Source organism: Anolis sagrei, chromosome 4 (assembly GCF_037176765.1).
Source record: "Anolis sagrei isolate rAnoSag1 chromosome 4, rAnoSag1.mat, whole genome shotgun sequence".
Classification (NCBI taxonomy): Eukaryota; Metazoa; Chordata; class Lepidosauria; order Squamata; family Dactyloidae; genus Anolis; species Anolis sagrei.
In genome coordinates, this window is record NC_090024.1 from 172,534,255 (window position 1) to 172,605,008 (window position 70,754).

The following is a 70,754-nucleotide window of genomic DNA, read 5'->3' on the forward strand; positions in this document are numbered from 1 at the left end:
GCTGCATTATATGATTCTACATTGACCATATAATGTGATTTTAAACTCCTTTATATGGCAGTGTAGATGGGGCCTGTGAACAGATCCTCTAGCGAACATAGTGAGGATTATGTTTCTCTGCCTAATAATAAAGGATTCATCTTGCCTCCTTCATTATTTCTTCTCGTTTGTTTTGTTGGTTTGGCTGGGATATATTTAGTTATCTGAAAAGGCAAGCCTTGCTATCATTCTTGAATTAGCTGAATCACTTTCATTAACTGTAGTTTATTTAAAAAGAAGATGATTTTGCAGAACTGCCATTTCCTGCAGTAGGGGTTACTGGTAGGTCATCATGAGATCTAAAGGAATCCGCCAATTAAACAAGGACTATAACATCAAACAGGATTGACTTAGCGGAAGAAAGATTGCCATCTTCCCTGCCAAAATGACTTAAGGTGTGGAAAGTAATAAACTGCAAGAGAGAGGTTTCACAAACAATGCATCCTCTAACAATTAGAGGGGCTTCTGGAATGGCACATGTCAACGCATTGAATTTATAGGATTTATTCCCACTACTATCGGTTCTATCAAACTCAGTGGTGGTACGTCTGAGCAATTGTGATTCAAACATTGCTGAAAGTATCTGTGTGTGGGTTGTCACCTTTTGCTTTATTGTTGCTGGCAGATGGTCACTGCCCAGGACCAAAAACCAAGATTCTGCATGTCAGTAACACAGCTACAGAATGAGAAGTATAGTAAGCTCTCCATTTTTGCTGACAAGTAACACAGGACCCCCCCCCCCCCAAAAGAGGGGGGAAAGTGGGGAAAACATTTTTAACCTCAAGAGAAAATCTTGCTCAGAATCTCTAGATGCTCCAGCACCATTCTATGGTCAACTTCCACCAGATGTTCACCACAAAATAATGTTGGAGGACCTACAGATGTCTAGAGAAGCATTTTTTTCTAGGAATCTCTAGGTCTTACAACAGAACTCTATACACCGCTAACTTTCAGTGAAAATTGTTCCAGATTACCTAGGGAGCATATATTAACCAAATCCATAAATAATCAAATCCACAAAAGTTAAATCCACATTCGTGTAAGGTCAATGGTAGCTATCATTTCTGTCATTGTGTTCAATCCTCTTTTTTTTTTGTTTTGTTTCCTGCCAATCCTTCCTACCCACCTTTAATGACGTAAGGCAAAAAAAATGAAAACAACAACAAAATAGATGTGTGGGCAACCGCAAAGCCTTCTTAGAACTGGGTTAAACATATCTATCTAAAGGTCGCATGGTTATCACTACCTCTACAAAGGGTAACTGAGCTGCAATTATGCCTTCTATGTCAAAGGCTGAGACCTAACAGAATGAACAGGCTTTAATCATGTCACGGCAAAGCTACTAGGCTCACAGTGAGTCTGAGACAGATGTTTCTTCGTTGATTGGTGATTGGATGAGCTGCTGAGGGACTTTCCATCTGTCAAGTAAAGTGTGCAACCTCAATGTGAACAAGGGACTCCACGGGTTAATCTTCTCATGGAGAAGGCAGAAAAAAGGACGACTGATGTAGTGGGATCATTTCCGCTAGTCTAGGAAGCGTCAGGGTTTGCTAGAAGCTAATGGGGAGCATCTAAGCTTGTCCCATAGGCCTTGTCATGTTAGACTGACGAGTCTAATAGGAAGGAATGGCTTTGCTCAGACAGTGAATAGGATTCCCACACAAATTCCCATCACATATGAAGAATAATGCAGTCTAAAATCTTTTCCTGACAAGCATTTGAAACAACCAGCACAACTTAACTCATGGCTTGACAATGCATTTTAATTTCCAGTCCTACTTTTTCACTGTATTTACATTGTTACTAGATTTTTAAAACTGGCTCATTTCTGAGTAAAGCTTGCTAAAGTTGAGGTGGCTAGCCAGTAGCCCCTCAATGTCCTTCACAGTCTCTATACTATTCTGGAAACAGCAACTTGGCATTTTAGAATATCTAAAGGCAATCTGAACTTCACAATTAAAACTGGTGCCATGCACAAAATAGTTTGCAATTTACTTGCCAGGGGTCAGAGAATTGACAGATACCTGGACAGATTTCTTTTATTTTCAAATCTTTTGTAATATAAGTGAAATGTCGCCTGTTATTGGGAATTACAGCATATTACTCCTTTGCGTTTTCAGGGCTTATGTTATTCAGCTTTTTACAGCTGGAGCCGGATAATCGTTCTCAGCCAGGATGTTTGCTTATGACTCTGTGGAAATAATTCAAATGTCATAAAGATGTATGGTGGCTTCCTTGCAAGGAAGATAGGTGCAGGCAGATTTTGGTAGACTGTGTGGAAAGGCTAAAAATCCTGATATGGTTTGCAAGTTACCCACTCAAAAACACATTAAAATGGCTTGAATTATTTATTTTGTTTTAAAAAAATAAAGTTCTCTTTATTTTACACATGAAGTTGTTACACTTAACAAATGGACCTGTTTACATATGAGCCTGTTACACTAGTTTTATGGCACTGTGCCTTCATCCTTGTTCTTTCCTCTCAGCAGTTAATATACAGGATAATTAAAACAATACACACTAAATGCAAATCTCTCTTGCCTTCTAGCCAGTTATTTCTTGGTGTCCTTCCTACCTACCATAGCATTTTAGAGAAGCGAAATGTTTTAGTAAAACTCTTACAAAAAATAGGTCTCTCTTTACCCATCTTACAATTTCTAGAACATTAACAAATGCAGCTTTGAAATAACAACCTCCTCAAGATTATTTATGCACGCGTCAAAAAGAATTTTAAAAAATGGTGAAAATCCCAGTTATTGTTTGATGCCAAGTATTCATTTCCTAGCTTCTCGCTTTCTTTTCACTGTTCCTATGTTGACTCCTTCCTCTGCCTTCTATTACTAATACTGGGTTGTTGTGTATTTTCCAGGCTGTATGGCCATGTTCCAGAAGCATTCTCTCCTGATGTTTCACCTACATCTATGGTAGGCATCCTCAGAGCCTCTAAGAATGCCTGCCACAGATGCAGGTGAAACGTTAGGAGCGAATGCTTCTGGAACATGGCCATACAGCCCAGAAAACACAAAACAACCCAGTGTTTCCAGCTAGGAAAGCCTTCGACAATACATTATGAATACTGCACATTAGGAAGTTCACATACTGAGTTGTACCTAAAATCAATACTGCCTTTATACACATCATATTATACAGAATTAAAACACAAGGCTCTGGGGGAAGACGACTGAATTCATTAGCCTTCCCCTTCATATAATTACAAATAATATTTAAAAAAAATAATGTTAAAAGATTTTATATCATTACTAGATTTTATTACAAACAGCGTTTGCCTTTGTTGGAAAAAAATATCTCTCTAAAGGGCTATTTCCACATAGTAAACTGTATTCCAAAATAAGTGTGTTTTACTTTGTTTTACCTTACATCACATAAGGACTGGCCCAAAAGATTTCCCAAAAATGCTACATTTTCCCAATACCAAGAGTATTACATGATTAATATTATCCTACTCATTCAAGAAAGAGAAGAGGCACCATCCCTTGTTACATGATATGCTTTGGCCAGCCACACAGTTCCCTTCGGCATCAAACATTTCAGTTACTTTTTGTGGCTTTGCACAAATGTGCTAAGCGACAGTGCACCACTTTGCACTTGTGTACGAGTTTCAGGCTTGTGCTTTAAAGCGAATACGAGCGCTCGCACGGTCCTGCGGTAGGGTGCATTAATGAGACGGGAAGAGAGATGAAAAGCTTCTCGTTCAATATTTTCCGCCAGCGGGTGCCCAATCTGAAAACAGAAAGTAAGAAATGAGATCCTTACGTTTAATAAGGAGACTGACTGTTTGAAATCGGAGGCTGGTTCCTTAATCAGCTCAAATTCAAGGAAATCCACTTCACATCTTAAGTAAAACAGGAAGAGCAATTTAATTTCACTCCAGCAATTAAAGAACAAGGCACTGTGGTCAGCCACTTTTTGCCAACCCAACAGGAAACTAATCGGCAGCCAACCAGGGGTATCGGGTTCAAGTGCAATTATGAAGAAAGTGGTGTTGCCTCCAATAACACGCACTGATACGGGACACTTTTGATAGTGTTTCAAAACCAAGTCGAAAAACCAGCTCCTCGGTGCTCTCAATACTTGGCAGGGCTAACTGGCGGGGTTGTAAAGGGAAATGTAGACTCTGTGAGCAAGTGTAAGGAGGTGTAATTAAGAAAACAGAAAGGGATTTGCTAGATGTTAATTATGAAGTTATTGCTTCAACATGTGCCAAGCTATGCAATTTGGCACAGCTGAGACATCTAAATAAATTATATAGAAATAAATGAAAAGCAAGTACTGCTTACCAAAAAAGAGGTTTATTTCTCTTTTGCCCATTAGAGCTAAGGAATTCTATTGCTCGGGAGGATCCAGAAATGCAATGGTTACTATCCCCTTGCTTATTCCCCCTCTACTCTAGCTACAGCCATTTCCTGCTCTGACCTGTATCTTATATTGAAATTAAGCTTTTAGTGTGCAATTGAAAGCAATGTACTCCCCAAGAACACTCATCACACTGCTTGTGTAAGATTGTGAATCTAAAATGCAATGTCCAAAGCTTACTGCACCAATGTGTTTGAATATCTTCTGTATTGGCCATAAGAAAAGCCATAATGAATCCGAACAAGGCCTCAGCATGCTGTTCCCACAGTAGTCAACCAAATATCAATGGGAAACTCAGAAGTAGGGCATACGTGAAACAGCTCCCCCTCCTCTGTTCTAGTTCCCCAGCCATTGATTTACAGAGACCTTTTGCTTCAAGTACTAAAGGGAATGTATATCCCTCATGACTACTAGTCAAAGATAAGAAGCAGGTAGAGAAGAGGTAGCAGCCTCAGGATGTTGAAAAAGATGGATATATTCTTACAAACATCCCACCATGTTTCAGTCTAAAAATATTAAATAGCCTGCTTTGGAGGAGTTCCACTTTCAAACTGACTGCAGGGATCGCAAAAAGAGTGTTTCCAATGCCTAGGCCTGGCAACCAAGGCCCCATATTTCTGGTACTAAAGGGAATATATATTCATCATGGCTACCAGCCAGAGATAGACACATTCCCAATGAGCTTGCTCAATCCCCTTTAAAGCTGCACAAGTTGGCAGCCAGAGCTACTAATCTACAATAATGAAGTCCAGGGATAACTATAATGCAGTGTGTAGAAAATACTTTCTTTTATCAATCCCAAATCTCCCATCACTCCGTTTCAATGGATGGCCCTGAATTATTTAGAGTTAGTGAGATTCGAGGGGGGAAGTTTTTAGATGTATTTTAATACATTTATGTTTGATGATATCAAGGGTATAACTTTTCTTTTCATACTTTTTTTAATGCCTTTGCATTGTTTTAACTTATATTGTGTCATATTAGTTGTTTGCTGTCTTAAGTCCCTAGATTGGGAAAAAATGGGAAAAAGTAAAAAAGTAAATTATTTTTTTATGAGAGGTAGAAAATATCTCCTATCTACTTAATCCATGCCATATGTAACTTTATATAATTCTTTCATATGTATATGCTTAACAATCTCAACTGTTAGAATCCTTTCTCAAGGGAGCTGATTATGTCCAGCTGTTGCCACCTAGTTTATTGACCCATGGCAGTTTCTTAGAATGGAATGCATGACAAGGAGAAAGCAAGGAACAGGAAAGTTGTGCCCAATGACAGTGGCTAATAGACATCCAATCTGTTTTTGGCATGTCAGCTCTGCCAATTTTCAGCAGTGTGGTTTTAGAATTGTCACCAGGGAAGACCACATAACAAGGGGAACAAAAACACTGGTGAAGATGCCTTGCAGCGTTGTCTATCTCTGATGTACATGTTTGTATATAGATGATAACAACCTGCCTCAAACTTGCGTGTTCAGTCTGTCGCTGAAAAGAGAACACATTCTGTAAGTGTGTACTACTGAACAAATGTAGACAACAGTGAGAGAGGACAGCATCCAACTTAAAAGTGATTAGAACATTTGTATAAAAGCAATGGGCCAGTAGTCTTCCTAGGAGTGTGAGTTTCACGGCCGACCATTAGCTCTGTAGCAGAAATGGCTCATAATTTTCTGACCAGAGTCAACAACGCCTCTGAACACTCCTCCTAAATTGTGCTTTGCAATTCTAGAGTGCCTTGACATGTGATTTAAGGATAATTAATGAATACATTAAAGGATAATTATTGTAGAGTTTAATATAGCTGGCAAACTGATCATTAAAGCTTAGAGAGAATTCGTGTTATGTTCATTACTTAAGGATACCACAGGGATCTAATGTTTACCACCACTTTGTACACTATTGACCCTCACTGTAGGTTCTCACAATAAACTTTGATTTACTAATACTTAATTATGGATAGAAGGATTTGCCTGAAATATTGAACATCTAAGAGGCTAAAGATATAGCACATAAAAGAACCAAGAATACATTTCCATGCCTTCCTTTCATTCCATCAATTCCCAGAATAACATGTTGTTTACATATTGGCCATACAAACTGGATGATCCTGGATCAAGGCTTTGCAAATCTGGGCTGCCATTCTGGGAAATGCAGACTTGGATTAATCACTGCTATCTATGTTTTCTTACATTCAAGAACACAATAAGATACACCCATATCCACAGATTCTGCATCCACTGATTCTTCATCCATGGCTTCCACCATCCACGGCATTAACATTTTCATCCCAAAAAGTGAAAAAATTTCCTTTAGTTGTGTCATAAGGACACCATTTTATTACACCATTATATATAACAGGATTTAAGCACCCATGGATTTTGGTATTCAAAGGTTCCTGGAACCAACCCAATCAGGTCCCAAGAGCCCACTGGATTCTCAAATATCTCAATAACAAGACTGCCTCTGAAAATATCTTGGAAACTTCCATTGTTTCAAAACACAGCTGTCAACTAGCCATCTGGGATTGGCCAGGAGAAAATGTCTTATCAGGTCTTTAAACTACCCCTGTTGCTGTTGGTCTTTTCCCAAAAGAAATTCAAAGTGACAGTGATCACTTGCAAAGCTTTAAATACATTGGGTTCCTGTAATATAAAGGACCATCTTCTACTATATATATCTATTCTATGTTATAATTATCAGAGGCCCCTATACCCACCTTCTGAAAACAGGCAGGTGGAAATTACCAGATGTATATGGCATGATCTCTGCTGTGAGGATCATTAGCAACCTAATCTGTATTTTCAGTATTGGCCTCCCAGCAGGTCACTGAATAAGACACTAAAGAATACTTTTTATTTGTAGTTAGGAATGTACAAAAATGCTCCTATAAAACCACTTCAATCCAACTGTTTTATTTATTTACAATGGCCATATACATCCATTCAGATTACAGGGCTGCATTTTGGTGGAGATTACTTTAGGATAATAATATCACATTTGGGATAAATACCCCTCTACAATAAATTCCTGGGATCAAAGTTTACAGCGACTAACCAATAAAAGAATCTTGGGATCCATAGCACGCAGCTTGATGAAAATGTTAATCTAACGTGTGACTCCCACTAAAATAAACAAGCCAGAATGGGAACTAAAGATAAAACTACTAATACTACAGTGCCCTTATCATACTGTCCATCTAGCAATCATATCAGGAATACATGCCTAAAGTAATACTGGAAAGGGAGCAAAATGATTGCTAGACTACACTAGATGGAAAGATCATAACATTTGGGACTAAAAGATGAATGAGTAAAGACATGATGCAAATGTATAAAATAATGAATGGTGTATGATTTTCCCTCCCTCTTTTACGATACTAGAACCAGAGAAAATTCACTGAAAAACATGGTAAGATCAAGAAATGATAAAAGGAACGGCTTCTTTACATATTACATAGGTGGACTGTGGAACTCACTGTCACAAGATGTTGTTTATGCCTGTCAAGTTTTAACAGGGGCTTGGATAAATTCCTGAAGATGGGGCCCTCAATGGCAACTAGTCAATATGCCTCTGTATATCAGTTACTGAGGAGGATGGCATGGGCACAACAATTGTGCTCATGTGCTTTTTGGGAAACTGTTCAGCCACTGGATGAACAAAACGTTAGAATAGACTGGTCTTTGGCCTGATCCAGCTTAACTCCCCTTATTACTGAAATAATTATTTTTAGTTGTGATAGTTGAGATATTATGCACCTATAGAAATGACTTTTGCTCTACCTGGTCTAGGCTGCATCTTTACATGTCTCCCAACATTAATAAATATGGTACAACTGTCAATATTTTTCTTCTTTTTATGCAGTTCTTCATTCCCTGTCTTTTTCACACACTGAGTCACACCCAGAGATTCATTTCACCTATCTAACATGCATACTAGAAATCTCTTCATCCAATCTTCAGTATCTGGTGTTTGCCACTGCTTTAGTTTCTTTCTCTAGCAGATTTATTTAACAAAAATAGGCAAGAACAAGGGCTGAGCTACTGTCACAACAGTTATTTATGTACATTATGTAAAATGTAAAACAAACCAATTGTTTTTTAAAAAACCCTCTGTGGTCACAATTTAAATGTTACTTCTCAACTTTATTGCCTTTTGGAATAATGACAACAGACTAATTTATTTTTGTAAATAAAAATATTTTTCATACAAAAACATTTTTAAAATATTAACAACACATAAAATTTACCTCACACTCCAAAGCTTCAGAGAGCATCTTCTGTGCATTCTGACGGAGTTTCTCTGTTTTGGGGTCACTCCTCACTTCTATCGAGGGTCTGTCTGAATGGTCCTTAATAAATGTCCTCCACTCAGAATACACCTCCTTGGCAAGAGCAGCAACATCTTTGTCTGGATGCTTACGCATCTTATTCACTGTATGACCTTGCAGAAATGAAAGATAAATGGATTCTGAATGCATAATGTATAGGATTATAGTAACACAGTACCTTGTTAACCTGAGTGGAAGATCTGAAGACTTATAACATTATTTTACACACACACAACTAGGAGCCAAATGCTGTGATAAAGAATAGCAGCAGCCCAGAGAAAAAAGCCTAAATTTTGAGGTATTGATATTTAGCTCCTTTGACAGCTATTTCCAGAATGATTATCTCTGCTATTGGCCATTGATTCAGAGGGGCAGCTGGAACATCTGAAGTCTGTGGAAAGTTTGTTCTATAAACTGCATTAGGAACTCCTCTTAGTAGAAGTAGTTTAAATGCTGCAAATAAATACAGGTATATAGATATAGATATATCTATCTGTTACTGTATTACATAAAAAGATTGAATGTATTTCTACCAAATTTTAATCTATATATTTATTATTTATTTTGGAAATATAAATATTATCATACAATGTACAAAAACAATAATCCCCCCAGACTTATATCATTATATATCAATTTAAGCTAGTTTCTCCCATTCTCCCCATTGCAAAACAACAACAATAGAATAGAAATTATTTTAATATAGACAACATTTACTTGAAGTGGCCATGCAGCATCCCAATTATTTTTTCATTCAAATGGAATAGTATGTTTGGCAGCTGATCTGAGGGAGGTGCTCTCTCAAAGACAACTGAAATAAATGTGCAATATAAGGAACACCCAAAGAGATAGGCAGACATCCTCCACAGAAGTTGAAACGGAATGGTTTTTAATAATGGTTAATTATTCTCTTAGGAGCACTAGGCACTAACACTAATAAGTACCATATATACTCTAGTTTAAGCCGACCCAAATATAAGCTGAGGCACCTAATTTTACCACAGAAAACTGGGAAAGCGTATTGATTCGAGTATAAGCCTAGGGTGGGAAATGCAGCAGTTACTCATAAATTTCAAAATAAAAATAGATGTCAAAAATTACATTAATTGAGGCATCAGTAGGTTAAATGTTTTTTTAATATTTACTGTATTTCAAAGAAATACGGTAAACTAGCTCTGTAAGTGGAAAAATAAGGTCAACAAAAACAATTTGGTATTAACAATAACTTAACAACAACAACAACAACAACTTCATTTGTATCCCACCCTATGCCCCCATGAGGACTCAGGCTGGCTTCAAACATAGTAACAGGCAAACATTCAGTGGCTATATAAACAATGCAGAACTAGATATAGATCTATAATTATATATACTAATTTTCACATATACATTTCCCCTGAAATGTTTGCAAATCCTCTCTCTATATATGTGCATTTCCCTCCTACAATATTTACAATTCCTAAATATATATCCTTATATCTATCTAGACATCTCTCTCTATATATGTGTGTGTGCATTTCCCCTGCAATATTTGCAAACCCTATATATCTATATTCGTATCTATATAGAAATGTCTATATATATTTGTGTATGCATTTCCACTGTAATATCTGAAAGCCCTATCTATATCTATATCTATCTATCTATCTATCTATCTAGACATCTATCTATAGATAATTATATCTAAATAAAATTTGCAAAGACTTGCAAGCATGTGAGATGAAAATTAATATATAAAATTAAAGTATATAGATAGATACAAATAATATATAGGTACATAGGGATTGCAAAGGCTTGCAATATATTTGTAGGATATGTATCTGTTGGAGAGATTAACAAATATTTCAGAGGAAAATGCTTTTTATCGGATTAATGGATGTTCCTGACTTGCAAGGGCTTCTTTCCCTCAATGGCCTCCAGGCTCCAAAAAAGTGTTGAAAAACTTGACTTATCTTTGAGTATATATATGGTACATAAATATTGTGAATGTAAGCTTTTTAGAGGCAGAGATGGGAAAAATGTAGAAGTCTTTTCAAAAGTGCCTGAAAGAACTTTTTTTCTGGGGCTAGTCATATTTAAGTTAACATTATTTTAAAACATTGTCAAAAATATTTTTAAAGGGACCACTTCAAAAATGTTTCAGTTTATTCCCACCAAACATGGTGCATACTTCCAGAGAAAAATTAAAATTCTTTACCTATTTTTGTTGAACGTAAAACTTCCTTGGAGGGTATTTTCTTCTTTAATTCCATTAAGGCCTCTATTAGGTTCTCCTTAGGCTGCTCTGAAAGCTCTAGCATAGCTTTCCATCTTTTTATATCTTCAACAACCACAACTCTCTAGAAGGGAGAATCATCATTAGGAGACAGAATAGACAGAAGTACTTATTGCAAATAAATTTATTGCGCTTTGTGTCATCTAATGCAACTGTTATTGAGCTATAAATTATTGATGATGACAGGCAGTCACGTACAGAGAACTTGATAATCCAAACAGATGAATGCTTGTTTCACAGCAAGTCTCTGATGTAAAGCAAGTGAGCAAGATCTAGAAAGCAAAATCAACTCATTAGCCTGCCAGCTTCAATTCACTTACTATTCTGAAATGAGTGTTTTAAGCAGGCATTCCTTATTTTTTTTTTTTTTAGAGTTCTACTAAACTCCATGGGCTGGTAGTGAAAGAAGGGAATAAGAAAGCCTACTTGCCCCCGTTCTCTTTAGTGGATGGGATGCCTGGCTCTCAGGCCACTCGAATTGAATCCTTAACAAATCTTTAAATCCTTCTGATTGGGCAAAGGTTTGGGAGAATGGAATAGTGTATATAGATAAAACTAGCAAGGAGGCAAAGGGGGTTGTTTTGTATATATTCAAGTAATTTCTGACTTACGATAGCCCTAATGAAAAACCGATCACAGAGTTTTCTTACCAGAATTTATTCAGAGAGGGTTTGCTTTCTACCTTTCGGAGATGTTTTTAAACAACTGACTTTAAAGTAGATGTAACTGTTTTCACTGTTTGTACATATTTACAGTTATTTTATGTTCAGCATGGAATGCTTGCCGTATAAATGCTGTGCTCCACCCTGAGTCCCCTTTGGGGGGAAAGTGTGACTTACCCAAAGTCACCCAGTGTGTTTCCATAGCTAAGCAAGGATTGAAAAAAGTTAGAAGAAATTAAGGTGCCTACTATACTTGCCACAAGCTTTTAAAGTACAAAGTTTTTAAGACCAAGCTAAGAGGTGCTGTGTTTTATGCAATTTAATTGAGTTAACAATTTTATTGGTTTTAACTATGCATTTGTAATATTCCTATATTGAATTCTATTTTAATGTTTATATGTTTAGGTGATAATTGACACATTCTTATGATTCTTAGTCTTAGCCATTTTGTGTCTCCTTTGGGAGAGAAAAAGTGGGATATAAATATATTGGAGGAGGAAGAAAAGAGGAAGAGTTATTCTTAAACCTAAATTTCCAGTCTTCCTTTCAGTTTTGGTTTGGCTAAAATCTCCTTCAAATGTCCCATCTTTATATGTTTCTCCAAATATGAGCCAGTGTCCCAATAGCGAATTTTGATAATATTAAGCTGATCCGACACCATCACAATTCACTTTTGTGTTGTTGTGAAGATCGAAATTCTGTTTTAACTATGCAGCAACTAAAATCTTCCACAAAATCTACCTTGTGAGCAGTGCTGCCCCAGTCTTCCCACCCTCCCCTCAACATGGCAATTTCTGTGTCATCAGAGAATGGAGGGAATTAAATGAGGATACTTCTATCTATTCTCCTATAGCAGGACACGCTGCAAGAATGTCATCAACAGAGCATTGTGAAAATCCATAAAAGTCCCTATGGACGTCTCAAATGTGGCCATTTTGTATTGTCAAGAGAGTGGAGGGAATCAATTAGGACAGTTCAGTCTATTCTCCTATAGCAAGACACAATGCAAGGATTGTCATAAACAGAGTATCCTGAAAGCCCACAGAAGTCCCTGAGGTTGTCAACCACAGCACATCCAGCCAAAGCAAAATACAGGCAGCCCCCAAGTTACACACAGAATAGATTCTGTAAATTTGTTCTTAAGTTCAATTTGTATGTAAGTTGGAATAGGTACATTTTAAGCATTTGATAGCATAGGGAAGGGTTAGCAACACTGTGGTGTTTGTCTTGCTGTCTGTGCCCCTGTTCAGAAAATTTTCCCTCACTTTCTGTCCCTGTGTTATTTGGATTTTGAAAAACTTGGCTTGTTCGAGAAACAAGGATTGGTGAGAAAGCTTCAATGGAGACACCTTTTTGTCCATGAAAACTCTTCCAGGGGTGAATTTCCCTTCTGATGGGTAGATTTATTTCACTTCCTCGTCTCACCCCTGGTCTTAATTATAAATCATTTGTAAGCCAGATGTCTGTAACTTGGACACTGCCTGATTGTCCTCACTGATTCCCCTGCTCTATTACAATACGGAAATGTCTGTGTTGTAGAAGCTGTACTATAAATAAATTGAGCCTAGGGAGCTGTTCAGCAGAGGAACTTTCTGCTCCGGAGTGTGGTGGAGGCGGCTCCTTCTTTGGCAGCTTTCAAGCAGAGGCTGTCCTGCAGTTGCAGTCCCCAAAACTCAGTTTGGGCTGCAGTTCAAACTGAGTTTTGGGGACTGCAACTGAAGGACAGCTCTAGTATACAGTATGTGGCAGCTACAGTATATGATATATGTTACTAAATGCTTTAGCAACACTTAATAGTTCACTGTGTGACATTTAGTTAAGGATTCTGTCATCGTGACTTCAAAATACCGCCCTTCATTTGTCATTTATGTTTCAGAGTTCTGGTTGTCCTACATTTCTCTGAAAATAGCTTCTGTATTGTTATTTCTATCCTCAGAACCTGTTTGAAGTACAAATTAGTTATGTGGAATGCAAGAAAAACTGTAAAAGATTACATGATGCCTTTAAAACCTTTTTTAGAATTTGTTTATCTTCTGTAAGAAATCTTACCTTCAGAGACTCTATAGTGACTTGCTTGTAAGTTTTTTCTCCCCATTCTTTCTTCTTTGGTTGGCCTTGAGTTTTGGATGTTCGTATAACAAACTTATCCATGACTCAATTCTGAAACAGGTAAGAAACATACTTCTCTGTAGAAGGGGAAATTATTTGTTTGTTTATTTACACTATTTCTATCCCACCCATATCAGCCCAAAAGCGACTTATAAGATCTGAAGTTGATATTTACTATGCAGTTAAAAAGCACAGTGGCTATTAACCTGAAGATATAATGGAAATAAGAAAGGAGAGTTGGAAAGGAAAAGGCTTCTGTGCTCTGTAATGGCCATTTTGGGATAAGGTCACAGACCATCAGAGTGTCTGGATTATAAATATATTATTGTAGAAAGCATACCTATGATACATTAAATATAGGTTGTTGTACATAGCATACATATGATCTGTTCACCAGATCATAAGCATTCTAACCAACAGAAACAATAGGTTGGTGTAGATTTATGGTTAAATTCCTCAAACAAAGGTGTGAGGTTTGGAGTCATGCCTTCCACTCTTGGCATTCAACTCCCAAGGACAGTTATTACCAGGAGTTCTCCACTCTTTTTTTTGTCAATCAGTGAGTGTGTGTCAAAGTATATATGTTTGTTTGTCTTCCCACAAAGGCTGTTGCTACAAGAAATGGGTTTTTGTGATATCCCTGGGAAAGAAAGGTGATATGTATATGAGAAGGAAGGAGAGAGCCACAAAGAGAGCCTTGTTGCCATGGAGACATTGTGAAGTAGGTCTTCTTAAAGTTGGAGAAGGGAGAAAGGGGAGAGGGGGGAAAGAAAGGGAAGGATGGCAGGGAAAAAGAAGGGAAAGGAGGAAGAAAGAAAAAGAAGGGAAGGAAAAGAAAGAGGAAAGGATATGAGGGGAGGGAAAGAGAAGAAGGGATAAAAGCCAGTGTATAACACAATGGAAAGAAAAATGGTGAATAGGATCAGAACTGTAACTGGAAACTATCTATGCTATGTTAGTTAAAGGAAAGATGACACTGCCGTATTGTTCATAAAGCAAAAAAATCAAAAAGCAGAATTAAGTCGAGAGCCAGCATTGGTGCATGGTTTCAGCCCTGAACTATGGCTCAGTCACAGAAACCCAGAAGAAAACAAAGGTAATTCCCTCTGAACAGATCTTGCCAAGAAATCCCTGTGATAGGTTTCGCCTGAGGGACTGAAGGCACACATCAATAACTAAAATTAACAGGTTCTTTTTCTGAACCCTCAGCAGTCACCTTTCTTTCAACGTCATTGTTATAAACTGATGTTTGCTTTTCTTTGTATATTTTTCCATTTTGTTGTTGCATCACTGGGTTGCTGTGAGATTTCTGGGCTGTTTGGTCATGTTCCAGGAGCATTCTCTCTAAATGTTTCACCTGCATCTATGGCAGGCATCCTCAGAGGTTATGAGATCTGTTGGAAACTAGGCGAGTGAGGTTTACACACAACCTCTGAGGAGGTTGTGTGTAAACCTGCCATAGATGTAGGCAAAATGTCAGGAGACAATGCTTCTGGAACATGGCCATACAGCTCGGAAAAGTCACAGTCTTTCTAGTTTGGAAAGGTGCCTTCAGTCCCAGTTCTGGGAAATGATATTGTTGCGAACCTTCAAGTCACTTCTGATTTATGGCAACTCTGAGACAAATCTATCACAGCATTCAAAGCAGAATATATACACATCCTCTGTGGGTTGAACATTCCTTTTCTGGAATGCTTGGAATTTGAAACTATGAATAAGAAATGCTCAATTTCTACTTATACATTGTGGGTCAAAAGTCACAAAGAAATTGTAGTATGTAATGACTCCTTTATTTTCTTGTTATTAAATTTACAGTCTCATGGCATCATTATACACAAGAAATAGGTCTACATTACATTATGTGTAAAATAGTGTTTATTTTTATTTGCAAAAACATCAGGTGCCTTTGTGACATGTGTCCCATCCTATGCATGAGCAGAACCCAAAACCAGTTTTTAATGCAGATTAAAATGGGAACACGAACATAAATAAAAACAAATTAAATAAACCATCACACGAAAAACAAAGGCCAAATGGGAAAAAGAACAATACATACACACAGTAAAAGACCATTTCAAGCAACCAGTTAATATCCCATAGGTATACCTGTGTTGCTTTTGGTGTTGTATTGTTTTGAATGTTGTTCACCTCTTTGGGTCTCTTTTTAGAGGGGGAAAAAGCAAGATAACCACAACACAGCATACCTGTTGAACTGTTTCCTGTTCCAAGGAGCTGTTAAAGGCATAAAAGTCCAATCCTGGGACATATATTATTTAAAGGCAAAAAAAGATGAGGGGCGACACTCCAACAGGCTGCCCAGACTAAAGGGGCGAAGCTGGGCCTTTCAATGGGAGATCAAACATCCCCCTGGCTGTAGTTCCCAGGCGCCTCTCTTCCCAGCCGCTTGGACTGCATTTCCCGACAACCCTTGCGCCACACAGTTTTCCGGGCCTGAGACGTCATCTTCTTTTCCAATCCCCGCCCACAATCTTGATCCTAGAGATAGCAAAATATAGAACACTCCCAAATAAAAATGGAAATTTCCTGGTTTGGGGTTTTTTTTTGCTCTTTCTTCCCAATTTTTAACTAAACTGTTTTAATTGTTTCTTATCCCTTTAAGATTGTGTTGGAATATTTGAATGCTGTAATAGTCAAGTGTTAAACAGATGGTGTACTTCCACACTAAGGAATACAATTTGACACCACTTTAACTGCTATGGCTCAATGCCATATATGGAATGCCAAGACTTTTGGCCTTCTCTGCCAAAGAGGCCTAATGCCTCACCAAACTACAAATTCCAATGTTAAGGCAGGACTTCCTTTAAACTAAGGAACTGTGGCACAGCTGGCTGGGAGTCAGCTGCATTAAGATCACTATTGGACAAAAGGTCATGAATTCGAAGCCAGCCTGGGTCAGAGTGAGCTTCTGACCAATTTGTGTAGCTTGCTGTCGACCTTTGCAACCCGAAAGACAGTTGCATCTGTCAAGTAGGAAATGTAGGTACCATGTATGTGGGGAGGCTAACGTAACTCATTTACGTCGCCATAAAAATCTCCAGCAAGCATGAAAAGAATGAGGAACTACTTCATCAGTGCCACAAATGGATGGTGAAGCGACAGCACCCCTGGTGGCCAGAATATCCTCATAAAAAAGCTGGAATGTTAAGTAGCCTCTGTGTGTCTGTCTATATATGTTGTGTGTCTATGGCATTGAATGTTTGAGTCCCCTGCGGGGTGAGAAGGGCAGAATATAAATACTGCAAATAAATAAATAAATAAATAATATTCCTGGCCTTGTTTCCCAATTAAGATCTGGCATGAGGAGATTATAAATTACAGAAGTTTTATTACTGCAGTAGAAAATGGGTGCCTTCTGGAACACCCTGGTGTACCACACCGAACAAAGAAAATGGTGGCAACAGCTATCAGACAATCACACAAAAACACACTAACATACTTTTCTTCTAGGCCCATCCCTCTGCTCCTCCCAGTTCCACCTCCTGGTTATCCCTCCCAGCTGCAGCACTGAGCATGCCCCTGATTCTTCAGACTGAGCCCTATTGTTTATTCAGAGCTTGCAACTGTCATATACTGTTATTATACTGTGAAATTATACTGTTTAGTTTAGCACCACCTGATACCCGTCGGGAAGTAGGAGCCAGTAATGAAAAACACAAGCCATTGACATCTCTGGCCCATCCTCTGTTCGGATTTCACCCAGCATGCCAATGCCTTAAATCAAGAAACAGCTTCCTAAGATCTACAGAGATACTCATAGCAACGCCTCAGCAAGTGAGAGTCCAAAAATGGCAGGTTAAAACCCGGAACCTCAATAAAACCCCCTTCTGGCCAGACAGAAGACTGGGCGACTTGGAAGACGCTGAACAGACTGCGCTCTGATACCATGAGATGCAGAGACAATCTTTAGAAATGGGGCTACCAAGTGGAGTCCACAACATGCAAGTGTAGAGAATAGCAAAGCACAGACGACCTACTACAATGCAGTCTGAGTCCTGCCACATGCACAATGGAGGAACTTCTTACAACGAAACCAGAGGAACTCCAAGTGGCCAGCTTCTGGTCAAAGGAAATCTATCTAACATCAAGTTTTTAACTTTGTTTGTGGTCTTTTCAATACATTGTAACTGTATTCTCAATTTGCTTCCGACACAGTAATAAAATGTCTTGTCTTTATCTGTTACTTCCCAAGCTGAATTTAGCCTTGACTTGAATGAGTCCTGAATGTCTCTTTGTTTGCAAAGCCTTTCTCTTGATGTAGTGCTGAACCACATTTCAAAATTACCATTAATGCAGAAATTATCCTTCTAACAATTATCAAAAATGATATTTCAGCCAGGTGCATCTTCATCAGAATAACAAAGCATTCATGACAGTTAAAGTGATTTCAACCTGCATTGATCCTACAGTGTTATGGACCTCATCACACTCTATCCACTTTAAATCCGGTTGCTGCCTCCTGTAGAATTCTGAGCTTTATAGTTTATAGTTTGAACTGCCCTACCAAAGAGATCCAGGGCCCTCCTAAACTACAAATCCCAGAATTCTGCAGAAAACAGCAAGTGGGTAGATGCTCTAGTGCAGGCATGGGCAAACTTTGGCCTTCCAGGTGTTTTGGACTTCAGTAGGCTGTTAGGTGCCAGGAAAACTCGCTGTGTATAACAAACACTCTCTTCCAACAACCTAAAAGACGGCTTTACACATGGACTTCACCAGATGGTCAGCACCGAAATCAGATTGACTACATCCTTTGCAGCCAAAGGTGGCGGACATCCATCCAGTCGGTGAAAACAAGACCTGGGGCTGACTGTAGCTCAGATCATGAACTTCTTATTGCTCAATTTAGAATAAAACTAAAGAGATCAGGGAAAATACACAGACCAGTTAGATATGATCTCACTAACATTCCTAACGAATATACAGTGGAAGTGAAGAACAGATTTGAAGGACTAGATTTAGTAAACAGAGTCCCAGAGGAACTATGGACAGAAGTCCGCGACATTGTTCAGGAGACGGCAACAAAGTACGTCCCAAAGAAAAAGAAAACCAAGAAGGCAAAATGGTTGTCTACTGGGACACTGGAAGTAGCCCAAGAAAGGAGGAAAGCAAAAGGAAACAGTGATAAGGGGAGATATGCCCAGTTAAATGCTCAATTCCAGAGGTTAGCCAGAAGAGATAAGGAACTATTTTTAAATAAGCAATGCATGGAAGTGGAAGAAGACAACAGAATAGGAAGGACAAGAGACCTCTTCCAGAAAATTAGAAACATTGGAGGTAAATTTCAGGCAAAAATTGGTATAATAAGAAACAAAGATGGCAGAGACCTAACAGAAGCTGAAGAGATCAAGAGAAGGTGGCGAGACTATACAGAAGATCTGTATAGGAAGGATAATAATATTGAGGATAGCTTTGACGGTGTGGTGAATGAATTAGAACCAGACATCCTGAGGAGTGAGGTTGAATGGGCCTTAAGAAGCATTGCTAACAACAAGGCAGCAGGAGACGACGGAATCCCAGCTGAACTGTTTAAAATCTTAAAAGATGATGCCGTCAAGGTGATGCATGCCATTTGCCAGCAAATATGGAAAACACAAGAATGGCCATCAGACTGGAAAAAATCAACTTATATCCCCATACCAAAAAAGGGAAATGCGAAAGACTGCTCAAACTTCCGTACAGTGGCCCTTATTTCTCATGCCAGTAAGGTAATGCTCAAGATCCTGCAAGGAAGACTCCAGCAATACATGGAGCGAGAGTTGCCAGATGTTCAAGCTGGGTTTAGAAAAGGCAGAGGAACGAGAGACCAGATTGCCAATATCCGCTGGATAATGGAGAAAGGCAGGGAGTTTCAGAAAAACATCTACTTCTGCTTCATTGACTATTCTAAAGCCTTTGACTGTGTGGATCATAATAAATTGTGGCAAGTTCTTAGTGGGATGGGCATCCCAAGCCACCTTGTCTCTCTCCTGAGGAATCTGTACAAGGACCAAGTGGCAACAGTAAGAACTGACCACGGAACAACAGACTGGTTCAAGATTGGGAAAGGCGTACGGCAAGGCTGCATCCTCTCACCCAACCTTTTTAACTTGTATGCAGAACACATCATGCGATGTGCGGGGCTTGATGAATGCAAAGCTGGGGTGAAAATTGCTGGAAGAAACATTAACAACCTCAGATATGCAGATGACACCATTCTGATGGCCGAAAGCGAGGAGGAGCTGAAGAGCCTTCTAATCAAGGTGAAAGAAGAAAGCGCAAAAGCCGGGTTGCAGCTAAACGTCAAAAAAACCAAGATTATGGCAACAAGAATGATTGACAACTGGAAAATAGAGGGAGAAATCGTGGAGGCCGTGACAGACTTTGTATTTCTAGGTGCAAAGATTACTGCAGATGCAGACTGTGGCCAGGAAATCAGAAGACGCTTACTTCTTGGGAGGAGAGCAATGTCCAGTCTCGATAAAACAGTGAAGAGTAGAGACATCAGACTGGCAACAAAGATCCGCCTAGTCAAAGCCATGGTATTCCCTGTAGTCACCTACGGATGTGAGAGCTGGACCTTAGGGAAGGCTGAGCGAAGGAAGATTGATGCTTTTGAGCTGTGGTGCTGGAGGAAAGTGCTGAGAGTGCCTTGGACTGCGAGAAGATCCAACCAGTCCATCCTCCAGGAAATAAAGCCCGACTGCTCACTGGAGGGAAAGATACTAGAGACAAAGTTGAAGTACTTTGGCCACATCATGAGGAGACAGGAAAGCCTAGAGAAGACAATTATGCTGGGGAAAGTGGAAGGCAAAAGGAAGAGAGGCCGACCAAGGGCAAGATGGATGGATGGCATCCTTGAAGTGACTGGACTGACCTTGAGGGAGCTGGGGGTGGTAACGGCCGACAGGGAGCTCTGGCGTGGGCTGGTCCATGAGGTCACGAAGAGTCGGAGACGACTGAACGAATGAACAACAACAACAGGCTGTTAGGAATTGTGGGAGTTGCAGTCCAAAACGCCTGGAGGGCCAAAGTTTGCCCATGCCTGCTCTAGTGTGATGGGATCTTAGATGCACCTCTAGAAATGTAATGGGGAGGGGGGGGGGGTTCTAATTCAGAATTTCCAAGTGGAAAGCATTACAAAATTCCCCTTTGCTATCAACCCATTATCTCCATATTACAGTCTGAATCCCTGTGTGGGAGGAAGCCCCATTAGGTGGCGTTTTAAAAATAAAAATCCAATTGTTTTCTGCTGAATAACATCAAAACCTAAGGCGGTGTTATGAAGAAACCCGCAAGTGACTTGCCTCATATGAGTCTATACTTTGGTCTATATGCGTTTGGAAGGCGGAACCGGAAGCCGGAAGCGCGGCAGAGCGGTTGGCAAAAAATAAACAACCGTCTGGCTGTGGCTTGGAGACAAAATGGCGGGGGCGCGGCTGAGCCGTTTAGGGCCGGGGCCCTTCCTCCTCTTCCTGCTCTCTTCCTTCCTGGTCTGCGAGGGGGCTTGGGGGGCCGAGGCGGAGCCCTCCCCGCTCTCGCTGTCGGAGGCCTTTGAGCCGGCGCTGGGGAACACGGCGCCCTGCCAGCGGACCTGCCAGGACACCTACCCGCTCCATACTTATCCCAAGGTACAGAAAGCCCGAGCCTCCCTCCTCGCCCAGAGCAGCCTACTCTACAGTAGCCACGGGCAAACTTGGGCCCTCCCTCCAGGTGTTTTGGACTTCACCTCCCACAGTTCCTAACAGCCTCAGGCCCCTCCCTTTTCCACTTCAGCCGCTGAAGCTGAAGGGGAGCTCATCTGGAAATTTGGAGTTCGGTGTCATCTGTACTCAGATGAAACACAACTCTATTGCAGTAATTTCCACCGCAAGCAAAAGAAGCCCCCCGAGTCCTGAACCAGTGCCTAACAGCTGTGATGAGCTGGATATGAGGGCTAACAAATTGAAGCTTAATCCAGACAAGACCGAGGTCCTCCTGGTCAGTCGCAAGGCCGATCGGGATATAGGGTGTGAACCTGTGCTTGATGGGGTTACACTTCCCCTGAGGACGCAGGTCCGCAGTTTGGGGGTTCTCCTGGACTCTGCGCTGATGCTTGAAGCCCAGGTGACTGAGAGGGTTTTTGCATGATTAGCACTTGTGTGCCAGCTGCGGCCGTACCCCCAAAAGCCAGGCTTGGCAACGGTAGTCCATGCCTTAGTTACATCTTGTATGGATTTTTGCATTGCGCTCTATGTGAGGCTGCTTTTGAAGACAGCCCAGAAGCTTCAATTAGTGCAAAGATCTGTAGGCAGACTGCTTATTGGGGTGGCTTGTAGGGAACATATGGCCACCCTCTTAAAGCAGCTCCATTGGCTACCAATTTGTTTCCGGGCCCAATTCAAAGTGCAGGTTATTACCCACAAAGCCCTATACGGCTCAGGACCTACCTGTTTACATGATCGTGCCTCTCTTGCAGTTTCTCAAGTCGCTCCTGACCCAAAAAAATCTCTCTCTGTGAACCCGCATGGACCTTAAGATCATTTGGGGGGGGGGTCCTCTCAATCCCACTCCCCTCACAAGCGAGGGAGAGGGCCTTCACGGTAGTGGTCCCCCAACTCTGGAATGTTCTTCCCAAGGGGATACGACAAGCACCTACTCCTTTAACCTTCAGGAAGGAGTTAAAACTTGGCTATTTACACACTACTGAAAGCAAGAACCAAAAATGTCAGCTTTCTAGGGAGGTGTGATCAGTCATAGTCTAATGGGGAAAAAAACCTACTGTACCACAGTAGCACTCTAACAAAGTCTATTAAGTACAAATTAGCTCATTCTGTATCACTGGATAGTCATTTGGTCATTATGCTGACAATGGTTTTTAAATCAATGTGACAGGGACAAAACTCACTATAAGAATCTTGTGTTCTGGAATGCAAAAGGCAACTTAAAACTTTAAATATTCACTCAGAATCATGTGATAGTAAATTGAGGGTTTTAAAAAATATTTCAAGATTGATGCTCTGTTTACATCATCTTAGAAGTTGAAACTATGCAGCACATTGTGTATGTTTTTAGGGAGTAAATTGTTTAGAGAAGTGTTTGTCTTAGTAGAATAGTAATAAGTAGTGATTCTGACTTGTTGGTATTTAAGGAAGAAGAGCTGTATGCATGTCAACGGGGTTGCAGGCTGTTCTCCATTTGCCAGTTTGCAGATGATGGAATTGACTTGAATCAAACCAAGTTGGAATGTGATTCTGGTAAGATGTCTTTTTCAGTCCATAAAAGTGACCCTGTACTGTAGTGGACATGACCACAAAATTGCTGCTATCATGTCTATTAACAAAAGAAACGTAACTATACCAATAAACTTAAAACAAATGTGGAGATTGGGTTTGAATCCTAAACACTGTCTCGCACTTAGTTCCCACTTACAAATAAGGGGGGGGGGGGGGAGAAACGGGCTACATAACATCTAGTAACAAAACCAAGAAAACAGTAAAACAAGGACTAATTTTATGCTATGCAGTTTGCTTGCATCTTTTCTAGTTTTTGAAGTCATATTTTGAAGTCATATTTGAAGTATTTATTGAAATATTACTTCCTTCACCATATCACAAGATTGCTAGATGACTTACCTTTAAAGCCTTCAGTGTTGCATTCTTTTATATTGAAGATAATGACTTACCCAAATGACCTAGAAGACATGTCAGCATTGGTGGCTCAATTTCATCTAACCTCCTGATAAAATTTACAGTAAAACAGTTTCTGTATCAGTGTTTCAGTATTTCTAGGGGCAGGCTCTAAAAACAATGGAAATCAAGTTGTATCATCTTTTGATCAACTAAGACTGCACATTAAAGTTTACAATGAAGATGCATCGGATTTAATCCCAAGATAAGGAGGTTATCCTGTATAAAGAAGATTTGATTCCCAGAACTTTACTATCCAAGCCAAAGCTAATTTAAATACATCGGGAGAGGTAGAGATCCTTGGACAGTGGGCGAGACTGCTGGTCCCTTGGATACTGCAGTGTTGCTTGAGGTACTAATTGAGGAGAAACAACTTTATAGTTGGTAAACATCAAGTGGGTCCAGCCTAATAGGGAAACTTTCAAAAGAGGATCATACATGAACAGTGAATATAAAGATGATTTTTAAAGGATAAAATAAATAAACCTGCACAATATCTCTAAAACACACGGTGACATTCTGTTCTAGTAAAACTGGTTTCTGTAATATAGTTTTATAGTTTAAACAGACATAAAGCCTACTGAATCTAGTAGTGTTCACTCCCAAGGAACAGAATATAAGAATGTGACTTCCTAGATTTCATGGGGTTTTCTTAGGCAAGGAATACTCAGAGGTAGTTTTGTCAGTTCCTTCCTTGGAAAGAGAGTGTCCTGCATCTGGTATTCATAGGTTGTTTCCCATCTTAGTTTCTAAGGTAAAATAGGATCAGATTCCTTTACAGAAGTAATATTTTATTTGCCTCTTTCTACAGTGTTCAAAACTGCAGCTATGAGAAGTTGCATCCCACTGGCAAAACTAGTCCCAACAGCCTAGTGGATTGCTAGTTATTTTTTTTGTTCTTTTCTTTTTTAGTATTTCTGTTACTCAGTTCTGTTTTTTTTTAAATAACGACTAGTACTGTTCAAAATATAATATTGGTTTTGCATGTTCTATTAGTGTCACAACCTGTCACAAACACTAACATGATATACGTTACTATTAATTAGAAAGACATAGCCTTTAGAACTGAGGTAATGCCTGTTCTTTTACAGCTTGTTCTGAGGCATATACCTCGCAGTCTGATGAACAATATGCTTGCCATCTTGGGTGCCAGAATCAGTTGCCATATGCTGAACTGAGGAGAGAACAAGTAAGTACCAGTTTGATGTTAAAATTAATCTCTTTCACTATATTTGTATTTTCTCAATTCATATTTTGTAATAGTCTGTCGCCTAGTTTGGTTGATTTTGTTGCTGTCGTGTACTATATATTAATCTTAAAAACAGTTTTTAAAACCTCAAACTGTTTGCAGCTCATGTCCTTGATGCCACGGATGCATCTTCTCTTTCCTATGACATTTGTGAGATCATTCTGGAGTGATATGATGGAAACAGCCCACAGCTTCATTACCTCATCATGGACCTTCTATCTTCAAGCTGATGATGGCAAAATACTGATATTTCAGGTACTTGCTAATTTATTGCAAATTTCAAACAACAAGGAAGAGGAAGGAATGATTCTTTTATAAACCTAAGTACAGTGTGATATCCATGTGATATTTGGAAACATTGCCTTCTGAAGTCTGAATTTAGGGTATAATATGTGTGTCCATTTAAATGTGCCATTCTGGGAAGTCTGATCTGGCCACGGTGTTCCACGCTCTTGTTACATCCCGAATAGACTACTGCAATGCGCTCTACGTGGGGTTGCCCTTGAAGACTGTTCGGAAACTTCAACTAGTCCAGCGAGCGGCAGCCAGATTGCTCACCGGAGCGACATACAGGGAGCATACCACCCCCCTGCTGTGCCAGCTCCACTGGCTGCCAATTCAGTTCCGAGCACAATTCAAGGTGCTGGTTTTGACCTACAAAACCCTGTACGGTTCCGGTCCAGTGTATCTGTCTGAACGTATCTCCCTCTACGTCCCACCTCGGAGTCTGAGATCATCTGGGGAGGCCCTGCTATCGACCCCACCACTGTCACAAGTGAAGCTGGTGGGGACGAGGAGCAGGGCTTTCTCAGTAGTGGCCCCTCACCTGTGGAACTCACTCCCCGGGGAAATCAGGGCATCATCATTCCTCCTCGCCTTTAGGAGAAGGGTGAAGACTTGGTTATGGGACCAGGCCTTTGGGCACTCCGGCAATTAAATCAGACAACCAGGCGAGTAAGACCAGCAGGATTGATGAAGTGGAACGTAAAACTAGATCAATGAGTAGCGAACGCTGACCATGTAAGAGGAGAAACTGGGTTTGTATTTGGTTTTATTGATTTTATGGTTATAATGTATATTTGATGTAATTTTGTGTTTGATTGTTTTTATGATGCAGGCATCAAATTGTGCCTTGCTTTTGTAAGCCGCCCTGAGTCCCCTTCAGGGTGAGAAGGGCGGGGTAAAAGAACCCCAAATAAATAAATAAATAAATTCTGTATTTGATGACTGGTGTTTATCTTTTATATCAATTTGAAATTTTCTTCTTCTGCTCTTCTTTTAGTCAAAGCCACAAGTTCAGTATGTTCAAAGCGCTGATCAGGAAAACCTGGATTTAAAAGGATCATCACTTAACAAAGCAGCTCGTAAGTTATCTGAAGAAGCTGCCTTATAGTAATAAATACCATTAACTAAAGCTTAAAGCTATGATGGACAGAGTACAACCCCCTCCCAGGCAGCTTTATATCCCTAGTCCCTTGAATCTTTCTCCACTCCAAATGCACAAACTCACCAAAAGTATGTTATGATTTTTCAGTAGATCTGCCGCCAGGAAGTCCACAGATTCACAAAGGATTCTTTGATGAGGATGAAAGTGATGGCTTCTTCAAATGTATTTCAGTGTATGTATATCTTAGCCTATTAAGCAATCCCTGAAATTGATTACATTTATTTAATTATGTAGTGGTTTGCCCTGTGGAAATAAATTCCTAACACAGTGGTTGTGCTCTGTCCTCCATTTAATAAGATTTTAACAAAACATTTATTAAATTAGCTATCTGACAATGCTGTAACTAATATGTTCTCTGAAAACCACATGACTCCATCATAGGATCCCATCCTGTTCCATATGCATTAACATGGCTTTCATACCAAAAGTACAAAACATGGTTTCCAAAACCAACCAATTCTGTAATATTGTGGTTTTATTATTATAAAGCCAAATCTAAGCAAAACTGTTGATCCATATAGAACTTTGTCAATTAATTTGAGAATACAAAATGCTAATTCTGGTAATCTGATGAGATGTAATGTGTTTATTGCTTAAAAGAGAAGGGGTTTAAAGCAAAGTTATAGCCATGCTTTAAACGTTAGCTTTAAAATCACAAAACTAGTAGCCATCTTTTCCTAATTTGGATAAAATGGGAATGTATGTTTAGCTGAGGTTTTCCAATTTTCATTCAGGCATATTGAGAAACAGTAGATGGTAGGGAGATCATACAGACACAATACTTGTTGGTTAGTTTATTCTGATGAGATACATTGTCAGTGGGTTCGTTCGACTATTTCACTTAAGCAAATTATGGGAGTATCTTTTATCTAGTTACTTTTCTGAAATGTAAAGCAATTGATGTTGGATTGGTTTTAAAATACTGCCCAATATGGATAGCTGTAGGAAGGTTTTATAGACAGAGAAATGTAATTTCTGTATGCTTCAAGCTCACCTTCATATAAATATCTATAAACATCCTATTTCCTTATGTTACAGAAATTCTGGTTGGATATTAACAACCACCCTTCTCCTCTCTGTCCTGGTGTTGCTCTGGATTTGTTGTGCAACTGTTACTACTGCTGTGGAACAGTATGTTCCATCTGAGGTAAGGTTAATTCCAAAATAGCAGGCGTCTTGCCTCGTTATATTCACTGGTATGCTATGGTTTTGAGAGAGGATCAAGATGTTTCTTAGCAGAAAAGATATAATCTAATAATCTTGCTGTTAGCCTCTATAAATAGCAATGCAAAACTGAATAATTGATTTCCTTTAGTAAGAGGATGTTCATAACTAACTTCCTGAGGAATGGCTTATTCAGGAAGTGGGTTTCCTGTAAGCCAGTTCAGAATATTCTGAACAAATTGAATGGAGTAATAATTAAGGGGTTACTATACATTACATAACACACATACATGTATTGCTTTGTTTGATTAGATAAAAATTGGCGCAATATTTTGGGAGGTTATATAAAGCCATTAGAAAATTATGATGACCATCTTATTAGCTAGGAATGTCGTGTCCAAAGTCTGTTCCTGTATTATAAGAGACTTTATTATTTTTTACTGATGCAGAAATAAACCATGTTAAGACAATTATATAGAAATGTGTTTACAACATACAGTTATTTCATTTCTAAAGGCCGACTTTCATAATCTTTTCGCTTTCCCATGAGTTTCTTGTCAATGAACTAAATGTTAGAACTCAGCCATACCCCAGAACAAGATTGTAGTCTTTATCAAGGACTTAGGCTCCTTCCACATTGCCCCTATCCCAGGATTTGATCCCAGATTATCTGGCAGTAGAGACTCATATAATCCAGTTTAAATCAGATAATCTGGGATCAGATCCTGGGAAATAGGGCAGTGTAGAAAGGGCCTTAGATAGGCAAATGACAAAAAGCCTTTTCTCTATTGGCCTCTGTCTGCCTGTTTTCTTTTCCCTCCTCCTGATTACCTTGCTGGTTAGACTACAGGCCCTTTCACACAGCCATGTAACCCAGAATATCAAGGCAGATAATCCACAATATCTGCTTTGAACTGGATTGTCTGAGTCCACATTGCCATAAAATTCAGTTCAGTGTGGATTTTATACATCCTTTCTTTCGCATGTTTCTTCTAAAATAATTTCCCCTGAGTATGACTGAACATATTCTCTTAAGCGTAGGATTATAGTTTTAATATGTATGCAACAGAACATAGGAGTAAAAGTAATGTCTGAAATTGCTTCCATCTGATAACATTAATTTTGTTGTTCTAGAAGCTGAGCATCTATGGAGACTTGGAATATATGAACGAACAAAAACTGAACCGATACCCTACTTCTGCACTCATGGTGGTTAAATGTAAGACTGATGAACAAGAAGCAGGACCTCTACCTACAAAAGTCAACTTGACTCAATCATCAATATAGTGTTTGAAAATGGATTTGTTGATCTGATTCTTTGACATCTTGTTAACTCTGGAGATGTTTTCTTCCAGTGAAAGGGCCTGAGGAAGCAGGTGGTTTCATTGTTTAGATTAAAATAAAGTTGCAGAATCAATAACGGAAGGTTTTACTATCATGGAATTCAGTCTTTTCCACTAGAGTTGGTCAGGTGAGGTTTATAGTGCATTTACACTTGTCTGCATCCTTTTTTTGCTTACCATAGAATCATAAATATTGTCTATACATTGAGGTTGTGGGTATTTTCATATTAAGAACGCCTATTGGGATGTATATTTGAAATGTGTTTCAAAAACTGTAAGGAATGTTTTGGTAATAGAAGACGTCTTTTAAGTTGTTTCAGTTGCGGATAAACTAACATGCAGAACTCGTTTGAGTACCTTTAGTACTTTGGATGGCTCTTTTCCAGAAATAAGAATCTATTCCTGTTCTAACTTCATGCCAATTTCTGCCACTGAAGTACTGGCAGTCAGCAATAAAACTTACTTAACATGTGTATATATTAAGGCACGTCTTCTGTGTTGTGTTCTAAAACAGCTGATTAAATTTAGATTATATTGTTTGCCTTAAGCTTTCCCAACTTTACATCTGCTATTTTTGTCATCTTAGTGTGGTGCTTCCATTTCGAGAAAGTTGGTTCCTAAAGAAACAATGTGGCTAACAGATTAAATATGATCTAAAATTCAACTTTAATTGGTGTATTATTTGACATGACTGTTCGTTATGACAAAGAACCATAGCTAGTCTTCATACCTCATCACATGAGATAAAAAATCCACTTAAAATCTGGTTTCTGCCTCCTGCAGAATTCTGGGGTTTGTAGTTTAGGGAGGAGCCTTTAACAGCTTCACTAAACTACAAACTCCAGAATTCTGCAGGAGGCAGAAACCGGGTTTAAAGTGGATTTTTTCTCTAGTGTGATGAAGTGGTTAGGCTTGCATACTCCTTCCCCCTTTCATCATTTGCTCACCAGTGGTGGAAGTAAAAAGCTCATGTTTTCCATTTTAAATTAATCACCATACCCTTTATTAATAAACTGTGGCCAGTGAAAAGAAACTTGTTTATATCAACCCTCTTTGAAACAAATCCAGTACCCTGAGACCTGTTACAGAAATATGGTAATTTTCAATATCTCCCTTTGATTTTTAAAAGGAAATTGGAAAGTAGATAAGCCCAAAGTTTGCTGCAGTTCGTTGGAGTAATAATAATCCAGGATTTTCCACTATGAAAGGACCAAGCCGCTATTTATGCTGATTGTTCCTGGCTTATGACTTTAAAGGGCTTAATTACAATAAACAACAAAGATGAGATTTGCAATTAAATGTATTTATTCTCTGACAACAATTCTAAATTACTAATTGGCAAAAGGAGCTTTCAAGTTCCTTTATTTGTTTTTGATGTAATTCTATACATTAAAATATATTGCATTGGATATTTGTTGAGTCTTATTCATAAGGACTTCTGAAATGTTTGATAGCTACCTATTAACAGGGTTGCTGTGAGTTTTCCAGGCTGTATGGCCATGTTCCAGAAGCATTCTCTCCTGACGTTTTGCCCACATCTATGGCAGGCATCTTCAGCTGGACCACTCTAACAACTACCATGTCAGACTACACAGGGAAGCCACTGAAATCCACAAGCATGTGGACAATTTCACAAGAAAGGATTAAACCATGAAAATGAACCAAATTTGGCTACTGGTATTTAAAAAGCTGTAAAATCAGAACAGTAAAGAAAGAACACTTAAAAACAGAGGAATTCCAGACAAGAAACAATCAAAGCCAGCTAATCACCTCCCAACAAAGGATTCCCCAGGCAAGAAGCAGCCAAGCCTTGAAGCTGCAAAGCTTTTCAGTGCTAATCAAGGTGATCAATTGCAGCATTCACACTTGCCTAACAGACAAGAGTTCTTTCTCCCTCCCTGGACATTCCAGAGATATATAAACCCCACTTGCTTTGCTTCCAACAAACCTCACAACCTCTAAGTATGGCTGCCATCGATGTGGGCAAAACGTTAGGAGAGAATGCTTCTGGAACATGGCCATACAGTCCAGAAAACTCACAGCAACTCAGTTATTCCAACCATGAAAGCCTTTGACAATATAAACTTACTAACAGCTTAAAAATATATGGGGAAGGCTAAATACCTTTAGTCTGTTGAACCTTACCATGTTTTAAGTTACAGAACATATAAAAACAACTATTCTGTAGTGAAAGAGCAACCCAATAAAATCTGAATAACGTACTGCTGTCTCTAAATATCACTATATATTGTACATATGAATAAACGATCACAATAAAGTATATGATTCTGGAAACAGTAATAAAACTGGTGTTTTTAATCTAAAACAGCAGTCATCCAGTATGTCCTTTTATGATGGGGCAAACAGCAGTCATCCAATATGTCCATCTTTTATGATGGGGCAAAGAAAAGGGTGGTCTGGGAAGGGTAAAGGAACTGATGTCCACAGCCTGTTATGTTTTTCTTCTAGGAAGAGATTGGCACTTCATTTCAATAGTAGGGTTGTCTCCCAGTCCTGCAACTTTAAAGGTTAAGACCGCTAACACTACAATATACAACAAAAAAAACAAATGCTGCTTCAAAGTAATTTTACTATGCATTGCTTACTTCAACTATTGTTGCTTCATGTTCTTTCCGGTTTCTGAATATAATGTTCATGACAGATTCGTTTGTGAAAAACGCTGAATTAAGCATTGCAAAGTTTAAATAAGCTAGAATTCATACTTCAGTCTAAAGACACATTGCTGCTATTTTGGGGACCAATATTACTGAACTCTACCTCTGACATTCATATTAAATAGCAAATCATAGATGACAGAACCATTTTTAGGGCTTTACATACTCTTATTTAGTAGAAGACAGAAGTGTTGTCCGTTACCAATTCTTGAAATGTGCCATCATGCCTAATTTTATTTTTGGTTGCTCTTATATGCAAGTCAGTACTTTATCTGGCTCTTGATACCGATCAGAGAGGTGTGACCACCATAGCATGTTAATCATCATGTTTCCTGTAACCACATGTGAACCCATTTCCATCTCCAAAATCTTTTTCACATATTGATATCATCAGGATCACATTTGGATCTGCTCATACTAAGTAAAGTTCTACTGTGTAAAATGGCAGTTGATGTGATGAAGAATAACAAAACCGCATTCCTCAAATGCTGCATCAAGAAGAAAACGTACTATTTAATGTTTGCTTCAGTTGAGGTGTTCATGTGATGAGAGTTTATCCAAAAGACATGATTTTGAGTACTTCAAAACTTCAGAACCAACAAGATGCCACAAATTCAACCTGAGATGATTTAATAGTTTTAAATTTGCTAAATTTAGTATACAGCAAGGTTCCTATTTGTTTTACCTTGTCCCCATTAACATGAAACTTACTAGCTGGCCTTATTTTTGGCATTTTTGAGTGGGATAGGATTGTTAAATGAAATCTCAATTGCAAAATAAACATGTTGAGGTGTTTTTCTGAAAGCCCTCATAGGTCTGATGTGTCATTTTATATCACCTATCACACCTGAAGTTGCCTCCCTGCAAGTGTCTTACACAGCAGTCTGAAGGATTTACTAGTTTCTAAATTGTTGTGTTGTGCTGTTTTTCAAATGCTTCCGTCAGTTCCCTAGCATCCTCAATGCTGGGGAACTGAAGGGAGCTGCACTAAAAGATCCAATGTTTTACACCAGGATTGGTAATACTCTTGCTCTGCAAATGTTATTTAAAAGCACATTCCATCAGTGTCAACGTAATCAATAGTGAAGAATTCTAGCAGTTGCAATCAAGAAACAGATCGATGCTTTAGGAGTTTGGGAAGATCACAAAAGTATAAAATACTTAGTCATTTCTTAATTCATAGTAAACAGCTTTTGGTTAATCAGATTAGGAAGGTGGTTTGAGAAGTTGGATCCTTTCCACACTTTCATTTTTGAAAATTGCAGTGGTTTTGGGTGTTTAAATGAAAAAAAAAGCCATGAATGAACACTGAATCATTATACGATTAAATATCAGTCAACATATATGAACAGAAGCTTTGCAGACTAATTTAATTTAAAGGGTCTTTGTGGTATCAGTTAAAATGGAACCTTATCTAAATATGGCTATACAAAAAGTATACAAAAGGCTGGTTGCTATACCAAAAGAATTAATTTAAAGTTAAAAACAGTAACTGACAATCTTAAGGATCAGAAACAACTTTGGGTTTCTGTGAGTTTTCTGGGCTGTATGGCCATGTTCCAGAAGCATTCTCTCCTGACGTTTCACCGACATCTATGACAGGCATCCTCAGAGTTGTGAAGTCTATTGGAAACTAGGCAAGTGAAATTTATATATCTGTGGAATGTCCAGGGTGGGAGAAAAAACTCTTGTCTGTTTGAGGCAAGTGCGAATGTTGCAGTTAGCCACCTTGATAGGCATTTAATGGCCTTGTAGGAAACAACATTATTTTCCCATCTACCATATCTGTAAAGATGCTGATGTGTTGCTTTGGAAAATCAGTGGCTACTAATCCAAATGGTTGTATTATCACTCCCAGTATCAGTAGCAAAATACCTCTTTGCATCACTTGTTGGAGAACAGGTTGCAGGTGAACTAACATGCTCCTTCAAAGCTTACTGGTTGGGAATGGTGTGACCAGAATGCTGGGTTAGATTGCCTTTCTGTCTGACCCATCACAACTCTTTTAAGTTCTTAAGTTAGTTAATAAGTTCAGTTCCAGAAGGGTCTGAAGTATTAGCACAAAGTCTTTTATAATTTCTGGCAAAGCTGCAGGTAGGCAGATCGTGCTATTTGTTTTTGTTATCACTTTTCCTAGGCATGGCTGAGTTTAACATGACCCTTTTGTTCTTACATCTGTTTCTCTTAGTAGCCAGGTAACACTACCCCAAGAATGTATCTGTGGTTTGGTCTTATAAAACAAAACAGCTTGTAAAAGTTAGTTCCTCTTCCTGTACTAGCAGCATGATAGTTTGAACAGAGATGAACACCCAGTCAGATTAATTCCTACCTGTGAGTTAATATAACTTCTGAAGTAATTCATTGGGGAAAGATGACCAGAACTTACCCTCAGGTATTATTACACACTCTTGAAAAAGATATTTGTAATTATTACTTTGAACATCAGACAAACACACAATTTTACTGCTTTTTTCTGTAATTTTTAACTAATGGATTGAATTAAAATTAAAATTTTAATTTCTGTGTGGTATTTGCATGTTGCTGAAAATATTCAGATAGGATGCATTTAAGTCAGCCAAGTTTATCAACCAAATATATTTGATTTAAAAGGCCAATGGATGCAATTACTTCTTAGTGTCTCAAAGGCTCCCCTTTTCAATAAGGTATGTATCTATTATTATTTTTAATTTCAGAATTTTGATGGAAGCTTCCTTGGTTCAGAAAAATCTCTCTCTACAACTAAAAGAGGTAATTGGGAGAAATCTCATCTTTTAAAGGAGTCTATTTCATTTCTCTCCGTGCATCTGCTGTCTTTTACTGTACACACATTTTCTTATTAAATACAGACACTTTTATAGTCCCCAAACCAAGTTAAATATAAATATTTACAGGAAATGGGCTTTGTGTTTCGGGGTAATGACAACATGTTATATGCTTCATAAAAGGATGTCAATTGTAATTATTCTCAAACAACTAAAGACAGGAAAGTGATGGGAGGCAGGTGGTTACAGAATTCGAGATTATCTGATTCTCAGTTTGGCATTTTGTATATTTGAAAGGGACCAGCACTGTAAAGTATGGGATGCATGCCATGGTCCTCAGGTTCTGTCTTTGGCACCTGCACTTAAAAACAGTTTTCAAGAGACAGATTTTCAAAAAGATCAATTCTAGACATTTTGTTGAGTAACTGCCAGAGCAGGAAATAGATGGTTAAATAGTTTAGTTGCACATTGACATTTAAATGATTAAAGATAGCTTTACTGGAGTCAACTCATGACAAATTGTAATGTTATCATCTGATGAGATTTGTAAAATATCAGCTGTTCTCTATGAACATGTCAATATTAAACTTTTTTTACCAAATTGATTTTACGTATTTTTTGATGTTGGAAAAAATTAAACTAAGGGCAACTTCAGATGACAGTATTACAGCACTATTATTCCACTTAACACCCCCCCCCCCCCCCAATGATTTTAAATACTCCTGGGATTTACAGTTTACATATAATTCTCAGCCAGAAAACTAAGTACACATCTCCATTTGGTGGTTAGGTACTACTGTGCTCTTGCTGATAATAATTCATAATTAAAGGTAAAGGTTTCACCTGACCTTAAGTCTAGTCGCGTCCAATTCTGGGGAGTGGTGCTCATCCCCATTTCTAAGCCAAAGAGCCGGTGTTGACAGTAGATGCCTCCAAAGTCATGTGGCCAGCATGACTGCATGGAGCACCATTATCTTCCCGCCGAAGCAGTACCTATTGATCTACTCATATTTGCATGTTTTCAAACTGCTAGTTCAACAGAAGCTGGGCCTAACAGTGGGAGCTCACCCCATTCCCCGGATTCGAACCGCCAACCTTGTGATTAGCAAGTTCAGCAGTTTAACTCACTGCACCACTGGGGCAGTGGTTAATTTGTACCAGTCCCTAAACTGCAAATCCCAGTTATAGCAGTTAAAATGGAATCATAGTGCTTTAATGATTTTATGCATAGATCCCCAGCCTTTATTCATCCAGATGTTGGGGGAGGGTCAATGCCCAGAAGCCTCAGCCTGCTTGGCCAGTTGTTAAGATTTCTGTGAGCTAAATTCCAGAACATCTAGACGACACCATTGGTACGGTGCGAAAGACCTAGATATATCTGAAACTCCCCCCCCCCCCAAACATTTATGTATTTATTTACGACATTTATATCTTGCCCTTCTCACCCCAAAGGAGATTCAGGGTGGCTTACAAGAGAGGCACAAATTGATGCCTTAAGTACATATAAAAATAAAACAACATATACATTAAAATCACATGATTAAAACATATAAATTAAAAACAATTACTTAAAATCACATTAGTAATGGGTTGATAAGTGTGGCAAAAGCAGAAAACTTTGGGCATAAATAATTGGTATGGTTGTATGGAATAACTTTGAGAATTAGTAACAACCAAAGTGGCTTTTTTTTCTATTGAGGTTTAGTCAATGGTTGGTAAAAGCTGGTTTCTGCTTGCAGATTTTGTAGTAAAATATTGCATTTTATTTGCTCTTTAATGCCTCTCTCCATGGCAGGTACCATACGTGACCAGCGAGATTGCTGCAAGGAGTCTTGTCAATGCGTCCCTTGCACTCGGAGATGCGTCTGTGCATCTGCCATTGGTTTTATTATACTTGCCGTTATCATTGCTGCCATTGCATTAATTGTCACAGTTGGTATCCCCCCACGTACAGCAGGTCAGTCACTATTATGTTGACTGTATTATTTCCCACTAGAGTCATTGATATGATGCCTTGAATGTGTCACAATTATTTCAATATGTTAAAGGTTGAGCTTGTTGAAGTAAGTAGTGTGTGGACACAATGAGAAGCTGAAGCCTAAATCCAAGGTTGCAGTAACAATATAGCTGAATATACCGTACTTCCTCTTAACTCCTTCCTGGAGCTCTGGGCATTTCATGAAAATCTGGTTTTCTGGATCTCCAAGACTTGTTTATCAGGGGAACTAGCAAAACCAGTTCCTGGAATTACAATGGTTAACCAGAGGGTAACTATAACATGATGCTCATCATTTTGCCATCATGTCCAGTTTTGCTCTCAGGAAAATTTCTGAAACTTGAGTAATTACAAGCCCTCTCCTGTTGCATACTTAAAGGGAAAGCTGTCTGTGGACTGATATTGTGGGTACCCACAGAGGACATAAGGGGTTCATGTTTGTCTTGACATGGCTATATTTTGATACCAAATCACCTGAAAATAGATCCCAGAAATGACCAGAAGTTCACTTCTGATTGTTAGTTTCAGATTTTCTGCTCACCTGTGGGATTGTTTTGGAAAGGTAGGGCTGGAAAGCTATGTACTGAGCAAGCACCAGTCCAAATAGCACTTGGGAGGACATTTCATATTTTTTGATGACTTTGGGAAGGTTTAGCGTTTCTTAACCTGGGGGTCGGGACCCCTGGGGGGTTTGCGAGGGAGGTATCAGAGCAGTCGCCAAAGACCATAAAAATGCAGTATTTTCTGATGGTCATAGGAGTTCTGTGTGGGAAGTTTGGCCCTATTGGTGGGGTTCAGAATGCTCTTTGATTGTAGATGAACTATACATCCCAGCAACTGCAACTCCCAAATGTCTATTTTCCCCAAACTCCAATAGTGTTCACATTTGTGCATGTTGATTATTCGTGCCAAATTTGGTCCATATCCATCATTGTTTGAGTCCACAGTGCTCTCTGGATGTTGGTGAACTACAACTCCAAAACTCAAGGTCAATGCCCACCAAACCCTTCCAGTATTTTCTGTTGGTCATGGGAGTTCTCTGTGCCAAGATTGGTTCAGTTCCATCATTAGTGGTGTTCAGAATGCTCTCTGATTGTATGTGAATTATAAATCCCAGCAACTACAACTCCCAAATGAGCAAATCAATCCCAAATCCCAACCCCACGAGTATTCAAATTTGGGCATATTGGATATTTGTGCCAAATTTCATCCTGTGAATGAAAATACGTCCTGCATATCAGATATTTACATTACAATTCACAACAGTAGCAAAACCGCAGTCATGAAGTAGCAATGAAAATAATTTTATGGTTTGGGGTCACCACAACATGAGGAACTGTATTAAGGGGCCGCAGCATTAGGAAGGTTGAGAACCACTGGTAAAAAGTAAAAAGTAAAAAAAAAGAAGTAAAAAGTAGAAAGTGAAGAGCATCCAGTGAACTCAAATGACTTTTTTAAAATGCATACACAGAAAACTACACAAATATCAAGAGGATAACACAATATTGAATTATTGTAAATTTTTTAGAGTCTATAAATACCCACTTCACATCAAAACTACAAAAACTTCTGTGCCAGGAATTCCAAAACCATTTACTAACAGAATTCATTGTAATTTGAATGAAAGCTGAAGGGTTTTAAAAATATCTATCTTGTAAGGAAATGGTAGAAAGAATAGAGATAGCATTCAAGTGCACAAGGATATATCTAAACTGAAGAGAAAAGGACTTTCTCTCTAAAAGATAAGGGTGGTTATTGTAAAAGTTTCCCCTGCCACATATATCCTTTCTATGCTCACAAAGCCAAATGCCTAAATCGCTCACAGAACATACTTCTATGATTGATAGATCAACTCTTGAAGTTATACAGGGTTAGTCAAAATGCATAGGCCAATAAGCCATTCAATTGAATGGCTTATTGGCCTATGCATTTTGACTAACCCTGTATTTCAAATTTAGACTGTCTGAACCACCGCATCAAACAATCTATCATAACTAAGATAGCTTACAATGGGCTTCTATATTTCATTTAATGGTTGTTAATAGTCTCCTTTGATATGCTGCCAGTTTGACTGATTTCTCTAAATCTCAGAGCATTCGAAGCCATTTCCTTTCATTTGGTTCTGACCAGAAAGTATATCATCTCGCAGAATTAATCATGCAGGTGCCAAAATGAACCATTCCCACATATAGCCTTTCTTAAAACATAGTCAAAATATTTTGTACAGCTGTGTATTACACTTCTTCACAGTATACACTCAAATGGTTTCTCTTACTCTTATGTGGATGTTGGATAATGACTCTGGAGACCAAGGTTTGGATCTCTGTTCAGCTATGGAAGCCCATTGGATGACCTTGGAGAAGTCACACTCTCTCAACCTCAGTGGAAGGCAATGTAAAACCTCTTCTGGACAAATATTGCCAAGAAACCAGGTGATAGGTTCGTCTTAGGGTCGCCATAGGTCAGAAATGACTTGAAGTCACATAACAACAACACACTTCTAAGGGTTAGGGCCCACACTGTCCCTATGTGGAACTTAAATGACCTGAGTAAAAGGTAAAGATTTCCCCTGACATTAAGTCTAGTCATGTCTGACTCTGGGGGGTGGTGCTCATCTCCATTTCTAAGCTGAAGAGCTGGCATTGTTCGTAGTCCCCTCCATGGTCATGTGGCCAGCATGACTACATGGCGCATTGTTACCTTCCTGCAGAAGCAGTACCTACTGATCTACTCACATTTGCATGTTTTTGAGCTGGGTTGGCAGAAGCTGGGCCTAATAGCAGGAGCTCACCCCTCTCCCTGGATTCAAACTGCCAGCCTTTTGGTCAGCAAGTTCACCAGCTCAGTGGTTTAACCTGCTGCAACACAAGGGGGCCCTAATGATAACTAAGCTTGAAGATCAGTCGTGAGTCTGCAATTAGACGTTTTAATATACAGTAAAATGATTACAGAAGTGTACTTGATCTGATCAGTATCAGTATTTATAATTTATTATATTGTTTTTATTTTTCAGTGAATCGTTTATGTGTGACTACCAGTAACCAGACAGGCTTTTTATGTGACAACCGAGAGACCTGTATACCAGCCAGCCAAGTCTGTGACACAAGAAGACATTGTGCAAATGGGGAGGATGAGCAAGAGACACTATGTAGTAAGTGTAACAAAAACCTGGTTTTCAAGAGTTGTCTTTGCTTCATCGATTTCATTATTTCAAATAACTTTTTATCCTTTGGAATGTTTAGGCTTTCTTTCCAACATCTATATCTTTGTGAGGCTGCCTGTTAATATCATCAGAAAAATGTTTGGACATTAGGGGATAATCATAAGACTTTCATGCACATCCCTGCTAAAATGATGTATTTTGTTGTATTTATTTTGGTAGGTGACTTACCCAACAACCTTCCAGGTTACTTAATATTTCATTGCAGCAATCCCCGATTTTGGATACCTGCAGACAAACGATGCAATGGGATCAATGATTGTGGAGACTGCTCTGATGAAGTAGGGACCTGTAAGTCTGTTCATCATAAAACTATATATCACTGACAGATGCTTATGATTTATGATAGGGTGAAAGGCTCTGAGTCCTGGTCTCCAGGGCAGCAGAAAAAAGCCTGCTCCCTCTTGCTTATGATATCCTTTCAAATATTTATACATGGCTATCATGTTTCCTCACAACCTACTTTTCTGCAGGCTAAACATACCCAAGTCTTTAAGATGCTTCTCATAGGTATTCGTGGTCTCCAGACCTTTGATCATTTTAGTTGCCCTCTGGACACCTTCCAGCTGGTCAATATCTCTTTTAAATTGCAGTACCCAGAATTGGACACAGAGTGATTCCAGGCGAGGTCTGACTTAGAATACAGTGTCCAATTGACTTGGGAATGAAACACTTTTAAAACGTTGAAATGTGTAGCCAGTAACTATATACCTTGCAGAAATATTTGTAGCACAAAGTAGCTATTATGGAGAGTTTAATATTTTTTATGGAACACCTAGAGTGCTTTTGCAAAACCCTAAGATTATGTGAAACACAGTTTGGGAAGCTCTTCCCTACAGTATATTTGTATTCATTGGCAGTTTTTAATTGAAATACAAACTAGAGCTTACCTTGCTTAGCTTCCACGATCAGATAGAGTCAGCAACCATTATTACAAAAGATATCCTGGCAAGGTTTAGCAAATAGCAATACACCATCCAGCAGTCCGTTTGTCCACAGGAGTGTACCTAGGTACTGTCCACCTGCCTTGGGCATCCAAGAAGCAGCTTTAATTCTTTGCAAAGGAGACAAAGCAGCTGAACGGTACAAAAGCATATGCTGAGCTTCTTGTGCATGGGGCAATGGCATTGCACAAGGAGAACTGTATAATTCCCATACCCAACCCCTACAAAGTGACCAATGCTTTAAGCCACCAACAGAATTCTAGCCATACTTCGGATTTGATAACTTTTTCCTGATTTTTTTAAATTGTCATGCTGCCAAATAAAGGAGGGACAGGCAGGTAATTCTGTAGTACAGTGTTTCTCAATCTTCCTAATGCTGCGACTCCTTACTATAGTTCCTCATGTTGTGGTGACCCCCAACCATAAAATTATTTTCATTGCTACTTCACAACTCTCATTTTGCTACTGTTATGAATAGTGATGTAAATATCTGATATGCAGGAAATATTTTCATTCACTGGACCAAATTTGACACAAATAGCCGACACGCCCAAATTTGAGTACGGGTGGGGTTGGGGGAGGGGATTGATTTTGTCATTTGGGAGTTGTAGTTGCTGGGATTTAAAGTTAACCTACAATCAAAGAGCATTATGAACACCAACAATGGAATTGAACCAAACTTGGCACACAGAAATCCCATAACCAACACAAAATATTGGAAGGGTTTGGTAGGCAATTGACCTTGAGTTTTGAGAGTTGTAGTTCCCCTACATCCAGAGAGCACCGTGGACTCAAAGAACGATGGATCTGGACCAAACTTAGCATGAATACTCAATATGTCCAATTGTGAACACTGGTGGAGTTTGGGGGAAATAGACCTTGACATTTGGAAGTTGTTGTTGCCGGGATTTATAGCTCATCTGCAATCAAAGAGTGATCTTAACCCCACCAACAAGAGAATTGGGTCAAACTTCACATGAGAAACAGAAACTACTCTGTTTTCTGATGGTCTTTAGCAACCCCTCTGAGATCCTGTCGAACCCCCACAAAGGTCCCGACCCCCAGGTTGATAAACATTGCTGTAGTAGCTGAAGAGGCAACTAACCTACAGACTAAGGGGACATACAACCCTCAGTCTTGCAAGAAATTGGGAATATGGTGAATATCACTGTGAGGAAGTATTAATCTTCTTTAATGCCACTAATATTCCGTGAGGAACCTTCTTCTAGATATCAATTAAACTGCCACCAATATGTTTAGAGACGCTGGTTTATGTCTCTGTTTATCTTTAGTTGTGTTGTTAGGTGACTTTGGTAGTGTGGAATGCACCAAGCATAAAAGCAATGAAGGAGGCAGGTTTGAAATACAAAGAGAATAAGTTTTATTGTTAACAGAACGTAATTGTTGCAGTTTTGAGAATTTGAACTTGGCACAAGGCTTGATGTTACAAAATGGCTGGTTTGAGATACATTCAGGCTTCTGATGTTACAATTCTACAAACTCCTTCTTTAGTGAAGTGCTTATACTACTTCAGAGTTCCCTATTGTGAATGTCCACACTGTTTGCCCTATACTCGGAACAAACCACTGATCACCAGTCTTTCCTTACTGGCGATCCTTAAAACCCCCTCTGTTAGATTCTTTTAACCTAAGCAATCTAACAAGGTAGCACCTTCAGCTCTCTTGCTGAAGAAATATTCACAAATTCTAAGAACTACTGAATTCTCACAGCTTCACAACCCAGAGCCCTAATTGACTCTGAACCTCTTCCCCGGGTCTCATCCACCGGACTAAACTACTTTTCCCAGAGTCCTTTCTTGACTCTGCTATTTCCCAGAGCCCTTAACTGGCTCTGCTCTTCTCCTCAGGGTCTCTTCCTCCTGACTGAATATTAACTGACGCTTTCAAACCTTTTATTCCTTAAACTCCGCCCACCTCCTCTGAGGCTTTGTTACCATGGCAACCTATCTCTCTCAGCTAGGCCCTGGCAACAAATGTAATACATAAATACAGATTCAAACACATTATAGATAACACTTTATAATAAACATTATAAATACAGTTTAAACACATTATAAATAACACTTTATAATAAACACATCTCTACACCTTCCCCCCCAGAAATATTATTTTTGTACCATTCTCGATCCCAGAATGGCAAAAATAATTCCACATATTATTTAACAATATATACATATACATCAATTCTGAAAGGGAAACATATTAGGGTTAAATACATTTTAATTACACATATATACAAACCTTTAACCTATGGAATCCTAGATAAGGCGTCCGCAACTACATTTTGTTTACCTGAAACATGTTTTATGTCAAATATGAAATCTTGTAAACCCAAACTCCATTTTAACAATTTGTTATTCGTACCCTTTACTTTATCTAACCATTTTCATTTGTTGACATATTACATTCATCAGAATGCCAATTTTTACTTGAAACTTCCACAACCTCTTTCCTCTGTGGTTGGGACAATTCTCTGTTCATATCTACCCGATCTAAATTCCTGTACTGTTCACGATCACCCTCCCAAAAAGAAAAGGGACCGGATTCCTCTTTTGAAACAACAAAACATACATTTGCAGATCTTACAACATAAGGCTTCAACATATTTACATGGACTCTTCTTTCTACATTGGATTGTTCATCAAAAATATCATAGTTTATGTGGTTGTGTCTTCTGATGACCTTCCATGGTCCAGACCAATCCAATTGAAGCTTGTTGGCCTTGTTGGGAGATAAAAATAAAACTTCATCTCCGATGTCGAAGACCTTTGGTTTAGCAGTAGAGTCATAATAGTCTTTCTGTTTCTGCTGAGCCGCAAGCAAATGCTCTTGAGCAATGTCTCTAGCCAGCTGCATTGTTGCTTGAAGATCTCTTAAATACTCCGTCACTGGAACAGGATCCTTCGCCGGACTTTCTTCCCAATATTCTCTTAACAGATCTAACGGACCACGAGCTTTCCTTCCATACAGCAATTCAAATGGACTGTAGCCGGTGCTGTCATGAGGGACGGTCCTGTAGGCGAACAGCAGTTGTTGTAATTTGACGTCCCAGTCATATGGCCTTTCCTGACTGTAAGACTTTATCATTTTGACTAAAGTCTTGTTCATATTCTCAACCAGTCCATTTGTCTGCGGATGATATGCTGTGGAAGTCAGGTGTCTAATTCCACATAACTCCAGCAATTTCGACATAAGCTTGGAAGTAAACTGGGTTCCCAAGTCCGAGACCAGTTCTCTAGGATATCCAGTTCTTCCCCAAATGGACAGCAGGGCATTTGCAATTGTAGTTGTTTCGATGTTAGTCAGAGCTACAGCCTCTGGATATCTTGTGGCGTAGTCAATCATGGTTAAAATGTAACGGTAACCACGTCTGCTTGGTTTACAGAGAGGACCTACAATGTCAATGCCTACTCTGTAAAATGGTTCTCCAATTATTGGCATAGGGATCATAGGAGCTTTAACTTTATCCCTTCCAGTGCTCAACCTCTGGCAGATGTTACAGGATTGGCAAAACTCTTTGATCCTCTGGAACATGCCAGGCCAATAAAAGTTTTTAGTGATCCTCTTCGTGGTTTTTCTTATGCCCAAATGTCCACCTTGAGGGTTTTCGTGTGCCACCCTCATCAGCTGTTCTCTAAAACCTTGAGGCACTACAATTTGACTACATGTCACTGATCTTTCTGTCGAGTTTACACTTTTGGATTCTCTATATAAGACACCATTCTTCAGTATAAACTTGGAGGGCTGTTCTTCTGCCAATATTGTGGGGTTTTGAGCTAAAGCAAATAGAGGCTTCAGAGATTCATCGGCTCTCTGTTCCTGCCGAATCTCCTCAACTCCTCCCGTCTTCTTAACAAGCTCAGCCACTGTAGCACTGGCTTCTGGGCTCTCGTCCCCATCTTGTTGTATGGCAAAACACATGGCTTTTTGTTCAGGGCTCTCATTGTTACATTCTTTCTCCCCACACGCCATCTTACAGTATTTAATCTCCTCAGCCAAATCATTTCCAATTAAACATTGATATGGTATGTCAGGACTGACTGCAAAATCCCACATACCCTTCCATCCTTCATATTCTATTGGCAAAGTCACCACGGCTGATGGAATCGCCGGTCCTAAACCTTTTAGTTTTATTTCAGAGGTTGGCTGTTGAAATTTCTGAGGTATTATTTCGGGATGCACTATGCACACTTCGGAACCTGTATCTCTGAGTCCTTTCCTGTCTTTGTTATCAATAGAAATGGTTTCTAAGTAGTCCTTAGATGGGCTGCCTGACAGGATGAACAAACATTGTTTCTCTTGAGGCTCTGAGCTTGAACTCTCCTTTGCAACAGTAACCGGTTCTGCCTTTGGTGTTTCTTTCATTTTATTTATAAAGAGGGTTGTTTTCTCATTCCTTAACAGGGGACATTGATATTTTATATGATCCAATTTTCCACATTGATAGCACCGTCGTTTTACCTCAGGAGCAGTTGGTCTTATTACACTCTGCCTCCTACAGATGGTGTCTTCTATGTCAGAGCCCTTTTCTTGCTGTGGGCGCGTTTGTTGTGGATAAAATGGCTGCCTGTTTGTTCTTTTGTCCCCTGGCAGATCTTCCCTTTTAAATCCTTCTTTCAAGGTTGTTATTTGATCTGCCATACCCACTGCCTCTACAATCGTGGATGGCTTGCGATCTTGAATCACCCAACGAATTTCATAAGGAACTAATTGGAAAAATTGTTCCAATTTCAAAAGTTCCCTCAGCTGTTGATAATCTTCTACCTCAGACGTCTTTATCCAACTATCGAACAGTTGAGACAATCTAGAGGCCACCTGAGCAAAACTTTGTGTTTTATCTTTCCTCAACGTCCTGAACTTAAATCTATAATATTCAGGAGTCAATCTATATTCCTGTTGAATCTGTTTCTTAAACAGATCATAGTCTCTATAAGATTCTTCAGGCAACTGTCCATAAATCTGCAAAAGTTTCCCACTTATCTGTGGCCTAAGGTATGTCATCCATTTTTCCTTAGCCACTCCAAAATCTCGACAACATCTCTCAAAAGATATTAGGAATTTCTCTGGACAATCGTCCTTGGTATATTTTGGGAATTTCTTCATCAAATCTGGGGTATCCCCTCCAGATCTCCCTTCCTGAACATCATTGGATGTTTGAGACAAAGCCAATCTTTGTTTCTCTAGCTCAAACTCCATTCTCTTCAATTCCAACTCCCGTTCAAATTCTCTCACTCTTTGTCTTTCCTCAAATTCTCTTTGTTTCGCTTCTCTCTCCATCTCCAACTCTCTCTCTCTCTGTTTTTCCTCCATCTCCAATCGTTTCATCTCTAATTTGTACTTAAGAGCCATTTCTGACATAGGCACCGGCTCTGTCTCTGCCTCAGAGCTTGAACTTTCTTCTTGGTCTCCCTCTCTTTCCTCAGCCAGCTTTCTCTGCCGCCTGGTAGCCATGTTTTCAACAACTTTTACCTCACAACTTATTTCTAAATTAAACTTAAGGCACTCGATTAGTTGTTACACGTATCCCGTCGTCTGCCACCAAAAAATTATGTGAGGAAGTATTAATCTTCTTTAATGCCACTAATATTCCGTGAGGAACCTTCTTCTAGATATCAATTAAACTGCCACCAATATGTTTAGAGACGCTGGTTTATGTCTCTGTTTATCTTTAGTTGTGTTGTGAGGTGACTTTGGTAGTGTGGAATGCACCAAGCATAAAAGCAATGAAGGAGGCAGGTTTGAAATACAAAGAGAATAAGTTTTATTGTTAACAGAACGTAATTGTTGCAGTTTTGAGAATTTGAACTTGGCACAAGGCTTGATGTTACAAAATGGCTGGTTTGAGATACATTCAGGCTTCTGATGTTACAATTCTACAAACTCCTTCTTTAGTGAAGTGCTTATACTACTTCAGAGTTCCCTATTGTGAATGTCCACACTGTTTGCCCTATACTCGGAACAAACCACTGATCACCAGTCTTTCCTTACTGGCGATCCTTAAAACCCCCTCTGTTAGATTCTTTTAACCTAAGCAATCTAACAAGGTAGCACCTTCAGCTTTCTTGCTGAAGAAATATTCACAAATTCTAAGAACTACTGAATTCTCACAGCTTCACAACCCAGAGCCCTAATTGACTCTGAACCTCTTCCCCGGGTCTCATCCACCGGACTAAACTACTTTTCCCAGAGTCCTTTCTTGACTCTGCTATTTCCCAGAGCCCTTAACTGGCTCTGCTCTTCTCCTCAGGGTCTCTTCCTCCTGACTGAATATTAACTGACGCTTTCAAACCTTTTATTCCTTAAACTCCGCCCACCTCCTCTGAGGCTTTGTTACCATGGCAACCTATCTCTCTCAGCTAGGCCCTGGCAACAAATGTAATACATAAATACAGATTCAAACACATTATAGATAACACTTTATAATAAACATTATAAATACAGTTTAAACACATTATAAATAACACTTTATAATAAACACATCTCTACAATCACAAATCTCCAAACTGGTTTGGTACTCCTCATTAATGTCATCTTTTCTAGTTCATTGTAGTATCCATTTAGAATTGCACTAGCCAGTTTAGATGACCAGATGGAAAAGTAGGCAATAGTTTTTACACTTGTAATAATTGGGAAAAAAAACAACAACAACATTTGAGCATGTGCTGCTTTTCATGTCAAGATTAGAAAATGGCACTTACCAGAGTTGCCTCTTGTATATATTTATGAAAGGTACTTCATCCTCTTCCCTTCTGACTCGGCCTTTGGCTTCAGGAAAAAACGAAATCATTGACATATCTCTTGTTATAGGGGCCAGATGTCCTCCTTGTGGGTCTCAGTGGTGGAGCTGCACCATGGTCGTCTTTTACATGTATTGTAGCTGCATTCCCAGAAGCCTTTGTCGAGATGGCATACAGCACTGCTTTGACTGGTCTGATGAATATATCTGCACAAAGTGAGCAGCCAAGGACTGCAAACCTTCACAAGATAATGGGAGCAATTCATCAAGTACCGTCGTCGTGGAACCACCATTCATTTCAGAGGAGCTTTGCAGAGGATATTTTATGTAGTGTTACATATAGCGCTTCCAGATCAATGATTTGTCATCTCTTGATCTAAGGAAGGTATTTATAAACCTCAAAAGCATCAGCAAATAGACCAAATTTGGAATAAAAGGAATCTGGATTTGATTTTTATCCAATTTCAAGAGAGGACACAAATCAAGCAATAACTGACAAACTTGTAGCACAATTCTCTTGCTAAATGAAATGGCAGATACATTATCCGCACTTCTAATGTAAACCGTGTGTTTGTGTTGGCCCACCTTCAACTTGCCTGTCAACTTGTGGAGACACTATGAATTTCACTGGGTTTTTGTGGGGAAGGAATACTCAGATGTGGCTTTGCCAGTTTCTTCCTCTGAAATAAGGTGTACAGAGCTTGGTATTCATTGGCAGTCTCCCACCCAAGTATTAACCAAGACCAACCCTGCTTAGCTTCAGAGTTCACAAAGTCTTTAATAGTATCTTATTCATACTCAACGTTATGAAATGACTGATGGCCTCCTGTGCCAATTGTTTGTTGAATCTACTTTCCACACTTTCATGCTTTTTTTTCCTTAGGCTGGATCAAGACTGTAATATAATCCAGTTTCAGAATGCAGATTAACTGCATTAAACTGTATTATATGGCAGTGTAGACTCATACAATCCAGTTCAATACAGTTAATCTGCATTCTGAAATTGGATTGTATTGCATTGTAGATCCAGCCTCAGGAAACAATTAACATAGTTCAAACCAGGTCAGTGCGCTTGGTAACTCCTTTTATCCTTGTTTGCATTTTGGCAAATGTTTCCCTTGCATTCAGAGATAAAATCTTGTTAATTGAAGTGGAAGGCAAAAAGAAACAAAGGCTAGAACAATATCTATCCAATAAAATGTTAAAAGACGTCAGTAATAGTAGGTTGTTTTCTATCAGGTGTAGCTAAGATCTAGTCTTCTTAGGTAGAATAACTTTGTATGAGTTTCATACTTTTATGGAGAAGTCAATACGCATATTACGCAATGTAATCAGTACTTTAGAAATGGTACATCCAATAACCTGATCTCTTTAACAATATCCAGTTTCAGATTCCTTTCTGTCTGTAGTAAAGGGCCATTCAGTATAGATGATGTAATCAACAAGTATTGCAAGTACTCACCTAAGTAAGCCAAGCATCTTACATCACAGTATTTGACAAGTGATAAAAGCAGTCAAATATTAATGGTACATAGAAACTATGCCCATTGTTGTAGAATCACTATAAACCAATGTTGTAATTACATTGTGTGTTTGCATAATGATTTTTAGTATACTTCCTAACATGCATTCCTTGGCAAATACAGGAAATGTCTGAGAAAATATTTGAGTCAGTTTTTAAAGGCAGCACCAAAAAAAACAAAAAAAACAACCTACAGTAGCTACAGAGCAGGATATAATATGGTATAATGTATCTAAGGATCTCCACATTATTTCAACTTTATTTTTGGGACATCTGCTAAACAGTCTGGTTCAAATTCCTACACAACTGAAGTCTCCAAGTGGATTTTTCGGACTCCAACAGTTCTCATAAAATAAAAATATTTACAAATGCAGTCAGGGACTGTCAGAGGAAGAGGGGTGTGTGTGTGTATGTCTATATATAAATATATGAATATGAGAACAATGTGACTTTTTCCAAATCAAGTAAAGGATTGTGTGCAGTACCGTATTAATGACATTTGTAAAAGAAGGGCAAAAAGGATTTTCAAACTTAATAATTTTGTTTACAAGGATAACGTATGATAAAAATTTACAATCTGTATTAGGTCAAAGGTCTTATGACACATTAAAAAGCATTAATGGTTTCACAATATTTGATGCTACATGTCAGTGTAAACAGATACGGGGCTGAGTAAATTTTTCATATTTATTTAAGGTAAGTACTTTGTACATGATCATCTGTTTAAACAATATCTGAATATCTGATCCTGTGTGGTTATTTCAGGATAAGAGAAGTTCAGTTTTGTATACGATACTTTTATACAGGTTTTATGTCCCAAAGTTTCTTTGGTAAATTAATGTTCATCTTTTTGTTTACATTATAAAAATTATGATGTACAAGTAGTTGTGGGCATGTAATGCAATTATTAAACTTCATTCTTTATTAAGTTTTATCTTATTTCTCTGGCTATAACATTAAGAACTAGGTTAACACAACATCTAGTGATGATTTTGAAAAATCACCATGAGAGATCCATCAGAAAGACTAATACGTAATATTCAAGTATCATTTTTCAGTGGAGGCTATTTACATATACAGCTATGAATCCTATAGGTTAGTTATGTGATGGAAAAAAGTTGTATTAAAATGGAAAACTGTAGGGTTATTTTGCAAACTTTTATCTTGCATTAGTAATTAGTTGAAATATATAAATTTGTTGTCAGAAAAATGACTGACTCACTGCATTTTGATACCACTATCTCTTTTAAGAGACACAGTATAAATTTACTTTATTAGAATTTTCAGCAATATGGTTTTAAAAAGAATTTCTTTGTAAAATACACAGTAGTTTTATAAACTGAATTCAGTAAGAATTTAGCAAGTCCAAGTCTTCCATTGAAAAGGTAAAATGCTTTGACTGAAAAGTCTGTTCTTTCTCTTCAAGTGTAACCCGCTTTTTATTCTGTAATTCTTTGTTCATCTCCATTTTTTCTTGCAGTGCAGAAATGTTTGCCATATCTGTGCTTTTCCTGTAGAACTGCAAATTCTCAGAAGTCTTGCTTTGCTTCTCTTCTAGAAATTCTTCTAAAGATTCTTCTTTTTTGCGTCTTTTACCATCTGTAAAAGAGAGTTCATGAAATGCCCTTGGAGGGATAATCTTTTAATACACCGTTATTTTGCTTAACTCTTGGCTAGCAACGTTAAAACAGGGCTATTTTAAAATACGGTTGCAAAGATTCAGATATTTTAAACAACTGAAGAATTCCTGTTGTGACTCGTTTTTTTTCACTGAGTGATGAATGTCATTTTCTTCCTATCAACAGCTATAGCCATGTTTTGTCACAAGACGTCTATTGCAGAAAAATCTGGAGCTAGGCATGGAGAGGGCATGAGACTGAAATACTGTGGATTACTTCATTTTCTTATCCGTATAGACTATAGATGAAAAATCATAATCCAGAAGCCGTTCCATTCACTTCTTAGCTGGTTACAGCCCTTTGCTATTCTCCAAATACTTGCGAAGAGACCTTAACTAATTGCTTGTTCAGGACTTTTTTTTTTAATTTTTATTTTGGATAACAAAACAATACAATATGAACCTTAGCATCAAAAGACAATATCAAAAACTGATTACAATTTTTATGTCTAGGATACAGGTTCCAATTGTGCTTCCCTTAACCATAAATCTTGATTAATCACCCTTTTAAAAACCCCTCTCCACCCACCCACCCTTACCACCCTCTCCTCACCTCCCTCCCACCCCCATCTGGGTTACTTGAATCAATTCATTGATTTAATTGTCTGGAAGGCCTGATTTAAAGTTCTGTACCTATCTTTTCCTTCCGTTTTTTCGATTAAACAAGACCATTTTCTAAACCAATCTTGTCTTGACTGAATATTCAAATATTTATTTTTCTTTTCATAAATGAAATCACTAATTAAATATTCAGAAAGATAAGACCACCAAGTTTTCATGTCCCACCTTGTTTTATCTTTCCAACCTCTGGCAATTGTGGCATGTGTTGCAGCTATCATAAATTTCAATATCTCTGACCATTCGTTGTTTCCCTCCTTTACCTCTATGTTGAGGGACAGAAATCGAGCTTTATCCCAATGTAGTTTTTGCCCTATTATTTCCTCTATTACTTCTCTAACAGTATTATAGAATTTTTGGATTTCAGAGCAGTCCCACCACATGTGTGAGAAAGTCTCCCCACATTTATGCCAGCATTTGTTAGAAGTGTTTTTCATAATGTGAGCCAATTGGGAGGGGGTCCTATACCATTTTGAAATTATTTTCTTTTGTGTTTCTTTGATTCTTAGATGATTCTTAGATGTTTAATTTTTTGAGTTTTATTGATCCAGGAGTTTACTAAGTTTTCATTAAAGTTTATATCCTGTTTCCAGGCCTCTACTAAAGTATGTTTTGTATTGTAGGATAAGGCTATTAGTTCCTTGTATATTTCCCCTATAATGCCTTTCTCTTTTTCTATTTTCCAACCTATTATTCTATCCAATGGAGCTTCTGATGTTTCTTTCTTTTTTATTTCTTGTACTCTTTTCGACAAGCCCAACCAAGCTATCCAATACTTTGAACCACATTTGTCCTTTATCTCATCCCATTTCTTAATATCTCCATTAGGTTTCAAGAGGTCTCCTACCTTCTTTATTCCATTCTCTTTCAGGGACCTGATTAAATTCCTAAATGTTTTATCTTTATTTTCTAGGGTTTCTAGTGGAAAGGGATCTATTTTATTTATTTGTAATTTATTTTGCCATTTCTTCCAAACTTGCAGTGTTGAGAGGAGGGGGCCCTCTCTTAATTTATTAAGCTCTTTTTTATCAATTTTTTCTCCCATAAATGAGCCCTTTTTCCAATCATTTAATTCTTTCTCTAATTTCACCCATTTTCTCCCCCCTTCCAATTCCATTTCTATTAATTTAGCGATATGGCATGTCTCATAATACAGCTCCAGGGATGGAGCTCCCCATCCCCCCATTTTTTGGGTGCCATAGAATATAAAATTAGAAATTCTATTTTTATTCCCTCCCACTACCCATTTCTTGATGGAATTGTCCCACTTCTTAAAGAGTTCTGCCGAGATGTTTACTGACAGACTTTGAAATAAATATAAGACTTTGGGTAGAATTTTCATTTTATAAATTTTAAGTCTAGAAGTGATGTCCCGAAAATTCTTCCCCCAGGTTTTAAGTGCTTTGCTTGTAGATTTCCATAAATGGTTAAAGTTTGATTGGATAATATTATTTAAATTCTTTGGAATTTCTACTCCTAAGTATTTTAATGACTTCTTTCCCAGTTTCACTCCTATAATATTTTGGGCGATTTTTAGTTCTTTCGATGTTAAATTCTTATGGAGAATTTCTGTTTTACCTAAATTAGTTGCAAGCCCTGAGATTTCCCCAAATTCCTTTATTAATTTGACCAATGAACTTAGCGACTCTTTCACGTCGCTTAAAATTATTATAACATCATCCGCTTGTTCAGGACTTGTTTTGAAATAAAGCTAAGGAAAGATGGATATCATGTATTTATCTTTGAAATGGATCATGATGTGATGGAGGGAGGAGCTCTTTTCAACTCTGAGCACAAAAACAAATTATGGGCTGATACAATTTAATGCAAAGTTCTGTGCCTCCAGCACACGCTTCAGAATTACAAAACATAAACTTCTGTGCTGTAGTCATATATTGCACTGTTTAGCCCTGTGCACTGTTTGGCTTGAAGTTATGTGTGTGTAACTCGCTAAACTCCCCAGCAATCTGTTAAGAAGCGGTGAGAAATGAGTGTTGGGTGATTTCAAAAAGAGAATTGCCTCTAAAAATGTAAAGCAGCACCAACACCAGTTTTAGCAGATCAGAAACTTATTGAGAACAGCAGTAGAGCAAATGAGCTTCAGCAATTACAGAAGCAGAGTCAAGCTTTAGAAGTTATAAAAGACTGTACTGAAGGAACTACATTTCTATATAGGGAAGTAAGGGTCTATCTATTTAACTCTCTGGAAACATTATTGTCTCTCCATGCTCACAAGAGAAGAACAAAAATGGAGGATTTAGAGACTTGCTATGTGGTTAAGAAACTGAATTAAAAAAAGTGTGTCCATGAGAAGTATGTCTAACCAGCAAGATGACAGGAGGAGAGAACAGAGTGACAGACAGACACAGAGGTCAATGTGGGAAGGGCTTTTCCCTGCCAACTAACTCAAATGCCTATTTCCTTAATGAGAACTATAAATGTGTGCAGGATGTGGTTGAGTTCCAATAAGGAGCAGAGCAAAAAAATGTGGGATTCCATGCGGGAGAGCCCTTCGAAAATTTCTGGGTGTCACAAATTGTACACCTCTAATATTAAACTGGATGAAACCATCATATCCATCCACTTCCAGTAAGTCCTGTTCTAATGAATCCTTACAGGTGTTGCTCAGACTTCAGGTGAGGATATAAAGAAGCTATTTAGGACTGTTTTCTTGATTTCCACCTTCTGAGTCTGGAAGTCAAATAACTATTCAGAAATGCCCTATATACTCGAGTATAAGCCAGCCCAAATATAAGACAAGGCACATAATTTTATCACAAAAACTGGGAAAAATTATTCACTCTAGTATAAGTCGAGGGTGGGAAATGTAGCAGCTACTGCTAAATTTCAAAATAAAAATAAATACCAATAAAATTACATTAATTGAGGCGTCAGCGGGTTGAAATGTTTTTGAATATTTACATAAAACTGTAATTTAAGATAAGACTGTCCAACTCAGGTTAAACCATTATTCTAACCTTCTTCAATGTAAATGTGCTTACGTATCCTTCCAATAATAATAAAAAGTGCAAAATAATAAATTTAATAATAATAATAATAGATTAAAATAATGAAAATGCAACAATGGCAGTAATAATAGATTAAAATGATAAATATAATAATGACAAGAATAGAGTAAAATAATAAATGTAGTAAAATAATAATAGAGTAAAATAATGTAAATGTAGTAATAATAAATGTAATAATAATAATATTAACAGAGTAAAATAATGAAAAGGGGGCTGAAAAACTTGGCTTATACTCGAGTATATACAGTAGGTTGCTTCTTCAGTTCTTGTAGCTGCTGTGTGTGTATCTGTTGTTCTTGATTCCAATTTATGCTTTAAAATAGTCTCAGAGAGCAAAACTACAGCCCTACTTTAATACTCTCTCCAGAAACAGTTCAAATGGTTTTGGCTTAGGAAGTAAATATCTTTATTCAATTACTTACAGAAACGTTGAATTGATGTTCTAGATTTCATTTTTTCTTTTGCTTTAATTGACTCTACGATTGCATGCTGCCATTGCAAGACAGTCTGGAAAAATTAAGGAGATGTTTTAAAAGTCAAATTTATTCAAAAAGCTCAAAGAAAAGACACTAAATGTCAGCATGCCTTATTTAAAATTAATATTAAACCAACATTTTAAAGTGATGGATTTAAATGTTATATATACCTTCTTTATACAGCAAAACAAGGCATTGGGAACAAATGCCCTTGCCAAGTACAATTTCAAGTTTGCTTAACAATATTAAAGATAACGTATTCCGTTGTCGTTGATCTCATTTTAAGGTAACATTTTGTAAAAGAGTGAATGCCTAAACTAATACCATATTCTTCATGACTCTAAATTCAATCTGAATGTTTAAAGCATTATAAATCCCTTCGGAGGCAAACACAGGAAGCACAACTATATGAAGACAGTAAGTGGGTCTTTATAAGGTTAATCGATACATACCTGCTCAGCCCAACCTTCTGTTTTGCAGCTGTTATGATCAAATTCTTTCAAATGCTCTTCAGAATGAACCAGACCTATTTTTGTCTGGATCTGCAAAATGGTTGTCTTTGAGCACTAATGAAAAGGAGAAACCGAAACAGGTTGTGTAGGAGAACTCATTGCCCACCAAAGTCTGATTTTTATGCCAACACAGCATTTCTGACTTTTACATTTTTCTTTTAGAATCCCAATATATATCAAAATAATGTATTTTCACTTCTGTACTTTAAATGCAACATTCAGATGATTAGCAGAAACTTTTTTTCACCTTTAGGCCAGTCCCAGAGAGATCCAAATAGTCCAGCTTTTTGAAAGAAAGCAGGTATCCAATTCCCATATGGGTGATTCCTGGATTATCTATACAAAAAACAAAAACAAAAAATGGTAACATGTACACAATGGTCAACATGCATACTTATGGAATAGCACAAAGGGGATCAATAGGACCCATGACTGAAAACTGTTATATCATACTGACAAAAATTCTAATGGTAGCAGATTAACAAAAATACTCCTGATGTGATCTCTCTAGTACAGGCCTGCGCAACCTGTGACCCCCCAGGTATTTGGGCCTCTAACTCCCAGAAGACCTAGTCAGCTTGTCCAGTAGTCAGGAATCCTGGAGCTGAAATCCAAAATACCTGGAGGGCCACAGGGTGTACAGGCCTGTTCTAGCAATCTGAAGGTTTAAATAAACGTACTGATTTGTATCTTCTTCACTCCTCCCACTTCTTGAATACAACTAATGATAGTTTTAAGACAGCCAGCAAGACTCCATCTTCTTCTCATGGACAATCACTGGTTCTCCAGATGTTCTTGGACTGGGGACAGGAGAGTACGCAAGCTAAGACTTCTTGTATTTTACTCACTCTTCAATGTACTTAAGTAATATATGAACAATATATGGATTTATGTTCAAATGAACAATACAAGATTGTTCAGTTACATGATATAACAGAATGAGCTCTTGTGTTAGTTGAGCTGTCACTCAACTAATGGCTATCATTCATGTTTCTTTCTCTCTGTGGTAGCAGACACCTAAATCATTCTGGATTTTTTAACTGACTAGGATTAACATTAGATTAAGAAGTATATCTAAACTTTAAACTGAAGCCATACTTACAAGACAAATCTAAAACTGAGAGATTTTCAAGACCCCTTTTCATAATCCGAACAGGTGCAGTCATTTTGCGAAGACCAGCATCTGATAAGCAATTATCTTTCAGGAGAAGGCGAACTAGGCTAAGGTAAACAATAGAAATGTTTTACAAAGAAATCTAGGATGTTCTTGTTGTTAACTATCATCAACTCAATTTCAACTTACAACAACAGTATTACAGGATCACAAGTACGGTTGGTGGAGATAAGAGAGAGGGGCTTCTCAGTGGTGGCCCCTCACCTCTGGAATGGCCTTCTAAGGGAAATAAAACAGACCCCATCCCTCCCCTTCTTTCGTAAGAGCTTGAAGACCTCGTGGTTTCAATAAGCCTTTGAGAACAACCAGTTCTAGTCCAACCCAAACAGTGTTGAATATGCCCTTGCACTCTTACCTATTACCCAGGTCATCCCTCTAACAGACCCGTACCTGCTATTGTGTTAGTTTGTTATAGTACTGTACTTAATTCCCGGCCCCTCATTTTCTGAGTTTGCATTAGCCTTGACCCGGCTTTTTAATTGCTCTAAATAGGCAGGTTTATTTTTAAAGTGCATGTGTTGTTCTGATAATTTTATGTTGTTTTGTAAATTTTATGTTATGCTGTTTACTTTGTATTTTTCGGTGATGCTACTTGAGTCCCCCTTGGTGAGATAGAGCGGTATATAAATAAAGTATTATATTATAATTATTATTTCAATCCACATGGAAGCAGGCGGTAGCATCCAAAATCTCCTCGTTGGGATTTTCTCCAGGTCTACTATTAGCTATGGATTACAATCAAGCCAAAGCACTTATTAAACAACGTATCACAGACACAGAGCGCCAACTAGATCTGGCCTCGGCTCCAACCTTTCTTGTCAGTGAAGACAGCAGATACCTTGCCTCCCCTATGGCATATTTAACATACTTAGAGGTTCCTATTCATCGGAGGGCTTTCACCCTGGCCCGATGCCACGCTCTCCCATCAGCTGTACTCAAAGGCCGCTACCGGAAGATCCCTTTCCCAGAGAGACTCTGCCCCTGTGACTCGGGTCATGTGGAAACAATAGAACATGTGCTCCTTCAGTGTCCGTTCTACAGGGATACCCGTGCCAGGCTTATCTTACCTCTGATAGACAAGCACCCAGGCCATTCAGGACAATTTTATACCTCCCTGCTACTTGCGGATACTAATTCAGCTACAACCTACAATGTTGCAAAGTTCTGTGCAGCAGCATACAAAATCCGCCAGGGAATGACTAGTTCCAAAAGTCAACTGTGTGTCCAGTAATCTTCTTCCCTGAATCTACAATTTGGTGATGGATCTGGGCATTGTATGTTTTTACCCTGTTTCCCCTTCTGCTCCCTCACCCATATTGTGTTTGTAGTAGTTGTATTTATATTTTTAATGTACCAAACATGCCAGGTTTGTATGGAAACGTGACACTATTTCCTGTGCTGGTCAATGACCGAAATAAATGTTTTGATTTGATTTGATTAATTATTATTATTATTAATGAGACACTTCCAGGTCATCCTATTATCAACAGCTCTGGTTTTGCAAACTGAAGGTTGTGGTTTCTTTGACTGAGTCTATGCTTGTTAAAGACAACTTCTTCCTAGTAGCTATCCAGTACCAAATATTTCACATTTCCTTTTCCAGTTTCGCAAGAGTTCAAAGACTTATTAACTGCTGCCCAATTTACCAGTTCTAAGAATGCTTACATGGAACTAAAGAAGGAAATTGGCATTCATAAAATATGCTGCAACACTGTCAGATTAATCTGAATTAAGCCTGTATATAATACATAAAATATTATTTATTATATATTTTTAAAAGAATTCAGAAAAGCCACATGGCAGGTATAATTTTTTTTGGAAATAGTAGGAATATTGATCCAATTAAGTGGTTGTACAGGACTCAAAGACATTACTAGTTAGGGAGCACTTCATATTGGCAGTATAACCAATGTGTATGATATTTAGATACATAAATTCCAACCCAGCTTTAACTTGAATCAATTACTTAGACAAAATCACTTAAATGACTGTTAGGAATTATGGGAGTTGGAGTCCAAAACACCTGGAGGGCCAAAGTTTGTTTATGCCTACTATAAAGTGTTTAAACAAACAAACAGAACCGGTTTTGTCTGCAAAACATAACCTGGCCAGTATTTTCAGTATTAACTCTTACAATGCAGGTAAATCCAATGCTCAGGAATACTATTTGGGAAAAAAAGAATTGTAGAAATAATTAAGTCAGCTGTGCAATGTACAATGAATGTATAAAGCTTTATAAATATCAAATATGGTACATTTGAAGGTTGAAATAATTTGAGCCCCCCCCCCCCTTTTTTTCTTTAGTTATCAGTCAACACAAGGGGAATGTTTATCACTTCCCCCAGTAAACTGGTACCTGGATAGTGTTGCATTTGTGATATGCTCTAAGAGATCATGATCATCTCCAAGTTTACAACAGGACAAATCCAAACAAACAAGATCCTGGAAGGATTTAATTTCTTCAAGTTTTTCAGAAATAACTAGATAGCTGTAAGGAATAAAAACAAAAGTTAAGTGTCTCCTTGCTCAATAACTTTTGTTCTTGTAAGTTTAAAGTCAGTATTAAACATAAAAATTGTAGTTAAGTCTTAGTAGTTGGTTCATTTTAAATATATTGGACAAAACAAAAAATAATCTGTTGAATTCCTTGATGCGTTTATTCTTTTTCTGGGTTGACTCAAAATTGCTACATAATCAGTAAAAAGATCATGTTTGGCAAACAATAACTGTTTTAAAGCCAACCTCAAATAAGTTTGACAAAGAGCCAGATTAGACCATTCAGTACATCCTATTTATTTTGTCCCATTTTAAATTAGCTCCAAGCAACACTTGTTCCTATTTGCCGCTTTTTCAATTAACAATTGGATTAAGTTTCAAAAATGCTACTACATGTAAATTATGCAATCTTACCTCTTTTTCAAGCATAGCGTTCGAAGTACTAAACTTCCGTAAACCTCTGTAAATTTTTGCAGGGCACAAAGTCCTGTTCTTGAGTCTGAAAACTTCTGCCTCGCATCTGCTGCATAAAAAAGCTTTTCTGCTATCTGCTCAGGAAAGCCAGTCAATGAGTCAACATGATTCATGTTGTCAGCAATGTAACTCAAGACTAAGTTGAAGAGAGATTTGGCAGAATAGCGCAGATTTCCCTCCTTGGTGTAGGTGAAGATGAAATGATCTGTCCTTCCGTTGTCATTACCTCTATTCACACAAAGCTCAACGGAGAATCCTTTGGAAAACAGCCTTGAAGGCCCTGGATTTGGAGCACAGTTATTTACTCTTCCTGAATTTTGATTCACTTTGTATAGCTGTCCATTTTCTCGAACATATATAGGCCCTCTATCGGGGAGAGTTTCTTCATGGAGATAGTATGACATTCCTTTCAGAAAATTTCTGGGGCAAAATGAACAAAGAAAACATCAAACAAAGCAGCAGCAAATTTAGTTTATGGAAGTGTTTCTTACTGTTACAGCCAGTTTATACGTCATAATTAAAAAAACAGGGAAAACCAAGCTTTCAATGGCAGGCATGGATATTGAACAAAGGCTGGATTCCAAATCTATTCAGTGAAACATAAATATCCACTAGGGGAGGGAGACAAAATTTTCTCCTTTTGGAAAAAATGATATAGGAATTACAGGCAGTCCTCAAGTTATGAACTATTTTTATGCATTTAAACTTGTAATCAACAACAGTCTTCCCATGAATAAGAAGCCAGATGGTTTAGAAAGCATCCATTTTGTTTCCCTCATGTACAGGCAATCCTTGAGTTACAAACATCCCACATTTTCTGCTTTGAACTGGAATATATGACAGTGTGGACTCAAAGCCCTTCCACACAGCCATATAAACCAAAATATCAAGGCAGGAAATCCCACATTGTCTGCTTTGAATATATGGCAGTGTGGACTCAGATAACCCAGGGCCCTTCCACACATCCCTCTATCCCAGAATATCAAGACAGAAAATCCCACGGTATCTGAGTGTGTACTCAAGATAGCCCAGTTCAAAGCAAATAATGTGGGATTCCCTGCCTTGATATTCTGGGATATAGGGCTGTATGGAAGGGCCCCAAGTTCAAAGCAGATAATCTGGGATAAAGAACTGTGTGGAAGGGCCCCAAGTTCAAAGCAGATATTGTGGCATTTCCTGCCTTGATATTTTGGGATATAGGGCTGTGTGGAAGGACCCCAGTTCAAAGCAGATATTGTGGGATTTTATGCCCTGATATTCTGGGTTATATGGCTGTGTGGAAGGGCCCTGAATGCCTCGCCAAAAGAAAACTCCCAAGACACCATAGCACTGAGCCATGGCAGTTCAAGTGGTGTCAAACTGCATTAATTCTGTAGCATAGATGCACCCAAGGTTGGCTTTTGTGATTTGATTACCATTACTCTCAGGTCTATTCCATGCAGTCCTATATCCCAGAATATCAAGGCAGAAAATCCCACAATATCTGCTTTGAACTAAGATATATGGCAGTGTGGACTCTGATATTCCAGTTTGAAGCAGATATTGTGGGATTGTGGAAGGGCCCTCATTTACTTATTTCTTATCCTGCCTTCCTCCTCATAAGGACTCAAGGTGGTTAACAATGACATGACACAACACAACAGGATTTAAAAACAAGGAAAATAAATCTATATAAATAAAAATGTTATGTTCGTTTATGGGATTAACAGAACTCAAAAACCACTGGACGATTTGACACCTAATTTGGACACAATACACCTGTTAGGCCAACAAATGGTCATCACTCATAAAAACACTGAAAAATGCAGCAGAAGGGACTAAAAAAGCCAAAAAACAAAAAATACATTACAACACATGCGCAAAAGCACACATATATACACAAACATACATATATACACATACACACATACAGACATATATACACACACAAAATATATATACACAGAGTGGCCCACAGCAATGCGTGGCAGGAGGTGGCTAGTATAATATATAAATATGAAATATTAATACAAAATGTTAGAAAAACAATTACACGTCTGTGTAATGAGTGTAAAAGTTATAAACACACCAAGGGGCCATCTAACCCAGAATATCAAAGCAGAAAATACCTGCTTTGAACTGGGTTATCTGAGTCCACACTGCCATATATCCCAGTTCAAACCAGAAAATGTGAGATTTTATTCAGCTGTATAGAAGGGCCCGAGGAGACCAGGATATGAATCCCTAGTTTGCCAGGGAGCTCACTGGATGAGTCACAGACTCTCAGCCACAAACGCAAACAACAATAAACCATGGTATGTTTACCTTTGGGTCGCCACGAGTAACAAAGATCACAATATGCGCAGGAAGACTTTGCACTGCTCTTTGAGACACCCCCAGCTTTAAAAAAAGGAGGGAAACTCACCCCAGAGGAGCCAGGTTGAGTCTTAAAGGAGGAGGAGGAGAAAGGGACCACCAGTAGCCATTCAACCTTCGAGGGCAGAAGGGCTTCCTTCCATCTTCAAAGCAGAGGCAGCGGCGCCACAGAGGGAGGAAAAGCAGAGTCACGCCCGCCTCCTATTCCCCTGCTTCAAGACTTCTCTCTGAGTCGCTTTATGCTCATTTTTATGCTCAGGAAACCCCCCCAAAAGACGCAAAACCCAGTGCAAAAGTCGCCCCACCACCGCCTTCCTCAGGGCGGAATTTGGCATTCAAACCGCAGACTCCGCCTGCTCTCTGTGTGGAGAAGAAGCAGCAGCAGCAGGGAATGGCGGGGAAGGACTCTGCAGAATGGATGCAATTTGACACCACTTCAGCTACCATGGCTCTGGGGCAGTCCTGGGCAAACTTGGGCCCTCCAGGTGTTTTGGACTTCAACTCCCAGCATTCCTAACAGCCTCAGGCCCCTTCCTTTTCCCCCTCAGCCGCTTAAGGGGCTGAGGTTGTCGTTTGGCAGTGTAGAAGGGGCCAAAATTGAACTTGTGTGGTCTCCTGGCAAGCTTTGTTTAGAAGAGGATTGCCTAATAATAACAAAAATTGCCCAAAGGTAACAACAGTAACAACGATAATTACCCAAAGGTTACCCAGTAGGTTTGAGCTTAATAATAATAGCCCAAAATAATAACAAAAGCAACAATAACCCAAAGGTTGCCTAGTAGATTTCAGGGTAGAATGAGGTTTTGAACCCTGGTCTCGAGTGGTAGGGCCCTTCCAGACATGCCCTATGTTCCAGGATCTGATCCCAGGTTTTCTGCTTGACACTGGATTATGAGTTCACACTGCCAGATAATCTGGGATAAACAGAAAACCTGGGATCAGGTCCTGGGATATAGGGCCTGTCTGGAAGGTCCCATCGTTTTATTGAACTGACAGGGGCTTAATTCTAAGGACCCTTCCACAAAGCCATATAACCTAGAATATCAAGGCAGGTAATACAGAATATCTGCTTTGAAGTGGGTTATCTGAGTCCACATTACCATATAATCCAGTTCAATTTGGATTTTATACAGCTGTGTGGAAGGGGCACAAAAAAAATCCAATTATCTGCTTTGAACCGGATTATATGGCAGTGTAGCCACATATAATCCAGTTCAAAGCAGATGATGTGGATTCTCTGATTTGATAATCTGGATTATATGGCTGTGCAGAAGGGGGCCTAAGTAGAGATGTGCAGGACTGCGATAGATAACCGCATCCAATCCGCCACAAACGAGTTAGAAAAAAACACAACCTCTCTGCTTTACAGATTCATTATGTAGATGTTTGTGTTTGGGGGAAACCAGAGCCACGCCCACCAGAGCACCGGCTCCTTCCGTCATTTCCTGCGATGAGAAGCCCCTTTCCCTTTAGGAGGCGCAGACCGGAAGTCCTCTTCCGCAACTTGAGAGAGATTCACCTGATAGTCCCGCCTCTTCCTGTCCTCCCTTTCCGGTCCCGCAAGGGTTGCTAAGCAACCGAGCAACTCTCAGGCAGGATGTCTTAAAAGCGAGGGACTCTCTCTGGGCAAACCTGTATGAAGAGCGAGAGGAGGAAGGGATGAAGTTCACAGATTATGGCCTCCGCTCGGAAGGAGCCGAAGTGGTTCTGGCCACGTCCAGTGATGAAAAATTCCCTCCAGAAAATATCATTGACGGGTAAGCTTCGAACCTGAGCAGAAGTTGTTTGCTGTGTGCCCTCAATTCAGAAAATGCCTGACAAGGTTGCTGCGAATTTTCCGGGCTGTGTGGCCATGTTCCAGAAGCATTCTCTCCTGACGTTTCGCCTGCATCTATGGCAGGCATCCTCCGAGGTTGTGGAATGTCCAGGGTGGGAAAAAGAACTTGTCTGGTTGAGGCAAGTGTGAATATTGTAATTGGCCACCTTGATTAGTATTGAATGGCCTTGCAACTTCAAAGCCTGGCTGATTGCTGCCTGGGGGAATCCTTTGTTGGGATATGTTAGCTGGCCCTGATTGTCTGACGTATTGTGACCCTATCACAGGGTTTCCTTGGCCGTGCCTTCCTCTGAGGCTGAATTTTTGTATCCTCAAACTTCAATTCCAAATACGTATCTTCTTTACTCAAGATTTTATGCTGTCCCCATAATATATAGTTAGTTTTTGTCAATGTTATTGTTACCCTAGTAAGTTAAGTTATTGTGGTCACTTTGGAAATAGTGCAGACTTCCTTTTAGACAGTCTTTTTTCAATGTTGCGGCTTAACGTTGCAAACAGAGAAACAGTTCCCTCTCCCTAATGCAGGCATGGGCAAACTTCTTCCCTCCAGGTGTATTGGACTTCAACTCCCATAGTTCCTAACAGCCAGTAGGCCTGGAGGGCCAAAGTTTGCCCATGCCAGCTCTAAAGTCTCTTTTTTTCAAATATCCTGTTTTGTAATGCTACATAGCTATTAAATAACATAATCTGAGGCTTTACCTGCATCAATACATACAATAATACATGTTTATGTATTATATAGGTGTACAGTATATAGATTGATATATAAATATAATGTATATTATCATTAACAATAATTTTATTAATATTAAATCATCTCACTTATATATTATAGGTTTTGGTTGCAGTCCCAATTACCTGAGAATAAGATGCAGTAAACACAGTGGGATTTAGACATACATGGGATAGGGTTATTAGCCACCATAGAAATAAACATCAGAAGATTACTTTGCACACAAAAAAGTATTTATTGGTTAAAGACATTATCTGTGTACAGTTAAAATGAAATAACTCTTAATTCTATTCAGTGTGGATTGGAGACACGTTATTAGCTATCATACTAATATATGTGTGTGTGTGTATGTCAACAACAACAATTTTTATTGATTAGCCAGTTGGCCTTATCAAAACAGACAGTGCAAATACAACATACAACATACATATATCGCTTCTTGGCCTTTTGGCTAAGCTCAAGTGTAGTATATGTTTATGTCAGAGCAATATCTATACAAATTATTTCAAGGAAGTAAATTGCATAAACATTTTGTTTGTGTATTTATTTATTGTATTTCTGTATCACCTTCCAGCCCACAAGGATTTTCAAGGTGATGATCCTGGCTAGCTAAAACTCTTATCCTATGCATGGTTTTGTGTGTATATGTGCCTTCAAGTTGCCTGTTGACTTACAGCAGCCTCATTAATTTCATAGGGTTTTCTTAGGCAAGGGATACCCAGTTTCTGCCAGTTCCTAAATAGATAGGGATAAGTCCCAATTTAGTCACTTGACATGTTTGTTAGTAAATAGTCATAGGCCCAATCTACACTGCCATATAATGCAGTTTGAAGCTGTATTACATTGTCAATAGACTCATCTTATGCCGTTTACTTTAACCTCATTGAACAGTATTATATGAGTCTATATTGACCATATAACACAGTTTCAAACTCCATTCTATGGCGGCATAGATGGGGCAATAGAATTACTTGCATAATAACTTTATTATTTGTAGGGTTTTTTGCCCAGACGTAAACATTCTTTTATATTTGTAAACCTTACTCTGCATCCTTCAGCATTCCCATGAGGGAGATCCATATTAAGTTTTTAAAAAGCGAATTATAACTGATGCAACTGGTGTAGCACTGGATGAGGGTCATTTGTTGTACACTGGTCTGAAAACCTGCCTCTTCCTTCACACTATTTTTTTTGATTAAAATCTTTCAGCCTACTTATGGTACTTTCACCAGAAGAACACACAAAGTTACCCACAAGGTATAAATTGTAAAATGGTATGTTGGATATCTTTATTTTTCTAAATGTGATTAACTTTCTGTGTGGCAGTTATGTCTGCAAATACACATCTAACATTGTAATATTTTCATCACTTTGTTTTAATAGACGATCTGACACATTTTGGATGACAACTGGAATGTTTCCACAAGAATTTATTATTTCTTTAAATAAATGTGTAACCATAAACAAGCTCACAATCCAGTGCTATTTAGGTAAGTTATAGTACACGGCTAGATTTAGTGTCATATCTACGATATGTATTGGATTTGCTTTATACTTCTAGAATATAGTTACCTTTATTTCAGGAAATGAGCTTTTGTGTTTTAATTATACTGTGAGAAACAGCTCCCATTTTCATAAGTTAATGGATAATGTAGGCCCTGACAACTATATTTGTAAATTTTTATAGCTAATTTAATACCCAAAAATAATCATAACTGAAAGTCAAAATAATTCTTGCTGTAAAATATAGTTTATCGAAAGGATCTAGTCAGTGGCCATAGGTATGTGTCCTTGTTATTTAAATTCAGTGATTTTCTTTGCATGTGATATCAACATACATAAGTAAAGTATACCTGAAAATGGGATTTGGTGAGGCCCCAATTCTCTTTGGCAGAAAAGGCTAAAGTCCTTCTAAAACTACAAATCCCAAGGTTCCGTATCATTGAGCCATGGTAGTTAAAATGGCATCAAACTGCATTCGTTCTACAATGTAGGTGAACCCTCAGATTATGTTATTTAATAGTTTTGTAGCTCATATTTTCACGAATTGTGAGAATTTAGTCTTCTGTAAATACTATTTTGTAATTGATTTTAAAAAGAGCAAGACAACTGATGTTATAACTGAGAATTTTTTAAATTGCTATCTCTAGTGCAGACATTGCGGATTGAAAAAAGCATGTCCAAAGATCCAATTGATTTTGAACTCTGCATTCAAAAAGGTAATTGTACTTAATATAATAGCTAAGGTTAAATAGGTCATGATATAATATATAAATACATTAGGGCTTTATTCTACTTGTCATTCCCAAATGGAGTAGACTTGTTTAACAGATGGAATTACATATTTTTTCAGTAATTTGAGGTATATTCTCTAATCGGCATTAACAATTGAATGTAGACCTTAAATGGCAGTCATATGTACTTATTGGACAATTTTTTTATTGAATTTGATCAAACTCAGATTGAATTAGTGTGCATATGTAGGAATAGGTTGTCAGTGGATTGGAGCAGTCACTCACTTGTGTAAGAATAGGAACCAGCAACTAATTCACATCTTTTGTAGTGTAAGGGTGGATGCCTCTTACACTAATTAACTAAGGGCCCTTCCACACAGACATACAGATGGTTTTCAACAATGGATTTTAATGTTGAGATAAATGATTTTAATGTTTGTGTATGTGTTTGATCTATTTATGTCCCGGCACTGAATGTTTCCTGTTTGTATGTTGTGTTCGCGCTAAGTCCCCTTCTGGGTGAGAAGGGCAAAATAGAAATGTTTTAAATAAATAAATAAATAAATAAAGCCCATAATATCTGCTTTGAACTGGGTTATCTGAGTCCATACTGTCATATATTCCAGTTGAAAGCAGAAAATGTGGGATTTTATTCAGCTGTGTGGAAGGGGCCTAAATTGCTAGTTTATTATTTCATTCATGTAACAATTATGTCGTGACCCAAGGACACAGATTGTCTCAAACAGCAATTGAGATGTAAAATAACAGTCTTTTAATGAATAACAAACTTAATGAGGCACTTTAACAGCAGTGAAGGCAGTTCAAAAGGTGTTTTCAGGCAAGAACATAAACAGTAGATAATCCGGATATCTAGCAGGCTTGAATAGCAGCCAAAAATAAACAGGAGATACAAGAGCTTGTAGCAAAATGCAAAGCAAAATAGTCTCTAAGAAATACAAGGTTCAGAGCAAGGTCCGATAGGCAAATACGTAGTCCAGTCAATTCCAAGGTCAGGTAGCCAGGCGTAACACGAACGGAGATTCCAAGGTCCGAAGGAACATGGCAGGGAAACAGGATACTGGGAATCCAAGCAAGATTAGGCAGAGTAACAACACATAACAACACTTTGTCGTCTGCAAAGAAACAGTTCCCAATGTGCACATTTTATTCACTATCAGAAGATTGGGATTCATTAGACTCATCTGATTCTCCTTGAGCAGCTGAAGCATCTAAGCCACGCCAAGTTTGCCACCTTTGTTCTAATGCCTGATCCTGCCAAGAAGATCCCTCATTCCAGTTATCCTGAAAACCCTCAAAATCATCGCTGGAGGTTGTTTGATTGCAAATGTCTCTAATGTTCTGAACCAGAGTCCAGTCTAAAGCCTCCTCCATCTCATCCTCACTGGCACTGGAATTATCTGCTGTGTCTTTAAGCCTCTTAGACATAGTGTCACTATCACTGCCAGACTCACTGGCCACTCTCTTTACTCCCCTGTAATCTGCTTCCATAGTTTCCTCTGGGCCGAATCCTGCAAAGTCTTCCGAATCACTGGAAGCCAGAAAGATGTCACGAATACGTTTCAGCTGACACTGATTCTCCTCTGCTTCTGCATCACTTCTTCTTCTTCTCCTACTACTAGTAGTAGGTATGGTGCCAGAATGCTGAGTCTCAACAAATTAGGTGATAGCCTTACATCCTTTACAGGGTCTTTGTAATGATTATTCAAACCATGAATTTGAAGTACTTTTTATACTTAGAAAAAAAGTGTTATAAAATATATATAATACATTTTTCTCTGGCAAACAAAATGCCTGAGGGCCCTTCCATACAGCTGTAGATCCCAGAATGTCAAGGCAGAAAATTTCACAATATCTGCTTTCAACTGGGTTATCTGAATCCACACTCAGATAATGTGGGATTTTCTGCCTTGATATTCTGGGATATAGGGCTGTGTGGAAGGGCACTTAGTGACCAAATAATGTCTGTTTTCTTAATAATAAAAAAGTCAGTGCATCATGTTCTCATTTGGAAAGGTTTGCCCATGCAAATAGGGCTACTGTTAAAAAAATCCCAATCCTAATTGCTCCTCACTTGATGAAAAAAGTAAGGGAATGAACTTTGACAGGAAACCTTTCAAATCTGAATAAATTCTTTCTGGAGAAGCAAATACCTTTAAAATTCTCGCTTCAATGAAACCAGTGATAAACCACCTGTAGATTTCACTGAGCATTTAGTTTTCCACTATAAGTAGATTGCTTTATTCTCCTCTTGAGTTCTCAAATTTATAAGACAAACTGTATGTTATATATTCACTTTTTTATTTTTATTTTTAAATCTAGAGTTGCAGTCTACAGAAGGGGAGCTTCAAATTGAAGAATTCTCTGTGAGTATATTGCAATTCAATATATACAATAAATAGGGGGGAAATGTGTCACCAATTTTTAAAAAATGGATGGAACTGTGTAAAGCAGCAGTTCTCAAAGTGTGCTCCGTGGTTCCTTCCTTCTCTTCCAAGATTTCCCTCCTCTTTCCTACTCTTCCTCCTGCCCCCTTTGCTGCCCAAGGCCTTTTCCCTGGCCTTCCTTGCCACAAAAAGCCTTTTTTCCTCCTCTCCCTTGCCCTCAAAAGCCGTTTTTCCTCCCTTCTCTTGCCCCCAAAAGCCTTTTTTTCATCACCACCCAGATCTTTTCCTTCTTGCCTTGCTTGCTTCTAAAACCCTATTTCCCTCTCACCACTTAGGGGGTGCTTTGATTGTGCTTTTCTTGCGTGGCAGATGGGGATTGGACTACATGGCCTCTGGGGTTTTCCACTGAAATACTGTTAAGTTGGTCAAAAAGTTTGCCCATGCCTGATATATATACATTATATCTAATATATATTAATATGTATAAACATTTCTTGGGGCTCCACAATAAACTTTTTTCTGTAAAAAGGGCTCTGTGGTTGAAAAATTTTGAGAACCCCTGGTATAGGCAAATCTTTGTGTTTGTGCTATATGTCCATATATTACACTGGATAGCTAAAATGTAGATTATCCTATATGTGTAAAATTAAGGAATGGTGATAATTACTATTGGGGATTGGTGATTGTTACCTTGAGTAGCTTTTTTGATTGTTTTAGATACATGCAGTGATACGAAAAGTATATTTACTCCGACATAAATGATATTTTCCAAATTCAACTGAATTTACTTCTTAGCTAGTTTATTTAGGATTGCAGCTTCTGTTATGTGCAAAAATGTTCCTTTTATGATTTGTGACATCTCAGTCTTTTGGAACTTAAAAATGGTTTTTGAAATGTTTAATGACAGACCTCAGTCATACCGGCCACCATCATGTTTCAAAATACCAGACAGATGTAGCAGATTGTATTCTCCATCTTTAGCATTTTTATAATAGCACCAGAATCCTCAAAAATTTAAAATATGCTTAAGCCAGCCCCATTGAAATGGACATTAAATATTTTCACGTGACTAAATTGTGCTCGGAATTTTATAACATTGATATTAATATGATTGTTTTTCTTTTCACAGTTTCCCGATATGCAAGCCGCATATTTGCGATTCATAATTTTGTCCGCTTTTGATGCTTTTGTATCAGTGCATAGGGTAATAGTGGAAGGAATAGCTTGATATTTTATTTCAAAGTTAAATATGCTTTTTGCAACACAGTAATAACATTGTATTGATTGTGTAATCCAAACATTGCAATATGCTTTATAAATAATAATTTGTTTTCATTTGAGTATTTTTCTGTTGTTCCACATTTTAAGGTATTGTTTGTATAATAAATAGGACTCCTTTCTGCAGAGAATATAGTGTGTTTTTTGTAAACACAGATCCACTTCTAGCTATCACTAGTTTTCTGATTTAAGGATTGTTTAAGTTTATGAATGGAAAACCCTTGCATACATGCAACTTGCCCTATTTCAGAAATATTTCTGACTGTCTCTTAATTTGAAATTTCAACTGTGTGAAGATGAATTCTGCAGTCCAGCATTTTGTTCCTTGTGTGCCACAGTTATGAAACACGCATAAAATATATGCTTTGTTTCAAATAAGTTGTAATGTAAACAGATAAACCAAGTCCTCTTTGCAGAATTTTCATAGTACGGTAGTTTAAAGTTCAGGGAACAATTGTCCTGGAAGTATTGTATTTTATACATGGTCCAAATCCAAATAACTATGCGACTTGTTCCACCTATATTAAACTACATAACTAAATGGGTTTTGGATGTGTGATGTTTCAAATAAGCTTTTCACACTATATGACTACTTTTGAAACAAACAGAACTTCAACAATACTTTGGTGTATACATGTGTGGTTTAGCAATTTAAAATAATGTCATTTCAGTGAAGGAATTCAAACACTGGTGTGCCTAAAATAACACTAGATATCCTTGCTAATATCAATTCTTTCTACAATAAGAGGCGGGGCTCTTACTGGTATTGGCTGGTATTGGCTACTTGATTAATATTTTTACATCAGCAGTTTTCTTTTGTCAAATTGTGCATGATTGTAATATATTTTTGACATAACCTTGCAACACAATAAAAGTCTTCCCCTTTCCTCCTTCAGAAATGCAACTTGTATAACTGTTATTCAAATTTAT

At 38.3% G+C, this 70,754-nt stretch overlaps 5 protein-coding genes and 1 pseudogene across 11 annotated transcripts in view; 4 read left to right on the forward strand and 2 right to left on the reverse strand.

The window, feature by feature from the left end:
* Positions 1-2,368: 2,368 nt before the first annotated feature.
* TCEANC2 (transcription elongation factor A N-terminal and central domain containing 2) lies at positions 2,369-16,220 on the reverse strand. Its single transcript, XM_060773554.2, has 5 exons — positions 15,990-16,220; positions 13,726-13,836; positions 10,937-11,078; positions 8,659-8,852; positions 2,369-3,780 (listed from the first exon to the last, which is right to left on the reverse strand). The coding sequence occupies exons 2-5, from the start codon at positions 13,825-13,827 to the stop codon at positions 3,592-3,594; spliced, it is 627 nt and encodes a 208-aa protein (XP_060629537.2). The 5' UTR covers positions 13,828-13,836; positions 15,990-16,220; the 3' UTR covers positions 2,369-3,591.
* A 4,906-nt stretch (positions 16,221-21,126) lies between these two features.
* On the forward strand, positions 21,127-30,059 carry TMEM59 (transmembrane protein 59). Of its 2 annotated transcripts, none has more exons than XM_060773553.2 (8): positions 21,127-21,410; positions 22,910-23,015; positions 24,539-24,636; positions 24,799-24,951; positions 25,979-26,060; positions 26,234-26,315; positions 27,182-27,290; positions 28,442-30,059. In XM_060773553.2, the coding sequence occupies exons 1-8, from the start codon at positions 21,204-21,206 to the stop codon at positions 28,592-28,594; spliced, it is 990 nt and encodes a 329-aa protein (XP_060629536.2). In that variant the 5' UTR covers positions 21,127-21,203; the 3' UTR covers positions 28,595-30,059. The 2 variants fall into 2 exon arrangements, with proteins under 2 accessions (XP_060629536.2, XP_060629535.2); XM_060773552.2 differs by having other exon boundaries at positions 21,128-21,410; positions 26,231-26,315; positions 28,442-29,314.
* A 5,816-nt stretch (positions 30,060-35,875) lies between these two features.
* LDLRAD1 (low density lipoprotein receptor class A domain containing 1) lies at positions 35,876-48,696 on the forward strand. Its single transcript, XM_060772650.2, has 4 exons — positions 35,876-36,044; positions 39,097-39,234; positions 39,466-39,594; positions 47,075-48,696. The coding sequence occupies exons 1-4, from the start codon at positions 35,876-35,878 to the stop codon at positions 47,221-47,223; spliced, it is 585 nt and encodes a 194-aa protein (XP_060628633.1). The 3' UTR covers positions 47,224-48,696.
* Positions 48,697-49,751: 1,055 nt separating this feature from the next.
* On the reverse strand, positions 49,752-61,820 carry LRRC42 (leucine rich repeat containing 42). Of its 3 annotated transcripts, none has more exons than XM_060773549.2 (8): positions 61,387-61,771; positions 58,923-59,402; positions 58,369-58,500; positions 55,941-56,059; positions 55,086-55,174; positions 54,779-54,892; positions 54,273-54,357; positions 49,752-50,124 (listed from the first exon to the last, which is right to left on the reverse strand). In XM_060773549.2, exons 2-8 carry the CDS (start codon positions 59,384-59,386, stop codon positions 49,871-49,873), a joined length of 1,257 nt encoding a protein of 418 aa, XP_060629532.2. In that variant the 5' UTR covers positions 59,387-59,402; positions 61,387-61,771; the 3' UTR covers positions 49,752-49,870. The 3 variants fall into 3 exon arrangements, with proteins under 3 accessions (XP_060629532.2, XP_060629533.2, XP_060629534.2); XM_060773550.2 differs by lacking the exon at positions 61,387-61,771 and adding an exon at positions 61,287-61,380; XM_060773551.2 differs by lacking the exon at positions 58,369-58,500 and having other exon boundaries at positions 61,387-61,820.
* A 989-nt stretch (positions 61,821-62,809) lies between these two features.
* IFT25 (intraflagellar transport 25) overlaps positions 62,810-70,754 on the forward strand; it is a 16,473-nt gene continuing 8,528 nt past the window's right edge. Inside the window, exons 1-6 of one of the 4 annotated variants that reach the window (XM_060773542.2) lie at positions 62,814-63,094; positions 65,117-65,164; positions 65,291-65,397; positions 66,058-66,126; positions 68,482-68,525; positions 69,676-70,365. In XM_060773542.2, the coding sequence (XP_060629525.2) occupies positions 62,997-63,094; positions 65,117-65,164; positions 65,291-65,397; positions 66,058-66,126; positions 68,482-68,525; positions 69,676-69,774 (465 nt within the window). In that variant the 5' untranslated portion in view covers positions 62,814-62,996 and the 3' untranslated portion in view covers positions 69,775-70,365. Of the gene's footprint in view, positions 63,095-65,116; positions 65,165-65,290; positions 65,398-66,057; positions 66,127-68,481; positions 68,526-69,675; positions 70,366-70,754 lie in introns of those variants that run through there. The other 3 variants (XM_060773546.2, XM_060773543.2, XM_060773545.2) reach the window with 3 other exon arrangements.
* Positions 64,339-64,455, forward strand: LOC132775253 (U2 spliceosomal RNA; annotated as a pseudogene).

Coding starts and splice junctions, on each gene's coding strand:
- TCEANC2 (XM_060773554.2), bottom strand. CDS start 13,827: ATGGATAAGTTTGTTATACGAACATCCAAAACTCAAGGCCAACCAAAG. Junction 11,079..13,725: donor TCACTATAGAGTCTCTGAAG/GTAAGATTTCTT, acceptor TCTCCCTTCTAG/AGAGTTGTGGTTGTTGAAGA. Junction 8,853..10,936: donor TTTACGTTCAACAAAAATAG/GTAAAGAATTTT, acceptor CATTTCTGCAAG/GTCATACAGTGAATAAGATG.
- TMEM59 (XM_060773552.2), top strand. CDS start 21,204: ATGGCGGGGGCGCGGCTGAGCCGTTTAGGGCCGGGGCCCTTCCTCCTC. Junction 24,952..25,978: donor GCAAAATACTGATATTTCAG/GTACTTGCTAAT, acceptor CTCTTCTTTTAG/TCAAAGCCACAAGTTCAGTA. Junction 26,316..27,181: donor TTCTTCAAATGTATTTCAGT/GTATGTATATCT, acceptor CTTATGTTACAG/AAATTCTGGTTGGATATTAA.
- LDLRAD1 (XM_060772650.2), top strand. CDS start 35,876: ATGGCAGGTACCATACGTGACCAGCGAGATTGCTGCAAGGAGTCTTGT. Junction 36,045..39,096: donor TATCCCCCCACGTACAGCAG/GTCAGTCACTAT, acceptor TTTATTTTTCAG/TGAATCGTTTATGTGTGACT. Junction 39,595..47,074: donor CTCTGATGAAGTAGGGACCT/GTAAGTCTGTTC, acceptor CTCTTGTTATAG/GGGCCAGATGTCCTCCTTGT.
- LRRC42 (XM_060773549.2), bottom strand. CDS start 59,386: ATGTCATACTATCTCCATGAAGAAACTCTCCCCGATAGAGGGCCTATA. Junction 56,060..58,368: donor ACAAATGCAACACTATCCAG/GTACCAGTTTAC, acceptor TGTTTACCTTAG/CCTAGTTCGCCTTCTCCTGA. Junction 54,893..55,085: donor TCTCTGGGACTGGCCTAAAG/GTGAAAAAAAGT, acceptor CCTTTTCATTAG/TGCTCAAAGACAACCATTTT.